Below are 70,977 nucleotides of genomic sequence, written 5' to 3'. Positions count from 1 at the left end.
ATAAGATCTAATACACAGCGGGTAGCGAACAGAACAGAAATACAACCTGAAACATCAACGTTTAAAGCAGCAGGTGTGTCTTAATACACTGAATGCTAATTAGCAGCACAATTGATGATTGATTTCACAGTTATGTGAGGGATAAAAATGGCACTAAATCGTAGCAGTTGGCTGTTAACTGCTCTATCCACATAGAAAACATCTGAAATTCCACACTGGTAGATTTCCTGCACAACAATAAAGGTGTATCTTGTTTTTAAAAGCAGTAAAATAACACAAACGCAAAAAAAATAACTAAGTTTGTTTAAAGGAGCTTGCTAATGCAAAACTCTAATCTACCAAAAGCAGTTTTAAAGTGCTCATGTACAAAGTTTCTTCATTCAATCTCAATTCTATGGTGTCGCTTTAAACTCAATATATAAATTTGTGTCTAAATGATCAGAATGTGTAGCTTCCGCTGCGCTGCAAATCTTTACTGATTGTCTTCTTGAGTTTTTCAATACTGCCATGTTTAGTCTCTTCTAAAGACAGCTGGAGACAGCTTCTTTCTGCAGCTACTACTAAACCATTTCCTGAGAAGCATTTTGTCAGCTCATTCCTCAAAAATGCAGTGTTATTCAGTCTTATACATGGTTTTAGTCACCAGTGCTAGAGCTCATTGATGGTGCTTTTTAACAATGCAGCATTTGCAGGTTATGGTGTCAGTGGTGTCGATTAACACGCTGTTTACAGTCACTGATAATGTGGTAAAACACTCATCAAATATTCTCAATCTTTGCTCTCCCAAAGTCACTTACTTAAATAGCTTACATACCATCATCATTCAGTATATGTTGATGACACCCAGTCAAGATAAATGAAACTAATAAACTGTTTCACCAATATTAGGAATTGGATGCTAATTATGCCTCTATCCACGTTCTACGAGTTTGAGTTTTGGAGTACTCACTTTAAGGCTTATTTGGTTGCTAAAGAAAAATAAGATTCATACCAAATTTCAGTGAGAAATTGAGGATTATACATGTTTTTATCTTATCCCAATTTGACTGACTAAACAACAAAACCTTAAAATTATTCCTGTGCAGAATGCTGCAGGACGGCTTTAGATTATAAGATGATATATCTCCCATGCTTTAGTGTCCTGTTTTATAATTGATTGCAAGGTTTTACTGATTATTTTTAAGACTTTGCAAGGCCTGGCTTTGGACCATCATTCCTTGAAAACACAGGCTGGCAGGAGTTTTAAATCTCATCTTATGTCTTTCATTGACAGCGCAGTCCCCTTTTATTTTAGTTTGTTTATATTCACCTTGAATATTATTGGATTTGTGGTTATTTCATTCTCTCAGGCAAATTTGTTTGTTGTCTGCATGAACTCATTTATTGCATAATTGCTGAAAGGTTTATTCACTGTTATTTATTTTATTTCACATCCTGTCAGTTCTTTATCTTTCAGTTAAGCAGTTTTATAAGAACATTAAGATTATTATTGATGTTTTATTCTATTTCAGGCAAAGCAGACATTTCTGCAAAGATTTAGTGGATCCCAGGTAATATGGGCTTGTGGTGTTTGCCTGCTGTGACAGCAAATGCGAAAATTCAGCACAGCACAGGAGAGGGCAGGCATAATTTAAATGAAGGGAGCCCAGACCTGGCAGCCTGTTGATATCTTAGGATGATAATGCACAGGAATAATTGCCCTTCATGATGAAATCAGCGGAGGGACAATCAGCCCCTCAGGCTATCTGTCTTTCTGTCCGCCTGTCCTCTCTTCATACCTCAGCGGCACGGAAATAGGCACACTACATGTATTCATTAAAATCTCAAGTATAAGCACTATTCTGAAAAATCTAATTTCACAAATAAGTAAATAATATATGGTAACAACATTTTTAAAGTTAAACTACTAAGGGCACTACTAATTCTAATCACACTCATTAGCCAACATACAGCATGTCTCACACATAAGCTCGAATGTTAGCTTCAATAAAACTGCATTATTTATGATAAATTGCTTTGACTTCTAAAAGCTATTGTGTAAATATCAAAACATTGTGTGGCATTGTGTCCTCCTAAGAAACAGGAAATAAGTCTGTATAAAAGCCAAGGAGCCACAAACGTACCACACTCTCTTTATTCTATATTGCAGCTCAAACAAATCCACACTATCAATTTAGATTCCCTGCAAAAAATAAAAGTAATGATGTATTTACTGAAGCTGTGAGGGAGCACAGTTTGACAGCACTACACTGCTGTAATATTACAAAATTAAAACTCAAATGAAACTATTTCTCACCATGTACGCTCCCCTGGAAGACACTGAGCTTTTTTTCATTTTGTAAATACAGATACCCAAACAACTAAACATAAAGCAGTTGGCAACAAATTTTTGCTCTAATTATCTCTGATTTCTGGCAGTTTAGATGGGTGGAACTTTTTACAGTTACTGCTGCAACTCAAAATGAGGAAACAGGTCTATTAATTGAATCGCTTTGCTTGCTGTACAATTCATTTTAGAAATATGAGTCTAGAATCAGGGAAAATACTTCTCAAGGTCATGTTGAATATCTTCAAAAGTAGAGAGAGCATAAGTTTCTAATGATTTTCTTACATGGTTGTTCAAGAAAAATCAAAAACAAACTCAAAAGGTAGAGAATGTAGTTACAGAAGGCTCTGAGGTTCACCAAACACGCTGTGATCTCTGAAAACGGCAGAATGCCCAGTGCATAGCAGGATACACAAATGTGGCAAAATAAAAAATGTCAGATGGAGAGAAATGGAGCCAGACAAAAAAAAAAAGGCAAATAATCATTTTAGCACCACGCATGCCAAGATGTCTGCGCTATTGAGGGTTTATTTTTCACATAATTTGCAATGACAGTCGTCGCTGTGAAGGATCTGACCTTTTGCATTCTTTATGATGATCAGTAGATGGTGCATTAAATTAATTTTAGGAATATAACAGTCTGTTTTACATGGATTTGAAGAATATATTAGCATTATAATACATTAATAAAAGTATGATAAAGTGTGTAATTTTCATTAATATTCTGTGCATTTCCTGCATTGAGCATGTGAAGTGGAGTTTACTGAATATTTCAGATTAGCAGTGCAAGCGTTTGATGCACGGTTGTCACAAAATGATTTAAAAATGGCTGTCAGTAAAAAGAAAAAAGTTACTATATGTTTTGGCAGCCACTCGTTGGCACTGTGGTTACACGTTGCCCATTCTGCTATTAAAACAATGCCATGTTTTACTGCATTGACTTATCAATACGTGATGGAAATTCACCCGCTTATGTTTAAGAAGCTTGATCAACCTTGTCAACATGTAGCCTACTCTTTCATCAGTAGCTGGAAGCCGCAACATCTGGCAGCAACCACGAAATTTTCCTCCAGAAAATGCACAGTCTCTTGTTGCTCTTCCAACGTGCTATGATGGTTTGACTTTCAAGTTTTCTCCACATATTCACTGCCTGGTTACAAGAGTAATGCACCACTACGAGAAACCCTGCCAAATAAAAACCAGCAACAATATCAGCATCTCACAGAATGGTTTCTTAAGGCGGAGTGAAATATGGAGCAGCAACATACAAATTCTTTCAACAACAACAGCGAAGAATGGACCATAAGACGAGTAAATGCTGCAACAGAATAAACTCTAAAGCACAGTTTAAATGAAAGGATTCCTCAGATCCCATGGTATCTGTTAGGCAGGAATATTAGGTACACAGTGGAATGTAATTATGTACGGTAAGAAGTAAGAAGAACTAGCAGGATAAACAGACTGAAATAGATGTTGGATATACTCTAATTGGAGGGACATAACAAGGCAAGCAGAATTATTTTGAGCTTCAAGAGCAATTTACAAATGTGAGTTTTATTCAGCTAAAAAAAAAAAAAACAATCAAGCATGTTGTCTCAAAACCACTGACAACACTGTTTTCTCTCTTTCTTTTGTCTTGACCAAGCCCAATCTCAAAGGAACTAACCTGTGTATAATGAAATCAAATGAGAATGATTATTGAACAAAAAAAAAAATTAAAGAAAGTATTGTAGTACTAAGAACATTCACTGGAACGACTGTTAGCTACAAACAGCTTCTCTAGCTCAGTAATTGTATAGATGGCTTGAAGTGTGTGAAGCTTACTTCACCGTGTTTGTGCTGTGGTTACTAAGCTAATTAGCAGCAAACAAGAATCTAGTAACCACCTTCCTGATTCTCTCATGTTATTTTGTGTCTTACATAAAAACTACTTTTCCTACAGCACTCAATTTGGAAACTTGTTGAAAGAAATACTCTCAGGGCTTCTCACTGGAGCCATTTCAGTCCTTAAGTGACGCTAACTCTCAGGCATTATTGCGAACATGTGACTATTCAAGTCTTATGGCTGAACAGTATCTGGAGCCAACTGCAGTTACCGGGGGGTGGCTTTCATTGAAAGAACTCCACCAATGTTAAGACCACTCAGGGTTTCTAATGATCTTACATTACAATGGCATGGAAAGCAGTGCTTTCACACCAAGTGTGATATAAGAGACATATTTCTTTTGAAAGGATTAACCCTGTCAGTGCTGCAGGTCTTGTGCCAAGCACTGCAGGTTCAAGGCTCTCTAATGATCCCAATTAAAAAGAGTTATGAAGGATATGATGGAAATGTGACAATGACATGATGTGCCTGTTGCAGAAAAAAAGGCACACTGTAACTCTAAATTATTCAGCAAAGCACACTCTTAAACTATTATAACTATTATTACTATCATTACTTGTCCACTTCCTCATCAACTGACATTTCAACTGTTTTTATCTGATACACTTTGAATGACAGTTCAACCGCTTTCATCCCTTACTCCTCATTTAACGTTACAAAGGTTTTCATCATGTAGACTTTAATTTCCACCGTGTCAACTGACACTTCAACCACCTTCATCTCTTACTCCAACTAACATTACAAGTGGTGCCGTCTTGTTCATTTTAATAACAGTACTAACTACTACTACTGCTGCTTTTATTTGTAATATGTCAATTGACATTTCAGCTGCCTTCATCTCTTTTTCTTCAGCTCACATTTTAACTCCTAAAAATATGTCCACTTTGACGATTTCAAACTCTCAGGTCTTGAACAACAATAAAACTTCTTCACCATTCATACAATTCACTCACTTCAACCGTTGTCAGCGTTTTTACTTCAGCCACTCTTTAATTAATTAAAACTATTATCATATTATCACATTTCCTAGTCTGTGAGGTCACTACATGATTGCACATGATGTACTTTGTAAACTTTGCTTTAAAAAGCTTTATAAAGTATATTATTATAGTATATTATGGTGGAATTGTGTTTGTGTGTAGTGTATGCTGCTAATTACTGCCTTGTCTCCACCGCTCCTCTGTATACTGCTCTCTGCTTCCCTGTCACCCTCTCCCACAGTCATTTAAAAGGATGGCATGAACCTCACTCTGAATCACAATCACTTCATTTGTCAAGTATAGGAAATATATAGAAAATTGTCTAAAGGGTGTAAGGTGCAGATATTTCTGACAAATAGGCAATTTCACAACAGTACTGACAGAGAAGATGCAAGGAGCAGGAACAGGAAAGTTTCTAATAAGGTAGCTGAAACTACTAGACATGCTGTAAGCAGCAGTGATTTTGGTCTTGACCCTGGCATCTTTGAAAGCTAAACCCTAAATAGAAAATTAGATTTACAGAAAAACAACTCAAAATAGCTCCAATTTCCTCCTCTGGGAAATGATATTTAACAGAGATGCACAACTCGGATCAAGAAATGCAGATGGCTTAATGAACATTCTCCTATGTCTGATCATGAGGGACAGTAAAGTGAAAGTTCAGAAATATTAAATGAATTGAATGAGATACGAAAAAATGTTGTTTTTTTTTTTAACCATGAAATCCAGTATCTGTAGCCGTTCTCGTCTCAGTCACTGTGTTTTCTTTTAACCGGGCTCAAGAAATACCCAATCCAAGGTAAGGCCTGCCTACTCTCCTTGGAAAAAAAAAAAAAAAAAAAAAAAAAAAAAGGGGGTTTTATTTGCTCTTTGTCCCCCCCCCCATCAAAAATAAACATTTGTATTTCCGTCCGCAGAAATGTCAGGGGGATTTATGTGGTCCCTGTTTTGTGTCGGTGGCCTATTTAATGCTACACTGCACACCCCTCACAATGTGAAATGAAAGCACAGCTCTTTATGTAGCCAGCCATATTCACCGCCAATCAAACTGACAAGTAAACCAAATTCAGATTCTTGCATAGTTCATCTTTGGAAATCGTTTCCAGACATTGATATGAATCATATTTTTCTGGTCTGTCATGCTGTCATACATGAATTAGACCCACTAAAGGACAACAACAGAGAAAGTGATGTAAGGTTTTAAAAAGACGGGACACAGGCCTCACGTGTGGGGCAGACGTAGTCCTGGAGATTGTGGTAGACAAGTAAGCCATCACCACTCCTACTGCTTTTGTAAAGAATCACTGTAGGCCTTTACCAATGTGGACACACAGCATGAGTGGTTTTTACTTAGTGTCCATTAGAGACAAAAGTAAGAGTTCTAGCTCAAGAATATTTACACAGAGACGGACACGAACAAACACTTGTCCTTGTTACAAAATTGCTCTTAAGAATACCCAGAGTCCATTTAGCCATTTTTCTCCGAATGCAGAGCATTAGTCCCTCTTTCAAATGGTTGGCTACTGTGGCATCTGCCTGTTGGTTTCCCTATTTGGAAGCTTTCAGATGTGGTGTAACCTCCATTATCTAAATTTGAAGTTGTTCAAGTAAATCCTTCCCGTTCAAAAGACAAACAAGGTCAGGTGAAGGTGGGATTTGACAGCACTAAATTTCACTGAAGGTAAACTAATATACGCTATTTCACTTACACATGTGACAACACTGTTTGAGCCAATATCCACAGGTCATCGTTCACCTTCAGCTGATTCCATCCCACTCTGACCCCTCTGCTCTGTCCTGCACTACTTTGATTAGGCTAATCTGAGGTAAGTTTAAACTGAATAAACATTTGATGTGTGTCGTATCGCAGTTTCTTCCCCTCAAACACATCTATCTAGGTGCATGACTCCATCCCTTCTCTGCTTCTCTGCTTTAAGGCCGTGAAGCCAAGGCAACATTTTAATGCAATGGCAGGGGGAAATATTTCCTCCTTGAGAGATGGAGATTTGTTAATGTACTAAATCCACTGTGGATAAGGAAACACAGCGGCTGGGATGAGCTCAGTCTCATCAGCTAAAGACCTCCATTTATTCATCTTACAATCCCTCATAACTCTTCAAACATCCGTTTTACATTCACTCCCACATCTGACAGTCTGACAGCATTTAGTAGGGGCTACCAGTAAGGAGGAGTAGTTTTATAAAGCTAACAGAGACCGATAGCAATACAAGCATTGTAACCACACCACCAAGAGCTGACAAGGAACGCAGCAATTATGCATTACTTGAGGTTTTGGCAAGGATTGCAGAAAACTAACATTTCGAAATAGAACGTATTAACACTGCAAATACAAGAGTGTCAGTGATAGAAGCTATTAAGTGGACTTTCTCTCTTGTTAGGGCAGAGGATGTGCACAATCAAGACTGAGCTACTTGCAGAACAAAGGAGTAATTTATTCCAACGGAGAAATTCAGGGAGTGTGTATAAGTAAGAAAAAAGCGCACATGAAAATCTCTGAATTACATTTAAAAAGAAAAGGTAAATATACATCACATTTTTACCTGAGCTAGAGTGTGTCAAACAAAAAAGCACAGCATCTTTGAACAGCTCACTCAAAGGTGACTCATAATTTTCACATTATTATGAAAAAAGCTGCAGGCTATGGAAAGATGGGAACGCTGGTATTTAAAAAGAAAAAAAAGAAAAAAGGACTTTCAGAATCACAATGATAAGTGTGAGAGCGAGAAAGGCTCTAAATTATCATTTTTCAAATGACACATTTCTTTGGGTCAAAGTTATGATGCTGAGATTCTGGCTCATTATTTTCTCAGGATCACAAAACCACTTAAGGCTTGGAAAGTGACTCCGGCTCAAAGTAGCTAATCAGCCAATCAATACTGAATTTCTAGTTCTGTGTCCACTCACTCGGACAGCTGTAAGAGGATAAAATTGAAAGGTTGATCAATGGATAAATCAACCATTCAATCAATGTTAGAGGCTCAAAAGAAGTTTAGTCCATCTTCCCTTGATTTTACAGGATCTGGCAATTGGATTAAATAAGTTTTAATAACGGGTCACACGTATAAATATACTCCCAATTATCACACGGAACGCCATCTAGTTTCTGCAATCAGAGACTTTCTGATGTTGTGAATTCTATGAACAAGAAATCAAACACTTTTTGGAGCTCTGATCTTCAGTGGGTGGAAAAGCAGCAGCAGTTACAGGGCCAAAGAGTCCATTCACCTGTTGCTGCTTTTCCGATCTGCTTCCATTATAAGCCATTTTGAGAGGGCAAGTCACACACACGACCTTGTTGTGGCAGCGCGGTTGTTCCTTGCACTTAAATGCACTGAATTTGGACAGAAGTAGAAGCGTGCCATAGCTTAATTTCGACAGGCCTTTCATTCGCTCTGCAAATGGTTCATGGGTGCCTTGCCACTGCCACAGCCATTACGCCTCTCTATCACCAAGAACAAGACGTGGAGCAGACTCAACACTTCAACGACCCTCAGCTGAGCACAGAAATACTCAGTGAGAATGTCAGGGCTATTATTCGGAGCAAAGTTGTTTATGGTGGATAAACGGCTGACATGGAGATTTTATGTTCGTTATCTCTGGCTGCCATTCCGTCATAAACAGTGACTGGACCATACCCAGTATTTTCAACACGTCCACCTTCTGATCTGTCTTTGATTGAAGACATGAATTAAGTTATTTTAATTCAAAATTATTTCAAAACGTACAGAATTAGCTTTACTCTAGACTCAAATAGCCTCAAGAGTAAGTGCTTTATATTTGACCGTTAAATACATCTTGCACGCCTCAAGCCTTCAAGGCGTTCAAAGCGCCACATGAAGCCATTCCAAACACAGAATACGCAAAAGGCTTTGTTCAAAGTGGAACCAAATTTATTTCAGCTTTTGACAGAAGTTGCTGGGTTGCCAGTCAAAAGAATTTCAGGGGGGGATGTAGTATCTCTGAGGGGCCATTACTCTGAGGCAAAACCTACCAAGACCACAACACAATTTCTCACCCAGGAAGTGTTAGGGAGTAATTCAGTGAAATGTGTGAAGTGAAAAGCGAGGAAAGAGCGAGCGGTAACTGCGAGCCAGAGATGGACTGTGTTCAAGGGAGAGAGATGGACGCAAGAAAAAAAAGGATGGTGTTAAAAGTTGTGATCACGTCCGTTGCTGCTGGTTATTGTTGGTTTGTCCCAGGAGTAGTAAACATTAGCCAATGGAGAGAAGAGACAGCAACAGAGGCAGTTTCTGTCTCACAAATGACCGCTTGCTTTCAATCTGTCCTCCTCTAGATGATTCTTGAGGATGGTCAGGTTATTGTGGCGAACATGTCAACTGGGCAAGGCTACGTTCTTGTCATGGGGTTTTGGGATTTAGCTGCTGTCTCTAAGTGTTATACCTCATTTTTCAAGAAGGTTGGAGAAAAGAATACTGGATACTGTATTCACGGGGTGACACACATGTTACGGTGGTAGAGGTTATATTTTTTTTTTTTACTGGAAATGGTATAAAACAGATGCTGACTGCTGGGTGAATAAATTATACAAACTGACTGTAAAAAGAGCACTGCTGTACTGTATCTCCTCATTTCCTCCCTCTCTGTCCCTTCACACACATCAAACATACGCTGTCTCTCTCTCACACGCGTTTCTGTTACTATTATTACACTGTCTATTACTTATTAAATGTATATCACTGCTGTGGCTTTAATTAAAAATGTAGCTGTAGTATTGCTTCCTGTGAAGCATATATATATATATATATATATATATATACATATATATATCAAGTCTTAACCTGCACAAAGGAGGGAAAATGTAATTACGTGAGCATTAATAAAACAGTCAATTTCTCAATGGAATTTCAGCTGCAGTGAAAACAAGGTTACTATCCTTTATAATCCAGCCTCTACTGTCACCTCAGCTCATTCTAGTAGCTCGGCTATAGGCCAACTCTGTGTCTAAAAACTGTTGGGGGGGTTCAAAGAGACACTGTACCTTCACTGTACATTTCTAAAATACAATGCCATCAAGTGAGCACACACACAGTCACTCACTGAAGGACAAATAAACGTGGAAAGCTGCTCTAATTGTCAAGCTCATAGAGTTGGAGCTCCCTCTAGGGGTGAGAGCGGACACATGTGCTGCACTGGACTCCATCCCAGTGAGCTCACAGCCTGCCGGCTCTTCTGGAAAATTAAATTCAGACCTCAGCAGCTTTCTCTTTATAACCGCAATAAATATGACCTTTTAAATGTTGAATTGATGTTGCTGGGATAGCTTACAAATCAGCAAGCTTTTCAGGGCAAATGCATTTCAAATAAAAAATGGTTCAATCATATTTAACTGTCACCAAAGGTCAAGTGTGACACTGTTGTTTGCAGCATAATAAGGTTTAATAGTGAGAAGCGCAGTCGCACTGTGTTTCTACGACAACGTAAACTGTGAACGGTGTAAAAATGCAGAATTATCATTTTTAATTGAATGCAGTTTGTCAGTAATGTGTTAGAATATACTGTCGCTGTGCTTATGTATGGATCCGAGTGGGTGGAGGGATAACGAATTTCCAGGATTTGTAAGAGAACAGGAGGGGAGCTTACTGGTAATTTTGAGTGGGTGGGAGGAAGGCTTATAGGTGGGTGAGAAAGTAACCAGGTTTTATTTTACAGAAGTGGCAGCGCACACAATGTAGAGTCTCGTACGGCCGAGTAGGATGAGTATAGCGCTTATTTGTGGTGCCACGAACATAGTTTCTCGTGCAAGTGTGTGTACGCGGTACGCACATATCCTGGTTCCGGGTGTCCGTGTGTTTCGAGGAAGTGCGTGTGGGTTTTTTACCTATTCACAGTCCTCTCCTGGTGAATGAGAAGTTCCGTTGTCGATTCCAAGTTTCCCCAGCCTGGTCATCACTCTTCTTCCCATCTGGTTGAATTCAGACCTGTATGTTGCCTCCATCTGAAGCTCCCTCTGGTGCCTGTGACAGAGCAATTTAACGTTATCAATGGAAGAACTGGACAGATTCAGCAGGGAATAGAGAGACCAGTAGACAAGAGCCTCCTTTTAATAATTGCAAGTTTTAGATTAAAGTAATCTATGCCTAAACAGGCTATAATCTGTCAAAATATGACAGTATATCTCTACAAAAGGGATGACAATACTTTTAAAAACCCCTTTGCAGGGACAGTTAAATTGTCATTTGCTAGAGGATGCTAACAATTTAGACCCGCACACGTATGGTATCAGGTACACTATGAATTTATATGATAAGAGTGCATTTTGAGTCAAGGCTGGAACTTCAGCCATAAAAAAATAATCTTATCTTCATAGATAATGAAAAGTAGTTATAGTTAGAAATCTTTATCAATTATATCTAAATGATCTTTTTCATTGTGATGGCAGCAGTTAAAAGAGAGCTTCACGCAGCGTGTGAAGTTTCCATCTACGCAATTTGAACATTCATTAACTTCATATTTAGTTTATCATGAGGATTTGTCTTAAAACTCACAACATGTTTAATGCCCTTTCCAACTACCACTATCTGCAATGTGCATGTGTGTATGGATATACTTTCATATACATTCATCCTATTTGTTGCATGGGAAGTGCGTCAGTAAGGATTCATTATACATAATGTCATTGTTATGTTGTAACCTCTGTCTTAGCAACGCAAATGCTGCACCAGTAGACTTACCAGGCTGTCATTCCCGTGGTGAGGTTGCTATTGGAGACCAGAGGTTCCCCAGACAAGAACTCTGCTCTGATCATCTCTGGAGTCAGTTGAACTCCTGAGCCTTCACACCTGCGCACAGATAAAACATACTGTACATAATCTGAGCATCGGAGCAGTGATTGTACTCACTTTTTCTTGCTGAGAGAAAACACAAGCAGATCAATAGTGTCAATAGTGTGGTATGTGCTTACGGTTTGTCCATTAGTGGCGTCAGATCATCAGGAAAGGTGGTGAGAGGACGAGGTGCTGTGAGTGGAAGTACATCTGTGCTGTAGTCGACAGACCTAAAGGAGACACACACACACACACACACACACTGCTTTTTTCCCTGAAGAGCGAGACCAAACATCACAAAATCGAGACAGTGGTCAGATACTTCTTACTTAGATGAAAGGACTGCTTAGGGTTGTTTGAAATCTCAGTTTGAACAGGAACATTAAAAATACTCCTGAGTGAAAGCTGATACCACTCACAGGCAAAAATAGATTTAAAACATTGACAGGTTTGGCTTTGGGAAGCAACCCTGCTCTAAGCTGTGATTTCATTCTGAACAGATACTTTATAATGGCAGGAGCATGGAAACACATGGTCACATAGACATACAGTCACAGTCTGGGACTGGGTTGTACCAGCCACTTGTAAATTCATTATATTCATTATATTCATTATAATTCAGTGTTGAGTGTAAAAAGTCCTTCCTAAGTCCTTAGTAACCACTAACTGGTTTCAAACTAGTGATTTACTACTATTTTACTTTACCTATACTAACATATTAAACTTAACAGCCCATCTTTTGTAAATGGAGATACGAGTTTGTTATAAAAACAGTATGTGGATTCATGTCTGGTGCTGAATGTGTGTGTTTTAGAGTTGGTAGTTTCCATGGAGTTATCATACTAACATGACCAGCGGCATTTATCTAGTCATTTAGTCTGACGTTAGTAGCATAGTGTTTTGTAACTTGAGGTATACTGTGCTATTTTTGTGAAATGTAATTTATTTAAAATATTTCCATCTTAAACTGTTATTAAACAGCATTTTGATCCCCCAAGTCAGAAAGTTTTACTCCTCAATCTAAAAGCGTCACATATAAGCAAAATGATGGCGGTAAAATTTTAATGACAGTAAAATTAACACGACGGTATTCATTTTAAATCAAATTCTCATGTAAAACAGGTTCCATTTGCATTTGTGTGGCTCACAGTAGTACAGCTGTAAAATAAGTAGAATCTGTACCTACAGAGTTGCTGTTTTAAAGTTTGTTGGTAGTTGAGATACAACACAGTCCCTTTAATCATTAACACATATTACATAAGGAAAACACATCTCTCATTCTCCTGCTGTCAAGTTTCTGTCAATTTCATTCTCATCTGCTATTACGATCACCTGACATAAATCATATTGTTTGTGTGTGTAAGATAACCAGAGACACAGTGAATGTAACCGGTGATGCAGTGCTGGAAAATTAATGAGACTGAGCAGGGAGGCTGGGGGAAAGTCATCTCTTGCATGAAAAAACAAGAATATATCTTCAGTTATCCTGCAGATCAGTGGTGACAGGCATAAAGAGAATATTTTGCCTTGCCAGGCATCTGATTATGTAAGGTGAAGGAAGGTGGAGAGAGATGGGAAGTAGACAGAAAGGTGAGGAGAGAGAGAGAGTTGTAGCAAAATAGTAGTCAAACCCACACATTCACAGATACATCATGTGAACAGTGGTTGGCCGAATTACTTGGGGATCTTGTCAAATAAAGACTTAAAATGGTTTCAGATCTCCCTGGGTACATTGCATCATTAGCTCTGCAACTTTCATTTTGTTACTTAAATCATCTTGAAACAAGAAATCCATTCATGCAGGATAAATTACGAAATTCTGTACATAGAAAAAGTCAGAAACAAGAAGTGTTTTGCACACCTGAGTCATAGTCATTGTGACAGGGTGCACAAAGAAACATACAGTGCACCACAAATGGAACAGGACAGCCCTAAGCTGTGCTCACTAATACGCTACATCAAAATATCATAATTTATTCACTGTCCATTTAGGCTAAAGTCTGAATAAATCATTATTCCACAGTGTGAGTAGAGACTGTGTGTGACGGGCTCTCTGCCTCCATATGACTGAGACTCTCCGCTTATTCTGAACAATGTCTCGTTTCCATTGTAGAAAGAAGACACGAGTGCGTTCGGCTGCTGGATGAGTCAAAAATTCAGGTTAAATTCAGTTCAACAGGAAGCGTCCACGATTCCTTGTTTTTAAAATCTCCAATTACTTATTTGTTCCTTGCTTCAATTTTTAGAAACAGAGACATTGAATCTAAATAACAGCTGGAAAATTGGAACTAGCAGAGCACTGCACTAATAATAATTAATCTTCAGTCCAAAACTACTGAAATGTGGCCTTTTCACTCCAAGCAAGTCAAGATGTACATTTAAGTCAGATTGATGATATCCAAGGCTCTAAAACCAGAGGGAGAAAACTAATCTCAACACACAGGATCGATTTTAGGAATGTACAACTTTACCGGCTCCTTTGCAAAAGCAGAACTGATGAATACAAGAACCACACCCACTGTTCTTTCTGTTCTTTATAAAACCGCAGTGGGATTTTAAATAAAAGCAGCTTATTTTCTAAATTAAATGGAATCAGAACCAATACTTGAAATCCAAAATGATACCTGCTGTAAGCGCAGTACTGCATGTACTCCAACTCTATGAATGTGAAATGAGTTCTGCCGGATATGTTACGAGTAGACACTTTCACAGCCTCCAACCTGGCAGGTGCTGGAACTTGTGCGGACTTGGCTCTAACACATCTATTTTTGAAGAGTGCGAGAAGTCATGTTTCTGTAAAACTGTATGTGAGATGATGAGTAGGATAAGAGGGCGAGAGGATAAATATCTACTGGTATCACTTGAGAAGGAAGCAAAGAGAAAGAGGTAGATAGAAATAAGTTGTCTGTTAGGACATGAGTCTGTCTTGCAAACCTTTCTAATATAACTAATGCTGAAATAGACAATCATTTTTCATTATTCGATAATCTGCCATTTATTTTGTGTAGCTTGATATATCTTGTAAAAACTCAAATCTGGAGCAGCAGTTTTGCAACCAGAGGGTCATAAATTCAAATTCCTCTACAGGTGGTAAAAATATAGACAGCAGATGTGAACAACAGCCACTTTGTACTCTGTAAACAGGTAGTGTAAACATGTGCTTTGTGGTCCCACAGTGCTCCAGTTGGAGCTCCTCAGCGACTACTTCCACATAAGGGTGGTTTAACACGGGAACCTCAGGGTGAGTAAAACCTCTCTTTTAACTTCTGGGTGGTTGTTCTCTGTATGAAGTCATTCTCACTTCCTTGCTCAGTAAAAAGGAGGAAAAACAGGAACTGGCACAACTTGATATTTCACACAGAGATGTAGTGGTAATAAAAGGTAGCAAACTCCAGCTTCTATTGTCTAAGGTTGAACTAAAATCTAGTCGACAAATAAAAAGGCAGGTAGGTGAAAGGGTATTCACCACACAGCTCACATTATAATGTAGCTCTGTTAGGGTCCAGCTTTCACTTTCTCAGTCCAAGAAAAGCAGTTGTGACCTACCTGCGCAGGGCACAGCCACTGGTGAGAGCAGGTTGGTTGGACAAAGAGTTCAAGGCGATCGAATCGAAGTTCTTCCATGTCATGACCCCTTTTATCACTTCCTGTTGTTGGTCAAGAGAAAAAAAAAAGAACAAACAACATTTCAGATCTAAAAATGGAGCTACATCAACTTTTACTGAAAGAGGTCAACTTTGAAAAATGCCTGTGATTATCAAACACTTCAGTCCAGCAGGAAAACGTTTCCTAACATGTCCAAACAAAAATGATCAAAACAGGGTTCAAGTGCTTTACGGACAAGACTAAAAGCTTTTCAGAGAAGTTCACTGACTACAAAGTCTCTAACCTTGCGATCCAGAAACTTCTTCTGAGTGTGCAGAGTCCTTGTGTCATGCATGCTGCTCTCTGAGACTGTGTACCTGCAGACAGAAAGCACTGTTTTGTGCAACTGTTTTGATGCCCAAGAGAAAGAAAAGGACAATATGACCGAAGATGACTCTTCTTACCTGGGCAGAGGGCAGAGGTGGAACTCCAGATCACTCTCCAGGTATTTAGGGGTCGGTTTGTAAGCCTGCAGGCCTGGAGCCGGATTCTAAACCACAAAATCACGAGATAAACACAGGAACAATTCTAGTTTGAATATACCTGTCATCGTGAAACATATCATCATGTAGGGGAAATGAATGAGAAGCCTTACAAAGATCCTGAGCGGGTTTGCAGGGAAAGGTCTGAGCAGAGCTTCAGGGGCAGTGAAGCTGAGACCCGCCACCTCCTTTGCTTCCACAGCTGCTTCTTCATTTTCATGCTGCTGTTCCTTCTCGGCTCCAGCCTCGTCCTGAAAAGCAACAACAACACAGTGAGATGAATTTTTTAAAAAGGCAATCAAAGAACAAATTAGTAGAAAGATCAGTATGCTTGAGTGAAGGTGCTGTATAGTTACCGAAGCTCCAGTGCGAAGTGGTCTGGCCAGAGTAGTGGGGATATAAGAGTTAAATGCCTCCCAGGTTGACACAGGCTCGTAGCCCATAAGCTTATAGTGCTGAGGAACCTAGAGGGCCAAAACAGTATCAACAAACACTATGGTTAGAATAGCAACACAACATCAAAACAGATATGAGAAATTACTCGTATGAGATTTAAGATTCTTAATACTGATGCAGTATTAGTGTGGTTCCCAGATTAGGGGTCAGACACCTCCAGAGGGTCACAAAATAATTCAGGGGGATCATAAGATGATGATGAAGAGGAAAAAATATAAATGTTCAATATGACGTCTTTAGGAACAATTATTTGAATGAAGTCCCGTCAGAGGTTTAGAGAGGGAATGTCTCTTTGATGCAACTGGTAACAACTCAGATATCTGAAGTGTGACATGGTGCAACAGCTTGATCCTGATTTTTGTAAAGGTTTACAAGCCAAAAACAGTTGGAAACCACTGGTTTAATATTCAACAAGCACTGTATTTTATCATATGGCTTATGATACGCATGTACAATACTTTTCACAGTATGAGGTAAGGCTGGACCCAAATGCAACCAACACAAGGGAGTCTGAAAAATGTTCAACACTCAGAAGAACTTACAAAACTGGTGAACCAACCTAACAGGAAGCCAAAGCACAATGTAACACTGGGGGCTAATCAGAAAGCCGAAGCACGAGGTAACACAAGGAACTTGAACCGGTAGCAAAGGGGACACGAACAGGTAACACAAGGAGCTTCAACAGACGAACTGACACAGACACTAAATAGACACGAGGGAGGCAAGGCTGATTGAACACAGGTGAAACACATTAGGGCGGGGCAGACAAATCAACAAGGACAAAGACAGGAAGTAAAACATCGAGACACACAAGGAAATTAACTACAAAATAAAACAGGAAATGACCAAACTCAAACATAAATTGTCAGTCATGCACAAGTAGAGTGACATTGCATCAATATTTCTTTACTTTTCACCACTGCTGGTGCTGGATGTTGAGATATAAGTGTGATGTTCAGATGAGCAGGTGCTGCAGGAAATACCTACTTTAAGCTTGAAGAAAGGAATATGCGTTGTCACAGTCACATCAATAGGATCCACAGGCACTGAGACCAAATTACTGTGAGCCTAGAAATATCAAGGAGACAAATGGCGTTATTTGTTCAGTTGAACACCGAGGCCGTTCCTCTGCGGGGCATCAGGGAATTGAAAGATTTAATCAAAGTGCGGGAAAGTGAGCTTCTCTTTGATTCCACGGTTAGATCAAAGACGTCTTTCAGGGGAAATAATGAATGAAAATTGTTTCATGTGCAGGACAATAGCCAGCACTCACTTTTCAGAGGTTTCTAGTCTTCTATATATCAGCTCCCATTTGGATAATTTAGGATTTAACAAAGTGATCAAACTCTTTTGCTGACAGGCTGCTGATTTCTGTCTTTGACATAAATGGGCAGGTACACTTCAAACATATCTAACTGCTTGTAATCTGCATTAGGACAGTAACTTTTACAGTTTGCTGTTAGGGTGCATTAAATATGTAACATACTCACCAGTGGGTCATGTTCATCAGGGAAAATGGGAAAAGAAAATGGAAAGACTTTGTCTGGCGATATCTCCAGGTCACACGGCTTCTTCTCTCCGACTAAAGTAAACATAAAAGAGATGAGACAATTATAAAACCAAAAGGTCAGTGAGAAATATTCAGCAATAAAAGTATAACTAAATGCACAGAGTACCGTAAATAGCCCTGTTCCTCAGGATTACATATATGTTCCAAGAACCTCATAATAACCTGAAGGGATTTTATTTCAATTTTACCTCTAGAAATAAATTCAATTAAGCATGCTTTCCTGACACAGCAAAATGAGATTATTTCTGAATGAGGAGATCTTGGGATAATCGAAACCTTTCTGTGCCGAGGGCAGGTTCCTCACGCTGTCTGCCAGCTCCTTCAAACTCGCCAGTCTTCGGTTCATGCGACATCGGATCACAACCTGTGAGAGAGCAGAACAGCGTGATACTGCTGTCTACAAGTCTGACTTTTCTTTATTTTACAATGACTCACAAAGAGACCCACAACCTTCCTTTGATGCTGCCTGTCTGAGTTCAGGTCAAGTGACACATAAAGAACAAAAGAAACATAAACCAAGTGGACAGCAACAACTGCTGCCTAGCGATGGGCAAGTGCAATATAATAGAGAAAAAATATGGATAAACAATTGAGCAAACAAGCACATTGGTTACTTAAAATTATTTGTTATTGTCATTTTAACAAACTCAGTAAGTAAGTTTCTCCTCCACACTGTCCCCAAGTGCCTGCTCATTGTGTTGGGTTTTCTATATGCACAACCAGAGCTGCCTCATTACATTATTTACTTAAATTACTTGACATATTTTTAATTGGTTAAGATAACCATCCATTTCCTGTTACCTGTCTGTCCACGACAAGTTAATTGATTAATTATATTACCAGGAATTATGACTATACACAGCTGATAAGTACAAAAATGTGATCTGAATGTCAATAAATTCATGTACTAAATAAATAATTGAGGACAAATATTATACCAACTGATTCTGTGAGTGTTATAACCATAAAAGTCATAAATTTAACACAGTGAAAGCTGCAGAGACCCTGCATGATTTTAAAATTAAAGATTTTCTCGAAATCAATAATTCACACAACAATGGAGAGATACATACTTATTTCATTACTAGTATTTTATATTTATAAAAAAAGTGTCTGCTTGAGTCAGCTGCACCAGCACATGAATAACAACCTATTAGGTCAACACAGTGTTCAGCAAGAGTCTCCACTGGAAACAGAGAAACATGCTCTTCCTGTGGATCCAAGAGGCCATGTGAGATTACTCTGCTTTTACTGGGATGCACTGCACCCAGGAAGCTCGACTGTACAGTAAGGAATATTATACATTTAGTGTGAAGAGTTTACACACGGCTGAGCTAAAGGGACACAGCCGCAGGGACAGCAGCCATCTCCTGGGGGAAGAGGAACGTGTGTGTTGTGCATCTCAGCAAATGCTAGAGCATGTGTGCATTACCACGGTGACTTTACAGTACTTGGATGTATGTACCTTGCGTGCTGCCTGCTGGAACAGTCTGAGGGCTCTTCGTCTCAACTCCCAATGAAAACTGGAGTAAAACTGGAAGGTTGGGGCTCCCTCTGGGGCCTGGAGGAGGTTAGAAAAGACATTTATTCCTGATTTTTATATGCTCGTTTGACATCATTTCATTGAGTTCATATGAAAAGTACCATAAAGTGGGATTTCACAGGGTCTTGGCTTGAAGTATTTAAATGACAAAAGATGGTAGGATTGTAAAAAGTGAATGTTAGATTGAATTAAATTGCAGAAAAGGGCTGAAAGCAACAGATTCATTTCATCTAACATTATTGAAACCCCTCTTTTATGAAGAAGAATATACATGTAAGAAAATATATAATCCTGAATGACTTAGTGATGTTGCATTAATTGAACATTGTGCCAACTGCAGTTTTGGAACGAAGGTGCTTTTCTTTCAGATTTTTATATGCTGTGTGAGACTTTACTCAGGGCTGAGGAAACACACACACAAACTCCTGTTACTACATCATGTACACTATCGGCAAGTCCGCCTGTGAAGCGTGATGCTTCAGTTAATCTAGCGATGATGGGAACCTCAGTCTAGTGCAGCAGCAATTTAGAAACAACAACTTACACAACCAATGATGGATTCATGTGGAGAGTTATTAACTTGTTGTTGATGTTACCAGCAAAGCAAACTGAGTGAAATGTGGAAGTTCTGTGTCAAAGTAAACGTACAAAAGTAGAGATTTACCTGTCCAGCTTCACAAAGCACTCGTCTGGAGGAAAGTTTAGGTGGTCCAGCAGCAAAGTCTTCCTCTTGCCTTACATCTCCCCTTTGTACCTACAACACAATAAGTTAGCAGTGCATAGAGATTATGTATTAAACTGAATATTTTTTGTTAATGAACACTAAACACAGAGATTAGCTGAATCTGAAGGGAATGTCATAGACAACGGCAATGACAACAAAGTGGTGGACTGCTAGCATAGCTAAAAATATCAATTCCTAAAGCAAGTGTCACAAATAATTATTTTTAGTTTGATAAGAAGTATCTCACTTTCAAACAAGAGGTAGCTTCTCTTTCGTTGTATAGAGAGTTATAAATTTACATGCATTTTGTTGAGTGTCATGATGTCTGAACTGGTAAGAAACCTATAGGAATCCAGCTAAAAAAAAAAAAGTTCCAGTGCAAAGGGAGATTGGTATGTGGCATAAAAACAAAAGTAGATGTTCTTTCTATTTTTGCTAAATCCTTCTGGCAGTGACAGATGGTGCAAACTCAACTGAAAAAGAATATCCCAACAAGTTTATCCTCTACGGTAAGAACAACTTGAAATCCCTTGGCTGAAGAGGCAACGTTCTCTTTATCATGGGAAGAAATAAGCGTTATGTCTTAATTCCGTGAATCAAGCGACCGCTACCAATCATCTGGAGCACGGTCTCATTTGCCAACATTTGGTAAAAAGATTGTGTCTGCAAACCTTTTCACTCTGATGCAAACAGAGGAAGAAGGTTTATCGGATGGCTTATTTAAGTTCTGGCCTGCAGTCAAGATTTCAAGATGACCTATACAAGAAGATGGTAGCTCTTCCTATCATAAAAACAGCAGCAGTCCCCATAAAATACCAATGTGGAAATATGAGGTTGTAAACAGAGATCATATCTATGTGTGTGTGTGTGTGTGTGAGTGTATGTGTGTGTGCGTGCGTGCGTGCATTATAAACAGTGCAGGTGGAGAGGAGATGGGGAGGAAGTCCTGCTAAGTGTCTGTGAGCGTTCTGTCAACTATTCAAATAACTTTTTTCTGGGGACACAAACACACACAGACTCATATTTCACATCTGATGTTACTTTGGCTGAGTCTGCACATACCCTCTGTGACTCTCAATACAATCAATCACTGACGCAGAATGATTTATTTCAAATGGTCAAGATCACAGTGTGGATCCAATGGTGCATCAGTGGAATTTTCTGACGGGGCTCCACAGTGTCAGACTATGAAAACCTCTGCTCTACATGTTTCTCTATGTCCCACGCCAAGTGACGAATCCTACCGTGTATTCATGCAGCGTGATCTCTCTCTCCTCCAGTATCTGCCTCCTGGTTTGCTCTGACACAGGGTCTTTACCCAGGTGGACTTGCCTGAATGAAAGAAACATACATATAGATGTTAACTGCAATACATGTGACAAAATAAGCACAAAGATGAAAAATACAAATATTAAAATAAAGAAAGTTAATGTTATTGGTGTTAATGGTTTGAATTTTTATTATTTCTTTCCAATTGTGGATGCATGGAAGCGTTTCATTCCGACACTAAATTCCTGCTGGCGTTCTACCAACAAATTCGACATCCAAAACAAGAAGCTTTGTAATAATTATTTTAATTTATGTAATTATTTCTTTCCAGAATCTCTTCAACACTGGGCGAAACCAAAAAACAAGACTAATTGAAGCGTGGTTTTCACTGCATCCTCTCATCCAACGTTTTGTTGTCACAGTTAAAATATTATCTAACTTGTTGAACTGTGATAAAATAGCGCATCTGTATTTTCCATGTATATTCATGTATGTATTTTTCCACATATCTCCCCTTATTGCTGATTAGATAAGCATATTCCTGGATGATCTGATGATAGCTGGTACATCTTCATCCTCCCCCTGTTCTAAAACTGTACATATGCTTTTAATTTTGTTTCTGAAATGCTATATTTTAGTTTAACCTACCATCTGACGTGGTTGGCTTGCTCCTCCTTCACATTTTGTTGAACCTTTTTTATGAAAAGTGCCTCCTTCATTTGCTTGTTTTGCAGACCAAACACACTGCCGCAGGACATGGCTGAAGAGAAGGGGAAAATAAGAGACATGTGCATGTCCGTATGCATCATCTGAAATGCAGTTTACTTCATGGCAGCAACTTGAGTACAGCAGGACCTTAATAGAATGAAGTTAATCTAAAACATAGAACATCACGTTTGATGAGGACGTATGTTTCAAAAAAATCAGCAACAACTGAAAGAGTAAAACAGAAGGTTGCCTCTACCTTCCTTCAGGGCTTTAGAGCTGAGTTTACTGGTGTCTTTGATCAGCATCTTGGCAACGCCCGCGGGGGTAGAGACATCCACCGGCGGCTTCAGTCCGGACTGATCCCTCAACTTCTAGAGGACAGGTACGGAGATAACGGCAAGAAATGACCAGTCTTATGAGCGCAGTGAAAGTATAGTTTTACTCTTAGTTTACAAAGTATCACTAGTTTTATAACTAGTTTAAGGAGAAAGAGAACTTTTCATAACTACTTTCAACACGAGAGCGACTGATGTGTCAGAACTAAAACTAATCTAATCTTGACCGATACACTACCTTTGATTTGTCAGCCTCCTTGGTTGACCTGTATCTGGTTTTACTTCGAGGAGGCACTTGGGTGGCAGGTGAAGGTCCCTTATATTCTGCAATCGCTGCATCTCCATGACCCGACTTCCTTTCCAGCTGACTATCACGCAGAGACATATATTAATAAAAGTAGACATGATGGAGTGAAATTTGCTTTAATTATAACAGAACTGTGCACATTATTAAAGAACAAAATAGATTCAACACTATAAATAAGTTAAATAGTTAGCTACAGGTAGTGGATAAACACTTCAAATAGTTAAAAAATAGCCTCTACCTATGTCATATAAGTCTGGCAGGAGACACTTGAACATATCTCATCTTTTATTTGGTTCCACTGAGGGGAACAACAAACAGAATGTTTTATATGCTAAACATCCATCGAGTGGCATATCAATCTTGATATCACTGCACCAGCCACCGAGCTATTTTCATGAATTATTAACTTTTGGCCGAGATAACACCAAGACAGTGCATTGGATGGAGCTACTGCTGTGTGATGGATAGCACCCTCTTTCTCATGGGAACAGAATTAAACATTATACTAGCTGGAAAAAAAACCAAATGGGCACTTCTAATCAGCACACATGGACATTTTCTCTGAATCCAGTCAGGAGCATGTTTTTAGTCTTTGGTAGTTTGTTTGCTCATACAATGTGAGAGTTGGAATTACTGAATAGCAGAAGAGAGGGGAAAGACTTTACTTCATCCTTCTACTCTATTATTTAAGATTTCTGTTGCTCATGACAACTAAGTGAAGCATTATAGAGAAATCTTTGTAATGAGGGGTTTATGCACTGCAACCCTACTATAATATCCCTCTCTGTGTAACTGTCATTGGGCTGTTCTTGTTGCTTCCTATTAATCTAAATGCAGATGTCTCTTTAGTCACTGTCCAAAAGTCAGACTTTTGGACCTCGTAGTATAAACACATGCATATATCTAATATATAACAGAGTGTCAATAAAACCCACAGAGAGGGTGTGAACCTGTCATGAAATGAGCAAAAGCTACATTTGGAGTATGAGATAGCACAGTAAGATAAGATGGAATGATAAGAGCAAGATAGAAAGATGTGTCACGGAGGAGGAAAAACAGATCACCACCCCTTAAACAAATAGCTTCTAGTGGCTCCTGGTCAGCTGACATTACTGTCGGTGAGATGATAGTGATATCTGAGCACCTAATGCACCACGGTGTCTTTGAACACGATGTTGCATTGCTTACCTGAGGGCTGGGTTAGGGGCAGAATTCCCAGTGATGGTACAGAGGTAAGGTTTGGTGTTGAACTGTGAGATGACCAGCTGGATGGTGACCTGAGAAGTCTCATACTGGAAAGGACTGAAGGTCACCGTGAGCTTCACCTCACCGTTGGCTGGTATCACACCTGCAAGCGCAAAGATAAAACAACAGGGATGAATGGTAGCTGAAACTAATGGAAAAAACAACTGCAATACATCTAAAAGTGGAACAGTTAAAACATCAAGCTTCTGCCAGTCCAAGTGCTAGTAGCACAGGTGCAAACTTGACCAAACCAACCTAAACACTGACAATCACCCACTATTATATCAGTAAAAGTGATACATTTGAAACCTTAGGGGTGCGTCTCTGCAGGGTTACTGGAGCTCATCTGACAGGGCTTATAGGAGTATGAATAAATGACTTAGGCTACAAATAAGTGACAAATGACCTTAAAAATGACTGAGTGTGATATTCGCTGCAACAGAAAATAATAGGTTGAATTACAACTGTGCAACTTTTTTGCTTTTATGTTATGAGCTGCAGATGCTATAACATCGCCGTGGAGAGGAAAATGACAAAAAAATAAAAAAGACAAAAAAAAAGAAAAAGCATTTCCAAAAGAGGAAACTCATTTGTATCTCTTCTACTCATTTGAGGTTCGTACCGAGTTAAAGCTGCAGCAGTAATTCAGATCCCAAGTGCCTTTTCCGCCATGTGTTATGATGCTTCCCAGATCATGAATACTGCTTAATGTCAGTGTGTAGAAACTGGAGGCATCCTTCAAGTTCTGTAGTGACTTGTTTAATACACAAAACATAGCCATGCAAGGTCTTGAGAAAACACAGCTCATCTGCTCTCCAAATGGGATTTGTTCTTTACCTGCCCACCAGCCTAAAATAGTACTATTAATGGAAAAACAACTATATTTATCCATTTAACCTGAAAGGCAAAATCTGAAAATCTGAATTAACGTTGTGTTGAACAGTTAGATAAAGGGTAAAAACTGCAGAATGCCAGTGTGTTATCGTTTAAGGACTACACATCAGCCACAAAATGTGCTGTAGAAATCAATAGAAGACATGTATGGTGTTAAAATGAATGATTTCACTTGACCCTACCTGAAAGGGGATGGATGGAGAACGCCTCATGGGGCTGAATAACATACACCTGGAACTCAAAGTCAATGGGACAGCTGCATCTCAGAGGAATAGCATGGGTTACACTAGAGACAGGAGGACAAAAAAAAAAGATGAGATATATATTTTTTTTATGATCTGACACCAACGGGTGAATAGAAGCATGGTTGGTTGTATGGAAGAATACAAAGAGACAGGAAAGCCCTCAGGCAGATAGGAGGTCAAAAAACAGTCCGCCGTGGATCTCAGCACACACAGTGTACAATATACATACACACAGACACACCTTTGTCCAAGTGGCACGGCTGATAGGTCGATGCGAGGGGGGATGCGCAGGTCATCGATGACAGGGTAAGCATGAACTGGAATTAACAGGTTCTCTTCCCCCTTAGAGAGAGTGTAGGCGGGTTGAATGAACAGAGTAAAGGGAACACGCGAGAGAGAAGAGATGGAGGGTGAAAGAAGCACACAGATAAGAGAGATCTCAGGGTAAACATGGGGAAGTATCCTCAAAAGAGATAAGTTCAGGCAGCTGGGAATTGTTCCTTGTGGTTGTTAGACTGTTTGCCCGACTGTATGTGACATGCTCTAGATTTAGTAGATGGTTGTGTCTTTCCAGTAACTGTAAATGTCAATGTGATGTCCTTTGAGAATCATGTGTGATTAGCACAGCGACCACAGCGGCATACAAACTGCTGGATCCTAACCTTGCAGTGAACTCGAATGCAGTCATAGAAGTAGCGCCACTCATCGGGACAGAATCGGACCTTGAGCGTGTAGGCGAGGCCGGGGATGAGACGATACTTCAGAGAAAACACCAAGAACAAGGTTGAATCATCAGAAACAGCCCTGATTGCACTAACGGACAAGTAGAGTCATAATTTTATATTCAGGTCAGCAATTTGTAATAAAAAAAAAATACCTTTTTCGTGTAAGTTGTTTGGAAGTGCTTGGTTTGGGTGGAAATAATATGAATATTCATAACCTCAGATGAGATGTTGATTAGTTTCTGAGGGAGAGGAAGAGAGGAGAGACAAGGATATTTCATTTCCATCCAATCATACGCACTTGAGAAAAACATTTCCATATTCCTGATGCTTACATCCAGCCTACAGTGACTCATCACACATACAGAAGGTAAAAATCAGTGCCCATTCAATTACATCAAATGTATCCACACTGGAAAACAAATGAGAGGAAGTTATGATGGGATAGGACATTGACAATTATTTTTTAATACTTTATTTTTCTAAATACCACAAACTTGATCTGCCTTTACTGGGTGCCTAAAGTTTACAGAGATTTGCTTAGCCTTTAGGCAGATCTCGGTATACGTGTGTGTCTTTTCACCACTTCACCAAACACTGATTGTAAAATACACAAAAGCATGGCCATGAATTGTGTGTTACTTCTCATTTATCAAGAAGCACAGGAGAGAACTTGTATTCTTTCTCTAGCCATTGAATTTGGCAGATTCCAAAATACTCTGAGGTGTGTGATTTGAAAGAAGTGAAAAGTCCCATTTTCCTTTGTACTGTGCAAATTATGATGATTTAAGAGAGCTAATTTTCCATGAAATTGCCTGAAAAAACCCTGAAATATCCTGGTGTTCACATGATCTGAAATTGGAATGGTTGTTTAATTTGTTAGTTGTTTAAAAAGGGCAAGAATGATTATTTAATTAGTATTGAATTTTCTACACTACTGTATAGTAAATGTTTTTGTCAGTGATTTATAAATTTTGTTAAAGATAATGAAGGTCTGAATACTTTTTTATTGTTTGACTGTGTATATGCATCACTATATTTCTGGCTTTAATGAATTTATGGTGTCTTATGATCCCATGTAGCTGGGCATTAAGGAAGTTGTATGCATGACAAAATAAATGTTATTCATTCATTCATACTATATGACGTGGCATTGCTGTCAGGGCATCAGACAACAGACACATCCCTCCGTGACACCTTGAAAACAATAATTTTTGGACATTTTGAATACTATTTGTCATTGGTCCAAGCAACTGTTCTCACAATAGCAGTCTCCAGTTTCCTGCAAACATACATTCCTGTCACAATAGACTCCAATCAGCTAGACAACCTGCATAATGACTCCACCGTGAATGCAGCATAGCCCTATTACACCCTGAAAAGGACTCTTGTTGATACAATGATACAGCAGACCCTGATGAACAAACACTCCAGTCTTGGACACCAACCGTGTATCGAGGTAATCATCAGGTTTTTCTAATGACGCTATAACACCTGTGTTCATCAGAGTATGAAAAATCAGCCTGGTAACTTCTATTTGTCCTGTATTTAATGTACTTACTTTATTATTCTGTTTTTTTCTGGTCTGTATTGTTTTTGTCTAATTGTATTTCAGACTAAAGAGGAATTAATTGTCATCCTTAATAAACGAATGAAAAATTAAGCTTACTGGCACTATAATATTCATTTAATAAAATAACTTATCAGTAAATTAGCTGTCTAATGTACCCTGTGAATGGGAAATTGAAATGACTAATTGTAAAAACTCAAAGGATATTAAAACCTCAGCAGTATTCTCCTCACCAGAATTTTTAGGTAATCCTTTCCAAGCTCAAACCCACTGAAGTGAAGCTCTGGGGGCTCTGCTTGGATCAGGCTGTTGCTTTTGAGTTTGGCATAGATTTCTATAAAGAAAACATAAAAAAACAAATCACTGAACTTCAATAAGCGTAGTAGAAAACTGACTGAATGCAGGATTATTCACATATGCAGACAGGTTACCAATAAAGAAAATTTGAAATATTAATGTTGCCATTTTGCAGGTTACAAGATAACACGCATTATATAAGTGAGCAGCAGTGTATATAAGCTGCTTGTTACCGTAAAGTTTAATACTAAAGAAAACAGAATTAATGCTCTCTATTAATATGTACTTGACTCCAGTAGATGATTGGGGATGTTGCCTCTGCTCCTGCTCTCCTCCACCAGCTGGCTCAGAGGCAGAGGAGTCCCCTTCCTCAGGGGCTCTGAGAGTATCTGTGGGGCAGAGAGGGCCACCTCCATCCTGGCAAAAGGTCAGCTCTGGCTCCTCATGAGAGAAATGACAAAAGGCTGGAGGACAGTCAAGGAGACACCAATGTGTTGGGAAATACTACGTCAGTAAACCTATGAATATTTTATAAAATATGGAAGGACAACAGGTTATTCAGTCAATTTACTTGGGTACTTTTTAAATTAACTGTCATAATGTTAGCATTACGATGGAGAAAGTTGTGGCAGCACATGCCCTCTACCTCTGCAATATTTGTGCTACCTGCTTATAATATTAATGTTGTATTAATACACACACACACACACACACACACACACACACACACACACACACAGTTGTATAAAGCAATTGGCTACAGACTGTGACAACCCTGACTGCAGCGTTAGCAAGAAAGCTAATGACCCAGATATAATTAGCTACCTAGTTAGCTTAATTAAACTGGTGTTAACTTAAATAGAGGCTACGTAGCAAAGTTTTTATCAGCTTCTAATGAAAAAACTTTTGAGCAACACAACTTCAGGACTTACTTATGTTTTAGAAAATCGAATGGTTTTAGTTAAAAATAAAAAAACAGCCATATTCCCTTTTAATTTCGTACCAGAAACGTTTAGCTACCTTCTCTTAGTGTTGATGACAAAGACCCCACTATCAAACACTGTCGTTGCCATAGTGACGCTAGTGCTCTGAAGGGGCGGGACAAACAGTCCTGTGGGCGCATACGATTTGCTGTCAGCAGGTTCCATTAAACTGCGTCAAAAACTCAAAATAAGACCAGAAGCTAGCCATTTTACCTTCAAAATAAAAGCCTATACTATTACAGCAGTCTGTATTGCATATTATTTGTTTGATTATATATATTATAAACAGATTACATGCATTAACACTTAATTTACTATACATCATTCACCAAATATACCTGTCGTTTTCACATAGATGTATAATATTTATTTGTGCCCATGAAAAAATACTTTATTCTGAAAGCGACGACAGGACGCCCCAATTTAAATTATAGCTACCTTGATGAAGGGGCTTATCAGAATACTGTGCATAGTTATCGACACTCTGAGGAGGCCTATGTTTGATTTTCAGACCTCATATATCTGCTACATGGCAGGATGCTTGCTTTTCATTCTAATCATATATGCGGCTTGAGGTCCGGACGTAGATGCCTATCTTGATGGAAAAAAGGAACCTGTTTGACACCATGAAAAAAGTTGGACTTATTGGAGTGTTGCTGCTACCACAGGTGAGAAAAAAAGAGATGCATATTTGAGTTGAATCTGTGAAGAAAAAACATCTTTAGTGCATTATTACCTCCGTCTTTTTTATAGGCAAAATCATCACCAGGTTGTCATCCTCACGTTAATCTTGTGAAAGAGGAGGAAAAGTGCATGACAGATGTGCTAATTTTTAAGCCACAAAAAGCAACAGGTAAATCCATACTGTTTCTAAACTTACTTTATACTTATAAAAAAAAAATACTGAATAAATGGATTATTGCTCGGGGGAAAAAGTTCCATTGAGAAAAATGTTGATCTCTGAAATGAATGAAGTTTTTGCAAACTACAGAAATTTGATGCAGAGTTTTAGTGACACCTAATGGTCATATGACATAATGCAGCCAGAGAGCAGCAGGCACAAAACACATTAGAAACAGAATGCATATTATTTTGAAGGATCAAGATTGTTGCAGATATGGTGGTTTTGTTTTATCCTGCAAGTAAGACCATTGCAGCACAAGAGTCATATATTTATTTATTTATTACTTAATTTATAATGTGTTTCCATAATGTATACAGGTTCCCAACAAATCAAAATCAAAATAAAAACATGTCATTTCTGTTCCGTCTATTAAGAAAACAATATCAGTGTACATTGTAAGGGAATGTGGGATGATCTGAACTGCTGGCCACCTGCTTCTCTTGGGGAAACAGTTTCTCAACCATGTCCAGAGTTTTTCAATTCAGAAGGTGAGCCACTACACATGCGCACCCAAACACACAAACACAGTGACGCACATTTACAAACACCCATTACGCATACCACATTGCACTGGTTAATTATTTGCCATGAAACTCTTTTGTTTTCATACTGAACTGAGAAAGCTTCTCCCTCTTTGGGTCTCTATCCAAATATTTAGCCATAAAGTGCTTGTGTACATAGAGACACTGGGAAACACATTTGAGTGCTACATTTACATTGATAGATGATAAAGACAGATTTCATAATAATTTATTTGATGAACCAGAGGTTTATTGAGGCACCTGAAGAGGGAAAGTAATGGTTTCACAGCTGCCCAATAAATCTATGAACACAGATCTGCACATTATAAAGACCCCTAACCCCCCATTGCTAATCTGCAGGGACAGTACATCGCAACTGCACTGCCAGTGGCTGGACAGACCTACTCGTCCCACACGAAGACGCATGTGGCTACACCTTCAATGAGACGCTCCACTTTCTCAGAGAGGTTGGTGGTATCTAATATACAGACAATGTGGTAGTTTATCCAATATATTGCTTAACTATGAGGCACAATTTCACCCAGTCATGCATTAACAACTGAAAGAATTCTGTATCCCTATAAATAGTATTTCTATGCATCCCACCAAGTCTTTGTACTTTATGAACTGCACTGCCTTCGGGCTAAATTTCTAACTTAATTGCCTGACTTTCCGAATCCTAAATTATGCATAAATTACAGGTCACTACGAGCAATAAAGTGTTCCTTCGGGTTGTCAAGTCCCGGCACGGTGGTGGTTTTAAATGGTTGGCATTGTTAGATGTGCTGTCAGATCACACTGCTTTGAAAGTGATTAGCATTGTTCTCTTTCATTTGTTCAGTCCTCAGATTCCCATTTGTACTTCTCCTACGTGAAGACCATGTACACAGCTGGGTACACACTCTCTCTCATCTCTCTCACCATCGCCATCACCATATTCTGTCTGTTCAGGTAAGACACTTTTCTTTTCCTCTCAACTGAAGAATCATATCGTTGTATAACCTTAAACTGTGCGAGTTCATATTTGTTCAGGAAGCTGCACTGTACCAGGAACTACATTCACATCCAGCTCTTCATCTCCTTCATCCTGAGAGTCATCTTCATCTTCATCAGAGACTATCTGCTGTTTACCAATGAGGAGCTCTACCACTGTGACTACTACCCGGTATGAATGGATGAACTCATCTTTTACAAATGACGTCACCGTGTCACTTAAAGATGCTTCCTGCCTGACACTAACTCGCCTTTTCTCCCTGTGCGACAGGTGGCTTGTAAGGTCGTTCTAATGTTCTCCAACTACTCCATCCTGGCAAACTACAGCTGGCTGCTGGTGGAGAGCCACTTCCTCTTCACCCTGGTGAGCCGCTCCTTCTTCTCCCTGAAGAAACACCTCGCCTGGTACATCGTCCTGAGCTGGGGTAGGGACAAACAAGCGCACCTCACATTTCCACAGCTCAGTATAGCAAATACTGACTCTGCACCTTTTTAGATTTAACCAAGATTTATTTCATCTCACAGGTTTACCATTGCTTGTTATTGTCTCCTGGGGGTGTGCCAAGTTTTTTTATGAAGATGAAGGGTGAGGGGGCTCAACATCTGCTTCACTCATTCATTTCAAAATAATATTACAGTATAACTTTGACAGTTATTTATTTCTTTGCCAAAGATGTTGGGAAACCAGAAGCCATGAATGGATTTGGTGGATACTTCGAGTCCCAGTTCTTCTAACTATATCTGTAAAAAGTTTCTTTTTTTACTTCAATTTAATTAGTTTTAAATCATTATTTTTATTTAAAAAACAGTTCCACATTTTGTGAAATACACCTATTCACCTTCTTCTCAATGGTCAGATGAGAAGATACCACGCTCATATCTAAATATGACCCTACAGCTAGCAGCTAGTTAGCTTAGCTTAACAATAAAGCCTTGAAACAGGGCGATAGTTACCCTGATTCTGAGCAAACTAAGATTAAGAAAATCCAGTCATCATTATCTCTTAAACTCAGACTAGATTATATCTATCATTACTATTTCAGACCAGTGACCGCTAGTTCCCTGGCAACCTCACAGGGATGAAAAAACTCCCAGGAAGTCACTGCAACCCGTCAAAAAACCGTGTGTGAATAGGCGTATTTCCCAAAATGTTCCAACTATTTTCATCACAAGAAAGCATAACAACTGTGTTCACAGGTTTTAATCCTTTCAGATGAACCTCATCTTTTTCTTGGGAATTTTGAGGATACTGGTGAGCAAACTGAGGATGCCGGTTGCACAGAGGAACGAATTCAGCCAGTACAAGTGAGTAGTGATCTCACTAGTGTGGTATTGTTGCTCCTTCATATCATAGATCTGATATGTAAAGTCGAGGGCCAGTAGCTGTTTCTATATGTAAGAAATAGGTCATGTATTATTCATAGGATAAAAGAGCAAAGACTGATCCTATTTGCTTTGTTAATCCAAGTAAAAGATATACTATGATTTTAAGCCAAACGTATAGTGGTTTCCATGTCAGTGGTTCAGGCATTCATGTAGAGACTGAGATAAGAGTTTCAGCACATTGGGCACTATCTCAGAAAAAGGTGTGACAGCTGGGAAGACTGCTATTCTATTTACTTCATTATTAATGAAAGAAAATGCCTTCCTTTTCTTTCACCAGGAGGCTGATCAAATCCACATTTTTTCTGGTGGCCCTGTTTGGTCTGCATTACATCCTGTTTGTTTTCTTACCTGTTGAAGTCAGCAGCACGGTCTTTAAGATATGGACCATTGCAGAGTTGGCTCTGTCATCCACGCAGGTAAATTATTTGTATGCATAAGAGAGCTAAAGCATCCAATTAACTCAGAGTAATGATAAATACAGCTACACTCACTGACCTTTCTCTCTTCACATCTGTAAGGGTTTCGTGGTCGCTGTCCTTTATTGCTTCATGAATGGAGAGGTAAGAACTTGTGCCAATTAGAGACAAAACTTCCTGAATGAAATGTGGGTTTTGAGTAACTTGAGGACCTGTGTTCATGTTCTTCCAGGTGCAGCATGAGATTCAGAGGAGGTGGAGGAGATGGAGGCTCACTCAGCACCTGCCCAGTCGGCGCCGGCAGCATCACAGCTCCATCAGCCACAGTGGGACTCCTCAGACACAGGTCTCCCTGCTGCCTTGCTCTCCAGGCAGCCCGACAACCGGCGGACTCCCCGTGGATACTGTGGAGATGTGACTCAAGTGGGGACTGGCTCATTTTCTCTCACTTCTCATCAATACATAATGGATCTTGGCTTAGTACAGACTGTCAATTAGTACACCACAGCAGCTTGAGTGTTAAATACAGTGGTACTGCAAAAATGCATATTTTTCTAATCCCTGCAGTGTTTTTATTTAACAACATGATTTTTTAATGTTCAAATGTCATAGATAAAATTTACATTTATGTCGAGATGTTTGAGATTTTGGCAGACAGAATTTGGTAGGAAACCAGAAAGACTATCCATCCACCACCCACAGTTATGGAGATATTAAAACTCTGTAAAATGAAATTAAAGGGGCCACTCCAGGAATGGTTAAAATTGATGCAGTAGATGCCAAGATATGCTGGCTGTTTGCTATTCGTGTGGTTATAAATAAAGTTCTTATTATTATTATTATTATTATTATTCTTATTCTTATAAAGAATTCCCCTATAAACTAAGTAAAACCTGCTTCTGAGGAACACTGATTTGCTTTGATACCAGTGACTTCCTGGAGTCTTGTCGTATCATTATAGTGGTGTCAGACAGCTAGCAGAGCCTCTAGGAAGTCACTTTGCCGGCCGACAAAAACAGTCCAGCACATAACGCCGCATTAAAACCAAACTGTGCTCATTCCAGCCGTGCGTGGGACGAAGAGTTTCTTCCGCAGATGAAAGCGGTTAAACTGTTGACAGAAACACGTCTGAAGCCCAAAAAACAAGTCTTTATTTTTGATAGCCAGTCCTGTACACAGATGCTCTGAAAATGATATACTGTATTTGCACTTAAGAGAATAGTTTGACATTTTAGGAAACACACTTTTTCATTTTCTTGCCCAGAAAAAAGCTAAGAAAACAAATGGGAAATATTTCACTGAAATTACAACAGCTTTGTGAAAAACAGACTCTAGATTCCGTATTTTGCCTTTAGCTTCTCCACCAGTTCCACATAGGCAGCCATCGCTTCATCTGCGGACAGTCCTGTTGATTTAGAAACAGAAACAAACAAATACATTTTTAGGCATGTCGGTTTTACAGTATGTTGAAACTCTCCTTTGATTATTGCTGTTTTTTGTTTTGTTTTTTTTTTTAACTTCTATAAATCTTACCTTTCTTTGCATCCCATGCATCCCATTTTGCTTTTCCTGTGAAGTCAAGCATCCCTGGACGCGCTGTGGAAATAAAATCAACCATCAATATCATAATAATAATAATAATAAACACTACAATACAGACGCAACACAGTTTCCTCTTACTAAATGCCACACAGGTGAGTTTAATTTTCAGTTTCTTGGTTCAGTATTCTGATCTATCACATGGGTAAATGTTGCATACTCCACTACTTGGGGGTGAGGAGTTACATTCTGCAATTAAAAACTTCCACAGTCGGTATTTTAAAAGCCATTTCCAGAATTTTTAGATTTGGTATATTTTTAAATTTGACTGTTTTTAGACCAATGGAGAAGTAAATATTCAGCATTTCTCCACCAGAATCTTAAACTTTGAAATAACATTTAGACCTCAGCATTGGGAACAAAACACTGAACACTTCAATAATAATTTAGCTCAGTGAGAAAAATCAAATTTTTTTGTGTTTTAAAATAGTAAATGTGCATTTTTTGTCTAAAAATGTTTCTTCCATCAATGATCATAAAAATGTAAAAAGAAAAAAGAAAGAAAGAAGAAGACAAAGAAAACAAGCAGCTTAACATAAATTTATCAGTTTTGGCATCACTCGTAAAATGACACCAAACTTGTCAGCCCTCATTTTTGTCTCCACCCCAACTGGAAGTGTTCCTGTGCACAGGTGTGGGAACTGTCTTCTTCAGTGTTTCCATACGAATTCTACAGCATTAAAAAGCCTTAAAAAAAAAACAGTTACACTGCAGTGACTTACCTATGTTAACATCACCAACTGTGCCTTGTTTATAAAAACCATAAAGTGCAGCCAGTTCTCCATGGTCTGGTTTTTGTTTCAGTACCTTCACCTCCTCTGCTGCTTTGTTAAAGGATTCCTGGTGGGGGGGGGGGGAAACAGATCCTACTTACTTATGCACTAACCTTGGATAACGCAGTGTGAATTTCATTGTACTTGTTCATTAATCAGGAACAAGTTTAGACGTAACGCTTCATTACATTTACACGAGACTACACGTGCAGCTAAGCAGAGCGACTCCTGCTCTGTAAGGATTTATTACAGTCCGCATGAATGTGGGTTAATCAACTCCCCTGAGAGATCACTTACTAGTACCATAAATCTTTCATGAAACACTGTAGGAAATGAATAAATTCAAAAGAGATCATACTTACAGTCATGACTGCAGTGAGAGACACACCTTTCTGCTGCTGAATGCACTCCCCAGTTGTCAGTCAGGGCTCGTCCAACTTGTCCTGCAATAACTTTCTTTGTCTGCGTTGGGAGTTGCTGAGGAAAATGAAGCCGGACGTAGGTTTGTTGCGTCAACACTGTCAGGAAAGGAAGCTGTGTCTCTGTTAATATGGAAACTGTATACTCTGACATGACAACTAGTTTTTCATTTTTCATTCTTGAAGTGTTATATCTTGAATCTTGAAGTCTAAATACTTGGTAATGCCATGACTTATATTCCATGATAATCATTTTTCATTCTCATGTTACCTCTAGTTCACACTGCAGGTTTCCAGTTATACCTGCAGTACTGCAAAACAGATATTTTTAATAAAAACTTCAAGCTTCTTTCATACATTTAATAAGAAACCTTCAGCTTTTTGGAAAGCATGTTTCATATGACTTGTTGACTTTGTTATGATGAAGCTGCATTAAAACTTTTCTCCTGTTATTGATGTGTTTTCCAAAGCACACATCCACATTGAGGAAAATGTTTTCAGCTTGGCGTTACAAGAGAAATACTATTTCTCCACCACAAGGTGGCAGCATCCACATATCCAATGATACGATGGGTTCATTGCTGCTGCACACCTTGGGTAAAATTTAGACTACTTTTAGCTTTTACTCAACTTTGTAATGGTGGATATCAGTCAAATCTTTAACACTACAAGTCTTAAAAGAAGTTGATGAATAAATTTCTATGATTAAATGAGCTGCAAATGTGTTTCACATTATTAAAGACCTACGTAGAGGAAATACAGTGAAAACAATTGTAGAAAAATTCTTTATTCTATGTTCTTGAAATTTCCATTTGAAATCTTTACATTCGTATCTTTATGATAATAGACACTATCTTAAATTTCAGTACACTACTAAGAAATGTTAATTTAGATTCAGAAAACATATTCATCAGGTAACAGGATCAATCTTTGGCAAGAACACAAGACTGAGAAAATACAAACTCACATAAACCATGAAAGAAACTGCTGAAATCACAAAACAGCAGCAAACTGTGTGTTTTCTTCCCGTTGTTAAAACAATAAAGTTCTGCAACAGCTCACTGAGCTAAATATGATGCACTGATGGGAGATTACCAGGACGTCAGATTAGTACAACACTAAAAAAAAAAAAAATCATCAATAACAAGTAAAAAGGAAAAAACAAAAACAAATGTAGATTTGTTCAATGTTGTTGTACAATGTAAAACGACCCCCAGCAGCCAACTGCTTCAGATATGAACAACACCTGAGTAAGGGACTGTATGAAAATTATTAGTGGGGGTGAGTGGTCAGAAAATGGGGGCAACTATTGTCATATGACTTTTGTGAGAGGCTTCTTTTTTCTTCTTCCTCTGTATTTCTATTTTCATTCAACTTTTCCCCCATGTGAGATTTCTTATCAAAGAAATTACATGAAAATATTTAACATTAAAAAAGAAGAAGATTTTCCTGTGAGACACGGCTCATAAAAAGATAAAAAGGTGTGTTTTGCAATATGCAAAGGACAACAGTCACGTTTCTGTGTGAGGGCTTTGAGAAAAAAAAGACATGACGTTATCGTGTTTCCTTTTCCCATGAGCCTCGACAGACAAGACACTTTGTTTATACATATATTGTATAAAACCAAGAGTGAGGTAAAGCAAAAGCTTCTAACACAGTATGTGTTGGTGACGCATATTGTGAAAATGAATGTTAATTTATTTCATGTTTAAACTGTCATCTTAGTTCTTTAAGGGAAACCATTTCACCCATTTTTATTTTATTAGTTTTTGAGTATGAAGTACTCGTTTAATGGTTAAAGGACTGAAGTTTACAGGGTCCAGAGAAAATATTCATAATGCCGGGGAAGGTCATGCTTTTTAAAATAGTGGAACATAAGAGTTAGCCCCCACCCTCCCCACCATAATCGTTTTCATACAGCCCACAACACTATAAACGAATATGACAGCATAATGAAATTTCATAGTTTGAGAATAAAACCACCACTGACATCTAATCAGTGAAAAACCTCACAACAAAATGAAGTTTCATTTTTGTAAGTGGACAGAACAAGATGATCGGCTGTGTTGAAGGCTCTTTTTACAAAACTCTGTACAGAACAGAAAAAAAAGTATCAAAACCTTTAAACTGGAAAGAAGAAAAAGGCCAAGTCCATTTCTGATGATCAGACTGAAGAAACCTTACTCCAAGGACTCGAGTTATGAACTAGTGTAAAATTCAGTTGTACTGCTTCGTGTTCAGCAGGTTCATGAGACGTGTAACAGTGACTGTTTTGCATAAATTAAACCAGAAACTAAAATTTTTCTTTAGTTCCAGGTTGAAATTTCAAACTGAATGTCAACAGGAAACAATAAATTAAAGTATAAAGTACAAAGAGGAACTAAATACTGATTATTTGAATGCATAGTGCAAAAGGCTGACCACTCTCCTGGTCAGATATCTCTAAGGAACTACCAGCTAATTATATAACACTTTCAACAGGCCATAGAAAGAAGCCTTCACTACATTCCAACGATGTATAAATCTTTCATCTTCTGTGCGAGTGTTGCTGAGCGCGATATTCGTGAGTGTGCACACACAAAGAGCTCTACGTTGACACCTTTTTTGTCTGGATCTTCATTCACACATCTAAAGAGGTGTTTTTTTTCACACATTACTGACATCCTCCAGCCCGTTGTGGCAGTCGTCGTTCGGCAGGGTGAAGCGGATGTGTCGGCTCCTCTCCCAGCCGCGGCGGATCTGCCGGAGACGCCCGGCCATGCAGGGCACGAAGAGAAGCAGGCGGCCCAGCAGAACCGTCAGCGGAAGAATCAGGACCAGTACGAAGGTGGGGGGCAGGCAGAAGCGGTACTGGGCCGAGTCGAAGGCACGGCCCCAACCAAAGAGGAGTGTGTGGAGGGTGGCCACGGACAAGGCGCAGTAACCTAGCGTGGACTGCAGGAGGGGAAACAAAGGGTGTCACAGGTTGTTACTATTACACTCGTCCTGTCCTCTAAAATACACGACCCACATTGTTTTAAAGAAAGATTAATTTTCCCTTGAAGTGAGTCCAGCCAGTCTACGACATCAGCTCACTGCAGACTGAGGAAACACACTGACCTACCACTCATGACCTGAACGAGGGCCACATCATGTACCTGCAGGGTACCGCTAATAAAAACTCCCCAAGGTTGACTCAGGTAGAGGCCAGGGGTTTAAAAACAGCCTCATTCTTCCTCCTGCATTCACTACATGGACTGAGTGGTTCATTTAATTTTAACTTTGAAGACAAATACACAAACAACAAAGAGTCAATTACTTTAACTCAGAAGAAAAAAGGCTGTGAGGAAACTAATCTGTCCATTCCTCTACTGGGGGGGGTCAGGAAGCAACCAGAGCTTATTTTTTTAACTGGCAGATATTTGTTGAGGTGTCTGATTGAAAGTTAAACAGGAAAGGTATTTTTTTTTAAAAAAGGATCATAATTATTCCTATTGTGACATTTTATTACAGGGATTTCAAACTACTGAGGGGGAACAGCAGCAATGTGAAAACGTGTTATTACTCCGAGTCCACCGTCCGCAATGTAAGCATGAAATCCCCTGTACTGAAAAGATACAGATGACATCATCCTGCATCGTCAGAGCTATACAAACATATGTGGGGAAACCTGACAGAAAGCCATCTGCACTCTCCTGCTCCTTATGTGTTTGTTTATTTTCTCAAGAGCCACGAAAAGCTGATCCAAGAAATAGCTGATCATCAGCATTATCAATCAGGACTCAAGAGTCGAACACACGCTCAACACTTCACCTTTTGACAGTATTTCACAGCTGCTTTGGCTCGAATGTTGATGTGCACTGCGTTTTCTAAAAGACGGAGAGTTTCGGTCTGATCCCCAACCAGCAGTGTCAACTCACTCAGAACATGCAGGTCAAGTGGACGATGCTCTGCCTTCAGGGTGTAATTGGTATGTCCTGAATGAGACTGATGCTCAGACACAAACACAAAACACAAGTACATCTCTCTCTTACTCACACTCATACACACACATATATGCACAAAAGCAAGTATGCACTCTCTCCCTCATCCACACACAAGCAGAGAGAGTAAACAGCAGTCATGGACACACTGTCCTGCAGCTGTGTGCAGCAAGAGTAGAAGTGCAGGGCAGGAAGACGCCTTACATCGCCCAGGCTGTCGGGACATGACTAATCTGACGGCCACAGGATTATGGAGAGATGAAAGGAGATAAAAAAAAAACAGAGGAGAGGAGGAGAGGAGGAGGAGAGGAGAGGAGAGGAGAGGAGAGTGAGTCACAACACTCCTGATGGCTCTGCCACAGCCCAACACCAAATCTGGGGCAGCTGCAGGAGGACAAACACTTGGAGTCAGTGTTTGTATGTGTGTGACTGCAAGACCATGTGAGCATTATAGTATAGGAGAAATAGCTCAGAGCTGTCTACACATCAGCCTGACACCTGTCCGTCTATGTGTCAAGCTTTGTGCGTGTGTGTGTGTGTGTGTGTGTATATACCTGTATGAAGCTGAACTCCCTCCAGTTGACGGTGTTGGCCACTGAGGGCAGCGAGGTGACAGCCAGCAGAGAGAGCAGCCCGAGGGCCATGATGCCCACAGAGAGGTACAGCTCCATCCTCCACACCTCCTCGTCAACCCACGAGTTCTCCGCATTGTCCTTCACCTGGACGATAAACAAACACAGAAATCATCAGTGTGTCCTGCTTATGTAGCCACAATCAGGTTTGATATAAAACTGTGCCAGCAGTTTCTTTTTTTTTTAGCTGACGCATGAACACGCTGATTAAAGCAGAACAATAGCACACTGATTTCATGTAAGTGGAACACGTAATTAATTATTCTTCACGGCATTGCAATCGTTTGTTTCCGAGATCAAAGGCCAGAAACGTTGGTCAACTGTGCAGCTGCCTCAGTATAAACCAGATCTGAACCTGTAACTGCAACTTACTTTTATAGGTTAAAAAAACAAACAAAAAAACTTCTCTTTCGATTGACAAATCAATTGATCAAGCAATCACTGCAGCTCTGCTCGCTGGCAGTTTGGTAATACATAAGAGAGAGGAGAAGGCCAGAGATTTTGTCAGTGTCGGACTCAACGAGGTTGTGGCTATTTCCTGGGAAATTGAGCTGATCCCTTCAGGCTGTGACTCTCTCATCTGTTAAGCCAATGAAAGCACCAGAACTAGCTTTGATGCTTCCTGCACAGACTCCTCTCACCTGTTTAAAAGCAGCGTTGAGAAGTTTGTAGCGAGCAGACTTCCTCATGGGAAGACACAGGCTGTAGATGGCATGCAGGACTGCACACAGGAAGCTGCACAGCCCTAACTGCTTCCTCCTGGTTAGCCACCGGTCCAGCCAGTCGGGGAATCGATTGTACTTGGTGCCCCACCACAGCTGGAGGAAAGCGGCGCACAAACCAGGCACGTAGACCAGCGCCAACATCACCAAGGCCACGGAGGGAAGAGTGACATTGACAGTCTCAATGGGCATTTTGTAGAAAACACTCTTCCTTGCCGTGACGAAGGGCTGCAGGACGTCACGGGTGAAGTTGTACAGGTAGAAGAAGATAAACAGGGCCAGGGTGCAGATGATGGGAATGCGCCAGGAGGGAAAAAGATAGAGGGGGAGGTTTTCGATCTCCAGAGAAGAAGAGAGGAGGCCCATGTCGACAGGGATGAAGCCCATTCTGCGACACAGCTGCATCACTGAGCTCTTGGCCTTGTGATTGTCACTGCACAGGAAAACCTGAGGAGAAAAGACGACAAAAAAGATGGAATTTTTTCTCTTCCTAACTCCTTAAATCTGGACTCTTCCATCCTCTTTTTCCCCCCCAAACACATTTGATTTTCACATCCGAAGTATCACTTGACTTCCATGAAGCTGAACTATAAGGGGCCTATAAGTGTCCTACCTGCCTGCTCCCATCCCGAGGGCCCATCTGGAGCGTCCAGGCCGATAAGGTGTTAAACCCTTTGACGACAAAACTCTCCGGAAACAGATCGGCCAGCTGTTCGGCATTTGAAGGCCCGTCTCGGTTGATCTGCAAACTGTTGCTGACGTCCACCAGTGTCTTCCCAGCCAGTGCTGGTTTTAATTGAACCAGCGTGGAGTGGTGCTCGGGGAACACAGCTACAAAGACCAGGTCCGCTTGACTGGCTGCCTCCATCTGGGAGGTCACCTGGAAGACAAAGAAATGAAATGGTCATGCTCTACATTCAGAGGAGTAGATGCAAGTTAGAAGCACATTATAATAATCACATTATAATAATCACATTATGATATATATATATAGTAAAGGTGTCATAAATACTCATACAGCTTTTCTCAAAAAAGGTTACAAAATGCACTGCTGTAAAATATTAGACATCTGGTTGAGGGAATTATTTTTAATGCTGAAATTGACAGATACTTACACACTGACTATGCAGAATGGGAAGCTTTAAATATCCTGGATTAACTGCTTTACACTGTTCCCATGCCACAACTTTCTGTCATCTTGAACTAAGATTATCTGGTAGCTTTGTATTCAGGATAATCACAACAGTTATTATATGTAGTGGGGAAGAATCTGAGTAAAAACATAATTATCATCCATGAGAAGAGAAACAAAAACACCAATTACATGGTGTCATTGTGTGAGTGTGTGTGTGTGTGTGTGTGTCACCTCAGCCTCTTCAGGGAACAGAGCCACAGAGCGTTTGGGGGTTCGACTTCCCACCACCACTTGGTAGCCAGAGGCCACCAGCCTTCTGGCCAGTGAGCGAGAGAAGTCGCCCGTACCCACAATGCCAATCACTGGAGCGCCGGGCTCAGACACGGAGGCTTCAAGACGTCTGGAGCGTCCTCCTTCGCCTCCGCCTCGGATTAAAGGTCTCGACATCTCATCAGGCATAACGGCACTGACAAAACTGCAGAGAGAAGACACGAGTCCTGGTTTTGGCTTATGTTTATTTACATCCACATGCAGATGTACAGCCAAGAGACAATGATAACTAAGATTTAAGATGATATTAATATTTACTTACAGAAACTGATGTGTTAGATCTAGATGGTAGAAGCTATTTCATCCAGAATTGGACCTAAAATAAAAGTAATAGCAGTAGAAGATTTATAAACATGCAGGTGAAAGACATTTAGGACAAATCTGCCAATATATTTCTATCTAGAACACAGAGCTAGGATTCCCACTGCAGTTCCCGAGCAGTGAGTGGCCATCCAGCTCTGATATAAATGGTTACCCCAATTACACTAACAAGCTAACTGCGTGGCTAACCAGCGGGCTTAAACACATAATGACATTAATATTAACTTCATGCACATTTAAACTACAACAAGTCTGTCATCCCGCCCCATTAGCCTCCCACACCAAAGACCGGTGCTGCTTTGGAAATCATCCAGGAGTCTGACGAATACACCAGAGAACCCCCACATTTCAGAAACCATCTGAAGTAATGTTGTGTCACTAATTAAAATGGACCGGCAAAAACGATTAAACGTTAAATATCCAGAAATCCACATTCATTCTCTTCAGATGGCGAAGCAGGCTGAAGCCACCTTGCTTGTTGTCCTTGACTGAACTCGTGGAAACTTTACATCCGAATAAAGTTCCCCTCCTTCACACACAGGACGACACAAGCACGCAAAGAGGTTCGTACTGATAAAACAACACCTTACATGACATAATTTAGCTTCTGTTAAAAACCTACAGCGACACTTTTACTCATTTTCCAGTTAGTTACTCACCGCGCTTCTCCACTCTCTGTGAACTGGTGCGCTTCTTCCTGATAAGATGACGCAACGGTCAAGGCCACGCCCCAGTCACGCCTCCGCGTGTGCGTACAAGATAAAGCAGAAACAATGTGCTCACAGATATATAAATACACCACTTCACACACTGTTCAGATTACAACAAGAACAACAGTAACCTATTTAAGTTTATGTAGCAGGAGGGAGGAAAGGGAAAGATGGAGGTATAAGAGACAGAGAAGATCAAAAAGAAGCAGAATTCAGTGAACAAACATCAAATAAAAGGTATAAAATCAAGACGAAGCCAAAGAAAACAATTGTTTGAGGAAGTTTTTTTAAGCTGTGCAGTGATTTAGCTTCTCTGAGATTTTGTGGGAAGCTGTTCCAGAGTCAACATGTACACAGGGAACAGCACTGGACTCAGAATTAAACCCCTGTGGCTCAGCATGAACTGTAATGGGTGATCAATTAACCTTTAATCCGTCACCTCCATCATCAAGTCAAAATTTCCAATTATGCTTTGTGCTAATTAGTAAATGTTAGCATGTGAACACACTAAGCTAAAATGGTAAACATCAGCTCGTTAGCATCATTGTAAGCATGATGACATTAGCATTTAGCTCAAACCTCGACTGCGTTGAAGTATAAGCTCAGAGCTGCTAGCATGGCTGTAGATTCATATTATAACAGTAGTTTTAGTTGTGTCTCCCAAACTGTTTGGCGATGTGAGTAGATTTTTAATTCAGGACCACCACAACCACCCTCCCACCCCCCGGTTGCTGTAGAGCTGGTGTATACCATGAGCTGGCCTTGGGATTAGAGTAAAAAAGCAAAAGCAAAATCGTGTTAAAAAGATGTCTGACTGCAGGTTACACACTGTCAACATGACTTCATCATGTCTGCCTTTGCCACTTGCAAAAGGTTGAAGCCCCCCTGGCTCGGAGTGCAGCATCAGTGCCACCCCACACACACACACACACACACACACACACACACACACACACACACACACACACACACACACACACACAGACAGTCACACAGACAGTCACACAGACAGTCACACACACTGAATGCATGCTCGCCTACCCTCTCTCGGCCATGTTTGTTTACAGTGCTTAAGGTCACAGTCCTTGACATACATATCTGATTTTTAGTCTCTTAATTCATAGTTATTGATTAGTGGTGTCTCACAATGTGGTAACTCATTACGTTACCATCCACTGAGGACAGATTTCAGCTCCTACACTCTTTAAAAGAAGCCTGGTGGCCTGGACTGACAACCCTAAAATGAACCCTGGTCCAACATGCAACAAGTCCAGTTAACGAGGGCAAAGCACGTTTAATGGTTATTTACTGTGTAAATGGGTTGGATGTGAAATATCGCGGCAGACAAGGCAAGGTCATGAACGGTTAGCCTGAGGCAGACAGGTACAGCTATGTGAACATCTGACAGGACTTCACTGTCAAAATGTTACATGGAGGAAGACATTTGTTTCTCCACTCTCAAGGGCGGAGGTGTCTTCAGTGCCCTTCATCAGGGATTAGGGTCACATGTTGAGACAGCAGCTGATGTTGCAAGTTCTCGTCGCTGTCTTGTTGTGGTTCGGGGAAGGTTTCCACACAGATTTACAGTAACACCCTGTGATGTTTTAAATGAGTAAATACTGTGTGTTTTGATGATGCAGAATTAAGGAAATCACAGTGATTCCTCTGTTGATTCATCTTGTAGTAAAAAATCATACTGATTCAAGTCTTTCTCTGGTGACCTTGCAGCAGATGCTTAATTAGAGGGTTGTCATCACTTTTTTAAGGTGGCCATGACAGCTCAACACAGTACAACTAAAGAACGGCTGAGCTAAATCAAACATGAGCAAATGGACAAAACATCTTCAACAATTTAGTAATAAGTAAGGCTAATGCTAGCTGTATAGAAAACACCTGCAACGATATCTGAGTCGTGCTATCAGTGTTGAAACTAAAATAAACACTACGAGGAAAGTCTACATTTAAATTTAGCACAAATTTTAATTGAATCTCCAGAAAATTCACTCCTCTACTTTCTACTCCACTGTGTTTCAAATGAAAACAGCAAATAATCGGCTTTTAAAATAAGATGCATTGTTTTACTCTTGACCAGGTGCAACATTAAAATGCTGCTTACAAGTTTATGCATCAATATCAATGAAAACAACAATAATGAGGAATGTAAATACCATGTAAATACTTCCTGGATTCTTCATGTTTAGACTGTAAATACATTGAATTGCTATTGTATCATAAATAGTCTCAAAACTGGGGTTAAATCTAATTTGGTTGTGTTTTCTTCGTTAAGCTACACATGCTTTATTGATTGTGTTTCTAAATTTGTCACCTTTATTACTTTGCAGCATTTTCTCAATGCTTAATTTGTTTTTAATTTCCTCATTTGCTTGTGTTTTACCTCTAGCTGCAGCACTTCGAGCTCTCGTTCTTCTTGTCCCCTCCCCTCAGTGACATTAAACAACCGCACAACGAGAACAGTCGTCATGTTCCAGGTTTTACCTGATCACACACAGTTTAAAGTCTGATTCATTTTTCTCACCATATGGTTTGTGCATATCACACGGCAGAGCATCACATGCAGCGTGATTACCAGCGTGGCAGCACCACAGGGCAAGAAAATCTGCTGCTCCAGTGTATAATGTGGACAGTGTGTCGTGCTTGGCTCACCATAGCCTAAAGGTACAGTTCACTGTACTAATCACAAATAAAGGTCATTTCTCCAGTCATGTAGGAGAGTTGGGAGCATAATGTGCTCTGTATGCCGTTCTGCGTGCTTATTTTTAGAGTATTGCTTTGTAGATGATTATTGCACTGTTCATTTCAGATTAAAAGTCTAAAACATGACAGGACATTTCCAGCTTTGCCCGGACGCTCAGATCCTCAGAAACTAACCTCAATTTCATTTTTTGACCCGGCTCTCATGACTTCTCGTGCTCGCTCTCACCTCCAGGCATGAGCAGCCCAGCCGGAGCCATGTTCTGGGGAGTTAAAGCTGAGCCGAGCACAAGTTGAAATTGCTTAGTGTGAGGGGGGGGGGGCTTCTGCAGGGCTGCAGCTAAGCCTTGTGTCCGGCCTCTGAAGATTTCTTCACGTTGCCCTGAGCTTTAAAGCCTCTGCCGTGGATGTGGTGCCTGTGCTGCAATTCTAGGTGCTTAGCTCCCAACCAACAGGTTTGAAGTAGGGTCCTTTGAGGGAATTTTTGAGCTTGAGGATAAAATCAATAGACGCTTTTATTTTCAATGAGCATAGGCTCTTTCTATTGAGTGTTTCAAATATAATAATAACAGTTTTATTTAGCTGATGTGCTCATAAACCACATGGTTACAACAAGTGCACAGCGGCTTCAGTGAGAAAGAACGGAGGCTAAGGGGGTATTTAAGACAAATCTGTATTCAGTAGAGTAATGATTGCTTGGACACAGCAAGAATTTTAATTGGTTGTAGAATCTAAATTCAAGGCCAGTGGCTCTCCACCGCGTGAAACAAGACATCAAATATGTCCCTGCAGCTGGGGAGCTTGGGGCTGGAGGTGTCGACAGCCGTCAGACATTTCTGGTCCATTTCCTGAATACATTATCTGCCCCCCCAACCGCACCCACCCACCCCCTCCCTCCGTCTTCTCCCCTTGCTCCCCCTCTGTCTGTTTGTGGCTAGTGACCAGTGCAGTTGGTCATATGATGTCACCATAGTGATCCTGCCCTCAGCCATTTGGTTCTGACTTTGACTTTCATGGTCAGAGTCTAATAATTAGCCATGTATTAGCTGCTGTTGTCACAAGTTTAATCTACCTGTTAAATCCGACTTTAACCCAGAGTCATTAGTGTTGAAAATAAAAATAATTTACAACTTTGGGAGTCTACTGGATGCAGTTATGGTGCAATATATCTGGATATCAGCATTTTACACAATTTCATTTCTAACTGAAGAATTTATGGGACCCATAATTTCCAAAGGGGAATGACTTAATAAATTGTGTGGTAATTTTGACCCTTAATGTATCCCGCCCATAAGAACTTGCATAAATGTCTATATCTTTGAGATTTATCAACATATGCAGCCATGTGGTATTTTAAGGCTGTGTGTGGATGAATGGGTTTATACTGGGGGATTTGTCTACATGTGCATGTTGGGTGTTTTTTTTGCTGAATCATATTAAACCATTTAGTGCCATTCTAAAAAAAAAAAAAAAAAACATTGCGCAGACTTCAACTTTAGGCGCCTGCTTTGCCATGCTCTTCTTGTCAAGTCAATCACAATCAAATCGAGTACTTCCGGTTAATCATTTAAAAGTAAAAGGCTTCTTGATAAAGACGCAGCATATCTGCATTCAAAATGTACTTGTGCTTTCTTGTGGGGGTTTAATTTACCAGTGCATCATGTTTAATAAACTGATCATATTTTCATATGTAAAATCTGAATCTGGAAGTATTACGGCATCTAACTACAGCTGTCTGATGACTGTGGTGGAGTGAGGGGTGCAGTATTTCCCTCTGAGATGAAGTGGAGTCGACTACAAGTTAAAGCAGCGTATGCTTTTCTATATTTGTCAGCCAACTTGTCCATAACATTCACTTTTGATTTGTAGACCAGACCCCTTATCTTCCGGTCTTATCCCCGCTAACTTTGACAGCTGGACGCAGCTGGACGCAGCTGGACGCAGCTGTTCGCGCGCTCTCATCCATCCAGCCCAGACGCGCCCCCGCTCCCCGGTCACAGCCGCTGCCCAGGGGCTTGGAGACACCAATCAGAACAGCTGGACCGAGGGATGCGCACTTAATTAACTTCTTCACTTTGTTTTCACCGTCCTGTAAGCCCCCTGCCCTCTGTCACGATTCCCACCCAGAGCGGCTCAACGGATTTTCCGTCATCCATTGGTCCCCGACCCGCGCGGAGGAAGTGGTCGGTGGTCTTCCTGGTGACCGCCGTCGCGATGGTTTTGCTGGCTCTGGCCGTTGCTGTCCCGTTACTGCTGCTCCGCACCTCTGAAACCTCCGCCCGTTACTACGAGATGATGGGCACCTGTCGAATGGTGTGCGACCCGTACAGCCCCAAACCGGGAGATGCCACCGCCATGGAGGTGATCCAGAACGTGAACGGTGTCGCTTCGCAGCCGCCAATGGCGCAGGGGAGTCGCGGAGAACCAGGGCGACCGGGTAAGCCGGGATCCAGGGGCCCGCCGGGAGAACCAGGACCCCCGGGTCCGAGGGGGCCGCCGGGAGAGCGCGGCGACAGCAAACTCTCCTTCCCCGCGTTAACTGGGGCTGCGGGGGCTGAGAACAGAGAAACAGACAGTATGAACTCCACGACCAACAGTTTCAGGATCGCCTTTTACGTCGGTCTCAAGAATCCACATGAGGGATATGAGGTGTTAAGGTTTGACGACGTGATTACAAACTTGGGTAACCACTACGATCCGAGCACCGGGAAGTTCACCTGCCATGTGTCCGGGATCTATTTCTTCACCTACCATGTGCTGATGCGGGGAGGAGACGGCACCAGCATGTGGGCCGACCTGTGCAAAAATGGACAGGTAATATTAAAGATTAATAATAATGAGCAGTGGATCGTTTTATAAGCAAATTCCAGTTTGCAGTTTCACATGTTTGTGAAGGGAACCATTTCACTGATGTAAAAAAAACAGCAGCGCTTTACATGAAGAATAATGTGACAACAAACAAACTGATTTAATTCAATTTGGTTTAAGATAATAATAATTAAAACAAGATTGAGCTCATAATCCACACCACATTAGCCGATACATAAAAATGCGCATTTTACGCACAAAAAGCGCACGACATCGCCTGAGGCTTGATCCTTTATTCGCCTTAACGCGAGTTATATAACTGCACATTCTTACTATTGGTATCTTTAATGAATACAAGGTAACATCAGTGATATTTCTGGTCAGATACGAGCGTGTCCGCATGCTCTGTTTGTCAGTGGCGCTCATGCGTAAATCCTGTTTGGATGAGTGTTTCCTCTCAGACGTTTCCAGCTGCAGCTGGATGAGGGGTCAGACATGAGTCTTCACATTATCTCTCATTATAAATGCTGACAGGGGATTTCATTCAATAAGGGTTTTGGTTACATTTCATTTTATTCTACTCCTGAATTTCCACTAGTTTAGAATTAGACAAGTACTCCTTTCACACACCCAATGCTACTCTTGTGGCTGCACCACTGCTGTTTCACTTTGCCCCTCAGGTACACATGATCTTTGCAACTCAGTTTCTATTTCTGTTGCATTCTCCTGTAAACTAGTGCTCACAACAGGAAGTCGTGTCCCATATTTCTCCAGGTTCGGGCCAGTGCCATAGCTCAGGATGCAGACCAGAACTACGACTACGCCAGCAACAGTGCTGTGCTGCACTTGGACTCTGGAGATGAGGTCTATGTCAAACTGGACGGGGGCAAAGCTCACGGAGGCAACAACAACAAGTACAGCACCTTCTCCGGCTTTATCTTGTACCCTTACTAAACACACCACAGCATGTCCATGGACAGTAATCATCACTGAAAATCGTTTGCAGTAAAGTATATGGTCTAATAAGTTTCTCTTCTTTTGAAGGGTGCCATGACACAGCGGTATGTTCTGTTCATCTATTTATTTGTGTTTGACTTAAGTTCAACTGGAGGTTGCTGTCATCAGTGAATATGTAATATCAGTAATATTTATGTTCCTTTGATTTAAGGTGGAGACTAACTGGCTGCCTACACGCTCAGAGGTCCATAGAGAATAGTATGAAGTATTTTGAAGCAAATGCATTGAATGAACGTCAGAGAAGAAGTTTTGACAGTATAATTTAGCCAACAGTGTTTGGCCTCCAGGCCTGGTCACACCAGCATTGAAAACAGTGAAATTCTGCAGCAAGATCAATTAATTTGGACAGAATCGCCAAATCAGTTAAACTGCACACATGTTACATCAAGCTCAATTTTAGTGAACTTTAACCTTTACATTTGCAGCCTTTAACCAGTCCTGACAGTAGAGACTTCTGAGGGAATAGAGAGATGAAGTGGAGGAAGCTAACGTAGCTTATTAGCTGTGGTGCACCATCCAGTTTTATTTAACGTCCTCTGCTCCAATAAGGAGGAATGGTTTGTCGACAGGAACAAGACACAAGTCGATGGTACAGATATTCTTTTGAATAAATTGTGATTCAATGTCCTGTTAGCAACCGAGCTAACACCGGGCTATAATGATGATGATACAGGTGCGAATTAACATTTATGTTAAAAGCTGCACATAGTCACTTTTGAGGTTGCTATTGTGACTGGCTAGCGTTAGCATGCTCCTGGCATGTTTACTGCTTACAAGCTAGCCCTGTGAGTGGCCCTTCATCACCAAATACTGGATTACTTTCACTGTGCCAGGTTCTGGTGTGACCTGAGCGTTACCGTGGTAACTAAAATACTGACACGTCCAAGTCATGTGATATCACATGTTTGAAAAGCCCAGTCTCTGAGATTATTTCTTAACACATCATCAGTATTAATTCTAAAATGAGAGCAACACCCCCCCCCCAACCCATGATTCCACTGGCATGCACCTTAACTGGATGAGCTGCACCTGTTATAGAACATATGACTGATTGATCGATCGATTGAGGTGATTGGAAAGTGCCAAAGCTGACAGACGTCACAGTCTAAATGCATTAAGATACTTTGATTGCTGTAGCGAGCAGAATCGTGGTGCTTTCAGCAGTATTTAGTGTTTCACGGTAGCAAATGGAACTTGCAAATGGATGTCTTAATTACTAATTATTAATACTGAATCTGTTATATTTTGTTCTCATATATGCCAATAAATATCGTTTGACAAAAAAGTTTGCATTGTGTGAAAATCTCTTGCACACACCACTTCATCGGGGATGTAGCTGTAGAAAGTACACGTTCGTGGCCTTGAAATCTGTCTGCACATATTTTGTTCCACATTTGCCTGAGAACGGCTTCCTGTCTGAATGCGTTGCGTTTCGTTGTAGCCTACGAGCCCGCCTCTCTGCAGTGTGTCCTACAGGTTCCAGGTGTCTCCCTGAATGTCCTTTGCTCCACTGTAGCTCGCAGCCATTTTTTTTTTTTGGTCAGTGAGCCTTGGACGCCATTGTGCTCTCCAGTCAGATGGGGCTGTTTTTTGTACTGCAAACCACTATAGCTGCATCTTTAAAAAATAACAGTCCTCACATTTTATTGTATTAATAACAAATGATAATAAAAAAAAATAAGCAGATTAATTAATAATGAAAATTAGCAATATTAGCAGGCCTAATGCTAAGTTACTACATATGTAACTTTTATAAAAGGCGCATTTTTGATGCATCTTTCTGCTACAGCTTTTATTTTTGAAAGACAGCGAGATTTGTCAGTAGCTATAGAGACCAACGAAAGTCTTCAGATGGCTACTTGTATATCATGTATGGTGACAAAACATAAATAACAACCCTAACAACTCTCAAAGTCGTCGTCTTAGATATTCTTAGATATAAAAGTGGGTGGAAGCTCGAGGCTGTCGGCATCTGTGTTTCACGTCTGATTGACTTGTACTGAGATTTGCAAATGCTGTACGAGACTCAAATATTGCTGTAAGCCTTCATTAACATGATGGTTGTTTTGTGTGTGTTTGATTTCTTTTTTTTTTCCTTTCCCATCCCCTCAGGAACACACGAAAACAGCTGTTTACACACCACTGCTGTCAATTTAAATGGAAATCATGGAAAACAAATATTAGCATGTCTGCTTAGATAAACCTCTATTAAGACTCTGGCTGATTCTCCTGCCCTCTACGAACTGACTTTGTCCCCCTCAGAGGGGACTGTGTTGTTATTTAGCTGCTCAAGGACAAAATAACAACAACAGGGAGACAGTTGTCGTTTGTGTGTATGTATAGAAAACACTATAGAAAAAAGGTACGATTTGTGTATAAAGACAATGTGTGTTGGTTTCACATCTCAGGCTTCATACAGTACAGGCTGCCCTTCCTTATTGGTGAAAGTTGCTGGGGCTGAAAGGAACGCCTGCAGACGAGACTCAGGGCTAAAAACAAAGAAAAGGTTGTGCCAATTTAGTTTTTTTTAAAGCAATATTTCTATTTATGGTTACTATTTTTCTAAAAAGACACAAGAACTGAACAGTTTTCACATATAAAGATGAACTGAAAATTAAAACTACATATGTTTTTAACAGAATATCATATCACAGAGTGATTTTTAATGAACAGTACTATGTCGGGCATATGTCGGGTAAACTGTCTCCTTTTTAACATGACAAAAAAGATGGAGAAGTTTACAATGATGATGACATTCTGCAAAGATTATTTAAGTATTTGGAATTATTATCCTATAACCAGGCTTGATTCACTGGCTGCTGGAGATGATCATTGTTCAGGGAGGTATAGAAATGTGAACTGGAGTGATGATGTCACCAGCGGAGGCCTTTTAAACTGTTTAAAGATCAAAGCGTGATGGCCTTGTAAAGGCTCTCAGCCCCATCTGCAGACACATTTAGGATGAAAAGTGGAGCTGCTGACACCAACTGAGACATCAGCAGCAGTATGTGTCACTGGCTGCCAGACGGATGCTCACACACACACACACACACACACACACACACACTCACATATATAACAACACGATAGATGATCAGGCTGCTCTATCCCCCTAGTCTGGCTGACAGTGAGGGATTGCTGAGTGACAGGCGGAGTAGTGAAATTCTCTGATGGATGAGATAAGTGGGACAAGGCCTCTCTCTCATACACACACACACACACACGCACACACACGCGCACACACGCACACACACTTTGTGTTCAGGGGAATTTAGCTTGACAGGCAGCTGAGCAACAGGCATCGTATTGGAGTAATGATAGCATGTGTCGCCAGGCACTTTGCTGCTGAGCATTGCCAGGTTTTCTGTGTGTGTGTGTGTGTGTGTTTGTAATTGCATGTGTGTGTGTGTAATTTACCACCTTCATTAACTATGATTTTTTAATTAAATCCTTTAAGTCTAATCTAATGATAGAGAGTTTACGATGCCAAAACACAGACGCGCCTGTTGTCCAAACACGTGTCTCCAGCAGCTAAAAACAGTCCTCCTCAGTTGAAGCTGTACGTGTCTGATTGCCGACTCGCCATGAAAAATTGCAGACGACAAAGCGCCCTGCACAGGCAGCCAATCATCGGGACATTTTTAAAACCTCTCCTCATTCTTTCACTTCACCGATTTTTTTTTTTTTTTTTGTTTCTCCAGCAATGATTGATCCACGTTCATGCAAATGCCAGCGTGGCATGAGAAAAATATAAAGAGGGACAGCTGAAGGGACCCGCAGAGAGGATGAGAGCTCAGTTTCACTTTAACTGACACCTAAAGAAAAAAAAAAACCCTGCTCATCTTCTGCTTTTGTTTGTTGTCTTATTCAGGCCGGTGCCCTCACACTCCACACAGCTGGGGGAGAGGAGCATCCTGAATTAATGGCAGTCTGACTTTTCTGAGAGAGCAGAGAAAGGTCTTTTATTCTCCTCACCCTGGATTTATGTTTTATTTAAAATTCAACATTAAAAAAAACCCCAAAAAAACAGTGCTTTAGCACACGCCTTGTGCTCATGAAGGTGCATTTTGCCACATGCCGAGGACAACAGTGTTGGAGTGTGGTTGTCGGGGCAACCAGTCGAGACTCCAGGAAGTCGCTGCACCCTGCACAGAAATAGTTCCAGCACATAATCCCCCATGATAACCACAACATGATGTAAACAACTGAAACAGAATGTGTCAATTAATGAGCTTTAGACAAGCTGGTGGGTGATTTTAATATTGGACGGAACCAGGCTAGCTGTTTTCCCCCTTTGTCTCCAGTCTTTATGCTAAGCTAACGTAATCGAAATTGGTGCATTATTAGGATTATCAGTTGGATTGAGCTTCAGTGAAACCCAAAGGTCAGCCTCCCTCCCCACCTCACCTTAACTTAATCAAGTTAAATGATTAAAAATACATTTGAAAGAAGGTCACCTCATATAAAGTATTTTGCATAATATGTCAATGTATATTAATTATTAATTATGACTTGATGTGGAATGTAAGTAAGTACTACAGCACTTAAGCACAGTTTTGAGAAACTATTACTTATAATACTTCTACTTAGTCTCCTTATACTGTAAAAAGGAAAATATTTATATATGTATTTTTACTCCACATTTATTTCACACCTACATTTACTAGTTAGTTTGCAGATTTACTTATGAAACTAGTGATTAGTCTATAAAACATTATTCATTGTTACAGAACAGACAACCCAACAATTATAGAGTAATAAGAATTAGCTCGGACTCCTGCAGCTCCGACATTAAAATGCTTCTTACGTCTTAATGCACCAGCAGTAATAATCCATTAATGTAATATAATACAACACTGGGGAAAGGCTGTTCTGCATAATTGGAAATTGTGGTATTACTGCTTTTACTAAAGTATCTGAATATTTATTTCCAGCATTTTCTAAATTCATAGACACTATGGATCATTTATGGAAAATATGTGTATGGAAAATTACAGTAATATGTTTTGAAAGAGGGTGGTTTGATGAGTATGAAAGTGAGGTCAGCAACTCCATGTGAGCCAGCGCTCACATCACCCCTGTAAAACCACAATATCATGTTGTACACAACAAACACAAAAATCGAGACTGAGACTGAGACTGAGACGCTCTCAGATTTTGCCTGAGTGGGATGCACTCTCAGTATTACGATTCATATGTTAGATAATGATTCAGGCAAATGCTGACTCACTTCATCTGTCAGACTGCGCTTTGAAAACTACATCTCCTCTGCGGTTTAATCGGCCAAACAAGGGGAAGGAGAAGGGAAACGGAGAGAAGAGGCTGGAGGAAAAGGAAACGGAAAAACTGAGTGAACATCTTTTTTTCTCATGGAGGTAAATCAAGGAAAAGCATAAAGGCAAACGCAGCCAAGTAAGGGTCTAAACTCAGGGTGAAGCTCATTTGTCAGTAGCCTTATTATTAGTATTTCTAACCTCTTTTCATCATCAGTCACCTGCTGCATTTACATGTAGGAAATCAGACCGAATTTATCCAGTTTCTATAGTGTCGCAACTTATTATTGTCATTAAAACACACAAATGGATGGAAACACTGAAGGCTGCAGCAGCAGGTAGTAAACTGCCATTCGCTGATTTAAAACTGCTGTTTGAATCACTTTAACATCATTGTGAGAGCTGTTCTGGGAAGGCAACACTTTTAATAATATCGTCATTTTCTCTGCAAATAACATAAAATGTTTAAAATAGCCAATAGTTTAATATCAATATTTGTGGTTTTCTTTGTCTTCTTGCATTTCAAAGCCCAAACAATTAAGCAGCTAATCAAGAAAACAGTCAGCCGACTAATTTATAATTAAAGCAATCATCAGTTGCAGCCCTGATGTGCCTGTCACAGCCTGCCTCTTTAAGTAATATGTGTAATATGGTGGTTTAAGGCTGTAAAAACAAACTTTGTGTTCTTTATTTGTGAGTGCCTGGAAGTTACGAAGATAACTATCACTGCAATGTGTTGTCATACTAATGAAGTTACCATTTAATGTATTTGAAACCTACTGAAACTTGAATCGATTATGTAACTCTTCTGTTCGCACTAACGAGCTGTGGGGTCGTTTTTTGAGAGGACAACCTCCTTCAAATTAAACATCCAGGCAAGAGAGCGCCATCAATCTTCACGTCTACCTCTAAGCATTAGAGCAAATAAATTTCTCAAAATGTCAAACTGTTCCTTTCAGTCTGACCCTCTTCCTCTACACGCCTTATCCAAAATTAAACTTGATCCTAATCCTAAATAAACTAAATTTGACCTTTCCTGAAATTTAATCCTCAATTACACTTTTAAATCTTAGATCCAAGCTCTGCTAGCAACGTCAAAGGCAATTATGTTTCTATCTTTGTCAGGACCTTTGATCCTGATCCGCACAAACGTAAGAACCCACACATCACGCACACAGATGATTGGCAGGTGGGCAGGAAGATGGCATAATGTCAGAAACACGTCTCTGTCCCCTTCTCAGAGACGGGCCATAATGAGAGGCTATAGAAGACTATGTAGAGATCAATCTCACACACGCAAACACACACACACACACTTTATCCCTTATCTCGTCAGCCATCATCAACCTCTCCCTGGCGACTGCCTTCTCTTCCTTCCACTTTCTGTCGCCCACTCATATTGTCATTATTTATGTCCTGTCTCCTCCCTCAGCTCGTCTCTACACGCAGGAGCCGCCATCCACCGACTACCTGTTTAAATCTCTTTGTTGTCTTTCCTCATTTTGTGCTAAAATTCAGTGTATTATAAGATCACAGGCACTAATGTGCCTTTGGTGATCTCTTAACTTATTCTCCAGGGCAAAATCTTAGTGCAAAGCTAAGATTTATTTCTGCTTTATTTCCCCTGGATTACCCGAACTGTGCAAAATGGCCGTCATCTGTCAGCCTTCAAATCCGATAACGACTTATCTGAGATATCATTAATTTATCACCGTGTCTCTTAGGAAGATTTTGGAATCCCACGTCATGCAAACTGTCATTTCTGAATATAGAGGAGTAAAGGTTAAAGAAATAAGTCATTGGAGCAGGTGGCTCTTATTGTAACAAAGCCAATGAGGACTATATCTTTCATCTCTGCTCTGCCTGATGACAGTGACAGGCCGAGGATGCCAGATGAGAGAGACGTTCCTCCGAGAGTCGACCGAAAGGTTAGAGTGGCCCCAGGCAGCATGGCTGATGAGGACACACACACACACACACACACACACACACACACACACACACACACACACTGAGACCCCGTCAGTCAGGCGTACATACAGTGCTGCATACACAGCAAGATGTGGTTGATGTGTGTCATCACGCAGGCTGCTTAAAGAGTGAAATAAAAAACACTGATGGTGCTAATTAAGACGGAATTTTAAAATGGGAAAAAATATAGAATAAGAATCCACATGAGAGGAGACGCTGGCTGATGGCAAATCAAAACAAAAAAAATCAAAACAAATCTCTCATCTGTCCTCAGGCTACAATCATGCAAGCAGCTTTCTGAGGCTGTATTTAGACAAAGTGCTGCTTTGAGCTAAATACTAACGTCTGCATGTGATGTTTAGCAGGTGTAACGTTTTGGGGATGTCATTAGTTTTGCAGGTGTTTGGCATAAAACACAAAGTTCCTGAGGAGGAGAACATGATCATCCGAACCAAATTTCATCCAACATCAACCCATCCTATAGCTGTTGAGATATTACAGTCCTGACCAAAGTGGTGGAACAACTGACCAACATACAATAAGACTAAAGGGACAACATAGATAGAAGCTGCAATCACTCTCCAGACTTAAACATCTCAGCCACCGTACCTTCACTACGTCTTCTTCTGTGGTTTTCCTAACAGTTACAGTCACAACAGATGAAGAGAGAAACACAGACACAGGTAGCTAGAGACGTCTGGTTCCTGCTTCATGGTGCAGGTATATTGAACTAGCTTGCTATACTCGACTTAATACGACATCCTGTTGACATTGTTTGTCAATAGGATGTTTGACATTTGCTAATCACACTGACATTGCTGTATAGAGCCAAAAGATTCTATATACATTCCTACTAGCGACACGGTGCAGGAGGGTAGGTGGGTAATTTTGTCAACAAGCTGAGCAAAGTGTCTGCATCGATTTCATTTGCCAGTTACTAGATGGGGCCCATTTATCATCAGCTTAAGCTTTCACAAACTTTTCAGCAAGACGTAATAAGACTGAGGAGCAATTTGTCCCCCACTTCTCATTAGAACTCTAAAGAGATCCTCTGCAGCTTAATTATTTATCTGCATTAATATCCCTTCAATTATTGATGATAGGTGAGTGTGTGTGCATGTGTGTGAGGGCCAAAGATCAACCCTCCTTTACCTCAGCCTCCCTCCTGATTAATAGATGAGGGAGAGGAGCCCTTCATGTATTATTACTGGGGAGAGCCTGGACCTTGGAAAGAGAGACAGACGGAGAGAAAGAAAGAGAGAGAGAGAGAGAGAGGGAAACTCAGTGAATAATAATCATCCTTTAGTATGCAAACATGTCCTCTGTACATTGCTGGCATTTCAATATTAGAAGGGGCTCGTGTGGCAGACGGTGATGGGGACCGAAATTGTTAATTCATCCCTGTTTGTGACATCTCTTTAAGATTTGTCTCGCACCACCACAGAGCCACTGAAATGTGACACTTGTGGAAAAAGTGGAAAACAGTGGATTCATTCACCGGTTTGAGGCTGGTGACAATCGGGCGTTTGCATTAATAGTTTTTATCATCAAATCAGATTTTAAAATCAGCAAATGACCATGAACATAATGTAACTGTATGCTTTTGTCTTGATGTTTGGGAACTGGTTTTACAGCCTCACTGCTGCAGTTTGTGTCTCAGACAAGTTGAGATATTTTACAACTGACATTTTTAAAACTAACATAACTTTTTTTATTTCTTTTTAAATAAAGCCTTTGTATTTGCTTTTATTGGCTTTGATGGCTTTTATGAGGGAAGAGATATATTCTAAAAGAGCAAGTGTGGACGGAGCCCATCCATCTTGTTTACATGCCACTAATCTTCACTGATAAATGCTCCTGTTTTGTTTTTTGTAACCCTTGTTTTTGTCTCTCCCTTATTGTTTTCTTCCGCTGTTTTACTCTGACATCTAGTGGACACGCAGAGTACTGCAAGGATGCATTTATTGACTTATTGAAAAGAGCTGGTACCATGGAAACCTTAAACAGGTACGGTATATAAAAATCCTGATGTGTAGTTGTACAATTGTTTTTGAAAAGAAACAGTGTAATCATCACAAAATGAATATTATGAAAAATCAATTTATATGTATATGCTGTAGGTAAAACATCAAATGAATATTATTCTAAGATATGTTGTCTTTGAATTACAAGAATATTCTTCCTGGGTCAGTCCCATATAAATATATGTACTCATATAATGAAATAGGCTGCCTGGATATATTTTCAGTAAAAAGTCTTCCTATCTTAATGTACAGTAGGAGAAATTAGATTTTGTGTTGACCTTGTATTTCTTTTCTTTCTTGTTTAGAGTCAAATTACTCAGATCCAAAGGAGCAAAACCACAAAGTAGAAATTGTAGGTAAATGTCCTTCATTGAAAATGTCACTTAAGTAGCTGTAATTAGCAAAAAGTAGTTTAATCTATAGTTGTCAAATAAATGTAATAAATAGCACAATATCTGCCTCTGAATTATATTGGAGTAGAAGGATAAAGAGGCGTTAAGTTAAAGTTTAGTGAGTTATTTTCCACCAATGTAGAAGAGTATTTCTTTTATATGCAGGCAGTTATTCTTCTGGGGAAAATCACTTTGATGTGGAGACTTTTAAATGTTTTGAATTAAGAGAGCATATATTAGCATATAAAGCAGGCTGCTTGGTTTGTTCAAAGTTATGCCGCTTGCCATGTGAAGCGTCTGAAGCGACAAGCAAACACCACTTACACATCTGAGCCACTAGATGTCGCCAGAGTTACATAGTTGGTTTTAACTCGGAGGTTTCCAGATGTGGATGCTTGAGCCCAAAGGTTCCCACACTGTTTCATGCCAAGAATCTCCTAGATACACTTTCAGCATCTCATTTAATTACAGTTTTGTGTGAGGTGAGTGTTAAACTTCTGCCCTATAAAGTTATTACATCGGCTGCTTGTGTAAGCTTTAACTGAACACACTCTTATTAAATCACACTGATCTTTACTTTGTTGGGAGCACATTAAAAGTCATTAACACAGAACCTTTGCACAGCGTCCTATAAGATGTTGAACTACAGACAGGATGTGATCAGACCCACTTTGCTCTTTAACCTGAATGAGCATGAATTTATGCAGAAACCTGGGTAGATGGAGAGAATAACACAATGTCACAGACTATTTCTCATCTGCCTTCACTAGGTTAAAAGCTCAGGCATGCAGCTGCAGCACTTGGAGACAGAGTCCAGCAAAAGCTTCACAACTTTCCTGAATGTGAAGAATATATTTAAAAAAAATAAAATCAAATAAAATCAAAAAATCAAAACATAAATAAATAAATAAAGATGAAAAACTTTCTCCTTCACAACACAGAGAGGTATTTTTTTATTTTCAAGCCAGGAGTGGATATGAGCCAATGACTGAATTAGATTTAGTGGCCATGAAAGAAGTTGCAGAGCTTAATTGTCATTTTTGATAAATGCATTTTTATTATAAATGCAGCCTTTCGGGGTGTGGGGGGGGAGAGAAAAATCAACTTTGATCATTTGTGCACTCGTATTTGAGGAGAAAAAATTTAAAAATATTTTCTATAACAGTGTCTGGATATGATGAAGCGGCAGCTGTTTGTATTTTAATATATTTATAAATTAAAAATAGACTGAACTATTTTGGTAATTCTGATTCAAACAATGAACTTCTTTGTTGTTTCGTCCTTTTGTAAATTCCTGAACTTATTCCTTGAGTATTTTTTCACAGTAAAGCTCATGCGGCCCGTTTTTAAATCTATACATCACGTCTTCTCATTTCCACCACTGGTACAGGCTTTTATAAGGAGTATAAGCCAAATGTGTTTTATTATATTATTACATATTATATTATCTTATTTATAACTGAAGACTCAACTATTTTATTCCTTAGTGAAGAAATAGTAACTTTAAATGTAGGCTATTTGTTTAGAAATATCAAACACACTCTTTAAGTATTTATAGCCATAGGAAAAACAATAATAGGCTACAGGGAGGTAATTAAATTCACCCCCAGAGATAATTGGAAGCAAACAGTTTGCATGGTGTTACAATGTTGGCTGCTTTGAACAGGGCCTCAAACAGGCTTCAGCTTATTTTTGAAGCCTGTAATTTGGACTCTATAGAAAACAAACCAGAATGAGGCAAAGAACAAGAACAACATCTGAGACGGACGAAAGATAAGGACAATAAAAAGGAGGCAAATGTAGAGTACAGATTAACGCTTGTACAGCTATTTTGCCTTCCTTTGGTGTGTTTCATTTAATCCCACAAACAGGAAGTAAAACAATCTACTATGTGGCCTTAAAATAAAGGTGGAAACAAAGACTTTTTTCTGTATTGTAGAAGCAGTGCAGTTACACACACACACACACACACACACACACACACACACACACACACACACTCACGCTGTCATGGCTTTACTCTCAGACAGAACATCAGCTTTTCAACAAGAAGCTCATCATGACTCTGTGTGTGTGTGTGCATGTGTGTGTGCGTGCGTTTGTGTATGTGTGTGTGTGTGTGTGTGTGTGTGTGTGTGTGTGTGTGTGTGTGTGTGTGTGTGTGTCCCTGCCGCTGAAGCACCTCCACTATATAGGCTACTCAATAAAAACGGGTCTGCGATCCGTCAGTGCATTTATCATCCTATTACGGCGACAAATCCGGCTCCCAATACATGAAAGGTAAAATGAATTACCAACGTTAAGCCGTCAATAAAGTCATTTCTGTAAATGGTGTCTCCGAGGGCCCCCGCTATTATTCAACAAGCTTTATCAGCACCTTGGAAATTACGTGGCTTGTAGCGCGGCCTCTGCTTCACTTTGATTAAGGGCCCTGTCAGGGACCGGTGACAGCGCTTTTGACTCGGGTTTTATTCAGCAAGCTGCCCGTGATGAACACCGGGCTGATCGGGCGGAATGAAGACTAATTAAAAGCTATAAATTATCTTTTGCAGCTCCTCTCAAGGAGCCTCTCTTTGCAGCGCCAGATAAGAGCGGACTGAGTGCTCATTTACCCACAATGGCTCTGCGGCTAAACAGCATATTGATACTGTCCTAATTGGAATTTAATTAAGTAGCCATGACTTCCCCACTCCGGCCTGTGGGATAAAGATTTCACTGCGCCGGTGTTAACATCAACACGTCCACACTTTTCATGCTGTCGCTATTATTATTATGACTATTAATGTTATTATTTCAAATCGCCAATTAGAGCCTGAGGGCAATTTTAATCTTATTCTGGGGATTTTTTACAAAACCGCTATTTATTATCGGGACTCACTCCAGCTCTCTAGGCCTCATTGTGTCTGTAAACTTCATGTTTTACACTTCTATTTTTCATATTAGCGGATACGAATGCGATGTACTATTTTTTTTTTTTTTGTCCTGCTGCCAAAAGCTGGGTTGTCCAAAATGTGGATGTTTAAATTATACATTTGACCTAAATGCTTCACACAGGAGGAGGGGAGAGACAAAATGCCAGTGAAAATATGAAAAAGTGAAAAGAAAATGTGAAAATGTGAAGACTTTTTATCTTTGAGAATTAGGGCGCAAGTTTTATGCTAATTAATAGGTACATTTTGAGCTAATTAATTATCCAGTAGGTGTTAGCCAGATAAAAATATAAAAGCGTCATTGAGAAAGAGTTTTATATTATGCACAGGAGGTAAAACACATGCCCAACAATGAGCCTATAGGTTTAAATTAGCTTAGAATTAAATTTAAATTCTCAAAAAAAGTCATTTTAATGATGTTATTTTCTTATAAATGAATCCCCATTCGGGTCAAAGCGTTTTCACAAGTAAACAATAATATTTAAAAGCTCAAATGTGATTAAAGAACGTGTATTAAAATGAAAAAACATACTTAGTGTCGTTCTGACGGACATTCATAATGGAGGCTGCCCCGCTGTTGTTTTTGTTTTGCTGTGTGTACATGTGTATGCACGTGCCTCGCAGAAAAATCGATCGAACTGCGCGCGGGCTACGAGTGCGCGTGCTCGCCGGCGCCGCATCTCGAGCCGCGATTGGCCGTCGTCAACTGTGACAGGGACGATCGCCGCGTCCGATTGGTCCGCAGCACGTGTGTACGCGCACACGTGCTTCCGGCTGGGTGTAAAGGGAGGGGGAAAGAAAAACACACACACACACACACACACACACACTCACGGCGGGGAGATAACGGTTTTAGGAGAGTTTAGGAAGAGCGGATACACAGATATTATGCTGCACCGGAGAGAGGCAGGGACACTGGTTATAACGTGGAGCTGCGCGCTATGCCCGGTCTCGGACGGCTATTAGGAGACGACATGTCGCCGCAGTAGGTGATATTATAAATGAGCACAGGTATTTATTCTAGCGAAGAGACTTGTTTTTACATGCTGTCTGTCTAAATTGGATACCGAAGGGGGCGGGAGAGCGAGCAACAAGTGGAGTTTGGCGTGGAGAGGCCGAAATTTCTCACCGCCACCAGCTATGGAAGAGCAGAAGGAGCCCACCAGCGGCCGGGACTCGACCGAGGAGGAGAGCATGTCTCTGTCGCCAAACCTCCCATCCCCTCCCATGATTTTACCGCACCAGGCCGCGCAGCAGGCCCACAGAACCACGAACTTTTTCATAGACAACATCCTCCGGCCGGACTTCGGCTGCAGAAAGGAGCCGAGCTACCGCGACCGGAGCCAGACGCCGGGCAGAGAGAACGTCAACCCGCTGGGGGCGAGGCCGCCGGCGCACACCGGCAGCCTCTGCCTGGACTCCAACTGCAGCAGCGACAGCACCTCGTCGTCGCCTTCCTCTTCCTCGTCGTCCACGTCCTCGTCGCCTTCGTCCAAGCAGAACTCGTCGAAACAAGGCGAAGCGGCGAGCAACGGGACTGGCAGATACGCAGACAGCCCCTCGTCAATAATGATTATGAGTGGCAGCAATGGAGGCTCAACGTCCACAACGAAAGAAAGCCAGCCGCTGTTGTGGCCCGCTTGGGTTTACTGTACACGGTACTCGGACCGGCCCTCATCTGGTAAGGCGCTAATAGTCCCCGAATTATCCCGCCTGGGGTGCCCGAGCGCTGGGGATCATTCCTGGGTTGACTCCTCTTGTCTTTCTCCACAGTTTAATTATTAAACTCCTTCACAGTGTCTGACACACTTGATTAAAAAAAAACAAAAAACCTTTATCAACCTCAAAGTTATTCGCTTGAGGGTGAATTTAATTTTGGCATATAGATACAGGCTATAATTTTTCTCTTATGCTTGTGACTTTAACTGAGCCAATTAAGTAAAAGCCATTTTGGAATAAAATACTAAACAGACATACCGAAATAATAATAATAAAAAAACATAATGAATATGAAAGTAGGGTGTAGGAGGGAAGGATAAGGTCATTAAACACCTGAGGTAATTAATTTCCATTACTCCTCTCTCTGTCTCTCTCTCTCTCTCTCTCTCTCTCTCTCTCTCTCTCTCTCTCTCTCTCTCTCTCTCTCTCTCTCTCTCTCTCTCTCTCTCTCTCTCTCTCTCTCTCTCTCTCTCTCACACACACACACACACATATATAAACATAACGCACTATGGGCTATAGTGTCTCATATTTGTTATAGGCCTCTGCAATATATCAGCTAAAAAATAAAAAAAAATCAGTGCAATTCAATGTGCATTTTCATCTCAACATGCTTAAATCTTCTCCCCAATAAACGTGTTATTATAGGACTCCGTGGCTTGTGCACATTTAACCGTATTTTCGTTGGCGACAACAATAAGACCTCTCTTGACCTTTTCTCTCTTTGTCGGCAAAGACAGAATATGTTAAAAAAATAAAAATAAAATATATAATTCAAGTTGATAACAATGCTACCAGCAGGCTACCGCTGTGTTTGGCTCGCATATGCTTTAAAATGAAATAACAGAAAAGAAAAACACTGTAATCGCTTAGTAGATTTAGAGTATCGCTAAAGACATATTAGAATATTAAACTATGATTCAATTGCATAAAGTTGTGTTAATATGAGATTTAAAGGCAACAACACGTCACTATCGTTAACACCGCGAATTCAGTTAGAAAAGAAGTATCATCCCAGAAATTTGTTTTAGGACTTTATTTCATTTTTCCACCTAATACACCCAAATAAATTATGCAAAATAAGACTTACTAAAAGATGCAGTTGAATTCCTTTACTTGGTTTATAAAATTATATAAAATAAAGATGGCGATGGAGTGGATTCAGAATCTCAGCCATTGTTTATTTTAAAGTGCGTATAAACCAAGGCTCATATTAGCAACCCACTAATTTTTATCCTTTGCATTTACTCAGCCCAAATTCTGTTGACTTTTAACCTGAATGATTTTGTTGGCTCATCTGATAGGGATGATGCATTCAGTGTTTTGTGTGGGTTAGGATAATGCAGGAGCTGGTAATATACAGCAGCTGCAGGAGGACATACAGTGCTCTTTATAAGGGATAATTATAATAACACAGAAGTCCTAATCTGAGGCTGTGTTGTGGATATAAATGTATAGACAGTATTAAACTGAATTCTGAAAACGTACAGATTCATGTTGTCTGAGAACATGTTGTTGTGTTTATAGCAGTTGAGTGTCTTCCTCCTACACTTCATCATTGTTTTTAATGGGTTTGTAGTTTCCACGGTCATAATGTTAATTCTTTCTGCTTCTCTTAGCCTTCAGGGCTCATATTTTAGCTTTATTACTATTCTTTCCAGTCCCTCTTTAATTATGTGGTATAAGTGTTGGCTCAAATTGTCATCTTATGTCACTCGAGTCTGGCTGCAAAATGGATTTAGTGTGTCCTTAAAGCGCTGCTTTCATTGGCCTGAATGCAGTGTTATGACAGTGTGTGCTCAAATACAAATTCTACGCTTTGCTGTGTGACCAAGCTACCATCACATTTTTGCTACTTGAGCTTTATTTGATGCATGCGCCCTGGCCAGATTTGTGCACTACAGCCATGTTTGTATGATTAAGAAATCATAGTCCTGGATGGATTCCATTAATTGTATCACAGGATATGGGGGCTTTTTGCAGGGCGAACTGTGATGATGTGGACCTGAGAAGTCTGCAGTGGGACTCTTGTCAAAAGCAACTTATTTCATTTGAGCCGTGGCAGCGGGTTGCTGCTTGTTTTGGCGCCATAACAAGTCAGATGTCATGGGCCTGTATTAAACTTTACACAAAGGCCTGCCTGGAACTAATGACTCCAAAAACCTCCAAACCTGTTTATGTCAACTAAACACTATGAGAACAGCGGGATGGGCCGACTTCAGATCCTAAGGTTTACAATCACCCATAGGTTTTATTTTTAAAATATGTATTTATATATATATCCATCATCTTCAGCAGTGTTTTCAGCAATTTTCATATTGTGACAGCTACAACAAATATTTGGCCTGCTATTTATTTGTGTATTTCTCCAGTGTTGGACGGGCTGGATCTGCTTCCTTCCTACTACCTCTTCTTCTGATTCATAGTTATATTTTACATTCAAGACAAGTCATGAACACACTACCTGTGATCTCAGCAGGTCCACTGCAATTAATTATTAGTTAATATAGGTTGAATATTAAGTAATAACCATGCCTTAATGTGGGGGAGGAGAAAAATCTCAGTCAGTATATTATAACATTTTTTATCTAACACTGATTTAAAAGAAAACGCTGAATTTAAATAACTAATTCTCACGTTTCTGTTTTTTAAAAATCTCTTGTTGCTATTTACACACAACCAGTGCGTTGTAGTATTTTGTTGTGTTGTAAAAGATATTGAATGGTTGTATGTCTTCATGTTTAATGCTGATTGTAAATCCTGGTTTGGGACGAGGCCCACAGAGCAAGGTATGGCTTTCCTTCTGTGTGGCCTTATTTTTGGTGTGATTTATCCTCAGGGAGTCCATATTTAATATATCACACATTATAGTGAAGAGTGAAGGAGATAACACATAAAATAATGAAATGATATGTTTGAATATCTATCCCATCAGGGCAGTGTGGTGACCTACATTTGATCACACTGACTAGATAATGAGCCGCTATCATCACTCATCAGTGGATATGAGCAGGAGCTTTGATGGTGAATACTAGAGGAACTTCATGCGCCTCATGTGTGACATTGTGTTCGTGGTCCAGCCGTAGAATAAATATTTTATTTCCATTGTTGTTTCCACGCCAGGCCCAAGGACACGGAAACTGAAAAAGAAGAAGAACAGCAAGGAGGACAAGCGGCCCAGGACAGCGTTCACGGCCGAGCAGCTGCAGAGACTGAAAACCGAGTTCCAGGCCAACCGGTACATAACGGAGCAGCGGAGACAGTCTCTGGCCCAGGAACTCAACCTGAACGAGTCCCAAATTAAAATCTGGTTCCAGAATAAGAGGGCCAAGATTAAAAAGGCCAGCGGCTACAAGAACGGCCTGGCCCTGCAGCTCATGGCTCAAGGACTTTACAACCATTCAACGACCACCGTGCAGGAGGAAAAGGAGGACAGTGAATAAGAGGCCCGGACATTTCCCCTGCTGAGGGCCGCTGCCTGACTCTTTTGACTTTTGGAGCTAATAAAAAATAAAAAAATAAAAAAAAATGAACTGGAAGAGGGGAAAACGCTATTTAAAAACACAGATTTCTGTTATGGTAACAGTATATGGACATAATTATATAAATGAACGATCGTTATTAAAGTTTATATAGCCACACAGTTATCATGTTGTATACAGTATATTTAATTTCAGCCTCATCTCCCACCTCATCGTTTCTGTCTGTTCTCACTGTTTTTAGATTGTCGGATTGGCTCTATATAGGTTCTTGTGGTCTCCTGTCCCCCATATTTGCGCCATATTTTCCTTCAACACATCAGTCGCAGACTCAGACAAGCCAAAGATTTTAATATGTTCACATGTAGTCTGAAATAATAAAAAAAAAAGGAGAACGGTAGATTGATGGACTAAACTATTCTTTCTTTCATTTCTTTCTACTTATAATTCAGTTTAAAAGCGCTGAAAGGAGTTTTGTTGTGAGATTTTAGAGGATAAAAAAGATATACATTATTATTATTATAACTACACTACGAGTATGGCTTTAACTGGACCTCCCAACATCATTTTAAACGGCCTGTGAAGATAAAACAAGGTTGTAAAATAATTAGACTGGGGACATAAAATTCACAGCACATTTAAAGGAGCAAACCGTGATTAACAACAGGCTTTTAAATTCTTTCAGACCATATAGTTATACCTATAAGGATTATTTACTTTTATTTTAATTTGATATTTGAGAGATGTGGGGGATATACAGAAATGTAACACACACACACACCCACACAGACACACACACACACACACACACACACACACACACACACACACACAAGAAGCTTCCCACAGTTACTATTTCGCAGCTCATCTTTCACTATAATCAGACACTGCTTGTTTCTCCGTTATGGATAATGTTTCACCTGTGAATCTTTTCTGGGCGTTTACAAGATTTCACGTCTCTGCTAAACTTTCACCCACTGGACTTTCGGTGAAATGAATACAGGTACAGAGGAGTGTGCAGTGAACAGGGTCCCCTCAGTCCTCTGCTTTAGGGAGAAACACTTCTTTTCCTACGTGAGATTCTATTGGCGTGTTTGGCCTGACGTGACCTCAGGTTCAGGTTTGATAGAGCCTGGCTGTGAACTCTGTGACATGGCGTGTGTGTGTGTGTGTGTGTGTGTGTGTGTGTGTGTACTCCAAGGTCAGCGAGAGCAGACAAACCTAAGGGGCTCTGCAGGAGTATTTTTGTCTATGTGAAAGCTGTTTTCATGACATTACATTGTTGATTCTTTCAACAAGTTATGTTGTTGTTTTTTTCTTTTCAGCAGTTTGGGGGGGGGGGGGGGTTCACTATCATAACTTTAATTTTATAGGTATGAAAACTTTTTATTGGTGTGAAAAAAATAACCCTAACCTATTTTTACCATACTTCCTTAATGCACAGGGATTACAGGGATATGATATTAGAAGTATCAAATTTATGTTAATGAGCTGAGGGATCTTTTATAGGGGAAACTGGATGATTATTCCTTTCATGAAAATATGTTCAACACTATGTTAGTAACACAAAAAGATAAAGAAAGTAACACCCATGTTAAGACTTTACTTAGGCATCTTTTCCTTCCCTTTTCTTTCTTTCTTGTGTTCATGTTTTTATTGCTGGGGATGGATTTGCAGTTAACATTTGCCCCATATACTTTCACTCCTATCAGCCAATTAAGCTCCATGTTATGTGCATTGATTCTGATCAATATTTAGTTTTTAAACCAAAAAAGGCATTAAAATATAAAGTCCTGACCCATCCTCCTATTGCAAATATCCTTCCTCACAAGTCCTGTGCTGCAGTGTGAGGCTTGTGAGGTCAAGGTTTTTCTTTCCAAAACGCCTAATATTCCTGCAGATTTATTTCCCATTATAATAAAAATAAAAAAAATAAAATAATCTTAAACATGTAAATTCGCTGGAGGGGAGAGCACACCTTGATTTTATTGTTTATTTCATGAAAAAAAGTGAATGACTTACGGAGCACGCTCGGAGCGGCGCCATGTTTGTGTGATCAAAGTCGTCACACGCACGAGCACTGACCAGGCGTGATTTATATTATTTCTGTTTGTTACGTCGCTTATATACAACTGATCGCGGATCGGATTATTTAATTAAGAGCTAACAAGCCTGCAGAGGTCTGCAGCGGAGGCGTTCACGGCCTCCGCGTTTCTTTTTAATTATTTCAAGAGCTGCTGCTGCTGCTGCTGCTGCGTTCGTGTTCAGCTCTGCCTATAGAGCAGAGATTTAATAAGCGCACAGTACATAGCGTGTTAATAATTGATTTCAATAATGACGACCAGGGGCTCGCTGTTAGGTTATTCCGCAGGTTTCAGATTTTAATTAATATCTTATCTTTAAACAATGACGTTATTTATTTATGAACACTATACACACTTCAGAGTGTGTGTGTGTGTGCAATCAGCAGAAATTACTGCGCCTGTTTATGGCTGCAAATTTGAATTAAATCGAATAGAAATGTGAAGGAAAAGTGGCAAAAGGGGAAGAAAAGTGGGTTTAAAAAGATAATTGTAATTTTAAATTTCAAAATACTTCATACACAGATTATTTTCTTTCTTTTCTTCAATTGTAGACAGCAGCAGCAGAGCTTTGGCGCAGGTAACCGTCTTTTAAAAGGCTTCCCTTGCAGCAGTGGAAACCTCCAGGGGTCCTTGAAGGGGTTTCCAGAGGACCCACTGTAAAATTAGCACTAATTTAGTGTCACTCTACACTTAAATATATGAATGAATATTCATAAGATTTGATTTCAGTTTGACGACACAAAATCTAATTTA

The 70,977-nt window shown here is 40.1% G+C and overlaps 6 protein-coding genes across 7 annotated transcripts; 3 read left to right on the top strand and 3 right to left on the bottom strand.

The window, feature by feature from the left end:
* Positions 1-11,051: 11,051 nt before the first annotated feature.
* cfap221 (cilia and flagella associated protein 221) lies at positions 11,052-29,061 on the bottom strand. Its single transcript, XM_022746475.1, has 24 exons — positions 29,030-29,061; positions 28,296-28,473; positions 27,946-28,046; positions 26,298-26,384; positions 26,083-26,178; positions 25,662-25,762; positions 25,358-25,461; positions 24,225-24,384; positions 22,968-23,097; positions 22,651-22,765; positions 22,335-22,446; positions 21,662-21,749; positions 20,358-20,447; positions 19,616-19,711; positions 18,427-18,514; positions 18,071-18,162; positions 16,481-16,588; positions 16,238-16,375; positions 16,047-16,132; positions 15,887-15,959; positions 15,544-15,644; positions 12,135-12,227; positions 11,905-12,012; positions 11,052-11,187 (listed from the first exon to the last, which is right to left on the bottom strand). Exons 2-24 carry the CDS (start codon positions 28,423-28,425, stop codon positions 11,052-11,054), a joined length of 2,433 nt encoding a protein of 810 aa, XP_022602196.1. The 5' UTR covers positions 28,426-28,473; positions 29,030-29,061.
* A 720-nt stretch (positions 29,062-29,781) lies between these two features.
* LOC111222674 (vasoactive intestinal polypeptide receptor-like) lies at positions 29,782-33,781 on the top strand. Its single transcript, XM_022746474.1, has 12 exons — positions 29,782-29,845; positions 30,271-30,384; positions 30,778-30,876; positions 31,260-31,368; positions 31,450-31,582; positions 31,682-31,835; positions 31,936-31,996; positions 32,084-32,153; positions 32,624-32,715; positions 33,074-33,212; positions 33,315-33,356; positions 33,445-33,781. The coding sequence occupies exons 1-12, from the start codon at positions 29,806-29,808 to the stop codon at positions 33,628-33,630; spliced, it is 1,239 nt and encodes a 412-aa protein (XP_022602195.1). The 5' UTR covers positions 29,782-29,805; the 3' UTR covers positions 33,631-33,781.
* Positions 33,782-34,351: 570 nt separating this feature from the next.
* Positions 34,352-36,080, bottom strand: LOC111222734 (acyl-CoA-binding protein-like). Its single transcript, XM_022746563.1, has 4 exons — positions 35,947-36,080; positions 35,534-35,651; positions 34,746-34,808; positions 34,352-34,617 (listed from the first exon to the last, which is right to left on the bottom strand). The coding sequence occupies exons 1-4, from the start codon at positions 35,950-35,952 to the stop codon at positions 34,544-34,546; spliced, it is 261 nt and encodes an 86-aa protein (XP_022602284.1). The 5' UTR covers positions 35,953-36,080; the 3' UTR covers positions 34,352-34,543.
* A 713-nt stretch (positions 36,081-36,793) lies between these two features.
* On the bottom strand, positions 36,794-43,815 carry steap3 (STEAP3 metalloreductase). Its single transcript, XM_022746613.1, has 7 exons — positions 43,765-43,815; positions 43,047-43,100; positions 42,686-42,929; positions 41,933-42,199; positions 41,239-41,766; positions 40,520-40,684; positions 36,794-38,937 (listed from the first exon to the last, which is right to left on the bottom strand). Exons 3-7 carry the CDS (start codon positions 42,911-42,913, stop codon positions 38,650-38,652), a joined length of 1,476 nt encoding a protein of 491 aa, XP_022602334.1. The 5' UTR covers positions 42,914-42,929; positions 43,047-43,100; positions 43,765-43,815; the 3' UTR covers positions 36,794-38,649.
* Positions 43,816-48,741: 4,926 nt separating this feature from the next.
* On the top strand, positions 48,742-50,349 carry LOC111222745 (complement C1q-like protein 2). The gene is made up of 2 exons (XM_022746579.1): positions 48,742-49,341; positions 50,110-50,349. Exons 1-2 carry the CDS (start codon positions 48,742-48,744, stop codon positions 50,287-50,289), a joined length of 780 nt encoding a protein of 259 aa, XP_022602300.1. The 3' UTR covers positions 50,290-50,349.
* A 13,450-nt stretch (positions 50,350-63,799) lies between these two features.
* On the top strand, positions 63,800-68,495 carry LOC111222740 (homeobox protein engrailed-1-B-like). Of its 2 annotated transcripts, none has more exons than XM_022746572.1 (2): positions 63,800-64,623; positions 67,785-68,495. In XM_022746572.1, the coding sequence occupies exons 1-2, from the start codon at positions 64,083-64,085 to the stop codon at positions 68,102-68,104; spliced, it is 861 nt and encodes a 286-aa protein (XP_022602293.1). In that variant the 5' UTR covers positions 63,800-64,082; the 3' UTR covers positions 68,105-68,495. The 2 variants fall into 2 exon arrangements, with proteins under 2 accessions (XP_022602293.1, XP_022602292.1); XM_022746571.1 differs by having other exon boundaries at positions 67,773-68,495.
* The last annotated feature ends 2,482 nt before the right edge of the window (positions 68,496-70,977 follow it).

Source organism: Seriola dumerili, unplaced genomic scaffold (assembly GCF_002260705.1).
Source record: "Seriola dumerili isolate Sdu_G_001 unplaced genomic scaffold, Sdu_1.0 BDQW01000105.1, whole genome shotgun sequence".
Taxonomy (NCBI): Eukaryota; Metazoa; Chordata; class Actinopteri; order Carangiformes; family Carangidae; genus Seriola; species Seriola dumerili.
This window is presented reverse-complemented; position numbering and strand designations above follow the sequence as displayed.

Coding starts and splice junctions, on each gene's coding strand:
- LOC111222745 (XM_022746579.1), top strand. CDS start 48,742: ATGGTTTTGCTGGCTCTGGCCGTTGCTGTCCCGTTACTGCTGCTCCGC. Junction 49,342..50,109: donor ACCTGTGCAAAAATGGACAG/GTAATATTAAAG, acceptor ATATTTCTCCAG/GTTCGGGCCAGTGCCATAGC.
- LOC111222740 (XM_022746571.1), top strand. CDS start 64,083: ATGGAAGAGCAGAAGGAGCCCACCAGCGGCCGGGACTCGACCGAGGAG. Junction 64,624..67,772: donor CTCGGACCGGCCCTCATCTG/GTAAGGCGCTAA, acceptor TTTCCATTGTTG/TTTCCACGCCAGGCCCAAGG.
- LOC111222734 (XM_022746563.1), bottom strand. Junction 34,809..35,533: donor AGTTGGTGATGTTAACATAG/GTAAGTCACTGC, acceptor TTATTTCCACAG/CGCGTCCAGGGATGCTTGAC. Junction 34,618..34,745: donor TGCATGGGATGCAAAGAAAG/GTAAGATTTATA, acceptor CTAAATCAACAG/GACTGTCCGCAGATGAAGCG.
- LOC111222674 (XM_022746474.1), top strand. CDS start 29,806: ATGACAGATGTGCTAATTTTTAAGCCACAAAAAGCAACAG. Junction 32,154..32,623: donor CAGTTCTTCTAACTATATCT/GTAAAAAGTTTC, acceptor TAATCCTTTCAG/ATGAACCTCATCTTTTTCTT. Junction 32,716..33,073: donor AACGAATTCAGCCAGTACAA/GTGAGTAGTGAT, acceptor TTCTTTCACCAG/GAGGCTGATCAAATCCACAT.
- steap3 (XM_022746613.1), bottom strand. CDS start 42,913: ATGCCTGATGAGATGTCGAGACCTTTAATCCGAGGCGGAGGCGAAGGA. Junction 42,200..42,685: donor TGTTCCCTGAAGAGGCTGAG/GTGACACACACA, acceptor TTTGTCTTCCAG/GTGACCTCCCAGATGGAGGC. Junction 41,767..41,932: donor CTCGGGATGGGAGCAGGCAG/GTAGGACACTTA, acceptor TTTTCTCCTCAG/GTTTTCCTGTGCAGTGACAA.
- cfap221 (XM_022746475.1), bottom strand. CDS start 28,425: ATGGAGGTGGCCCTCTCTGCCCCACAGATACTCTCAGAGCCCCTGAGG. Junction 28,047..28,295: donor CAATCATCTACTGGAGTCAA/GTACATATTAAT, acceptor TTTTCTTTATAG/AAATCTATGCCAAACTCAAA. Junction 12,228..15,543: donor AGTGGCTGTGCCCTGCGCAG/GTAGGTCACAAC, acceptor TGTCTCCTTTAG/GTCTGTCGACTACAGCACAG.